This window comes from Phragmites australis, chromosome 5 (assembly GCF_958298935.1).
Source record: "Phragmites australis chromosome 5, lpPhrAust1.1, whole genome shotgun sequence".
Lineage (NCBI taxonomy): Eukaryota > Viridiplantae > Streptophyta > Magnoliopsida > Poales > Poaceae > Phragmites > Phragmites australis.
The window spans coordinates 41,339,403-41,406,155 of record NC_084925.1 but is presented as its reverse complement, the minus strand read 5'-3'; the positions used below and the strand labels follow the sequence as shown (position 1 = coordinate 41,406,155).

General features: G+C 46.1%; 7 protein-coding genes, 1 long non-coding RNA gene and 1 pseudogene across 10 annotated transcripts; 6 read left to right on the top strand and 3 right to left on the bottom strand.

The window, feature by feature from the left end:
- Positions 1-4,177: 4,177 nt before the first annotated feature.
- LOC133917695 (probable calcium-binding protein CML20) lies at positions 4,178-5,047 on the top strand. Its single transcript, XM_062361565.1, has one exon. It carries the CDS (start codon positions 4,238-4,240, stop codon positions 4,754-4,756), a length of 519 nt encoding a protein of 172 aa, XP_062217549.1. The 5' UTR covers positions 4,178-4,237; the 3' UTR covers positions 4,757-5,047.
- A 1,963-nt stretch (positions 5,048-7,010) lies between these two features.
- Positions 7,011-8,670, top strand: LOC133917694 (uncharacterized protein At3g17950-like). The gene is made up of 2 exons (XM_062361564.1): positions 7,011-7,287; positions 7,390-8,670. The coding sequence occupies exons 1-2, from the start codon at positions 7,210-7,212 to the stop codon at positions 7,900-7,902; spliced, it is 591 nt and encodes a 196-aa protein (XP_062217548.1). The 5' UTR covers positions 7,011-7,209; the 3' UTR covers positions 7,903-8,670.
- Positions 8,671-8,903: 233 nt separating this feature from the next.
- On the bottom strand, positions 8,904-12,352 carry LOC133919735 (endoglucanase 6). The gene is made up of 5 exons (XM_062364226.1): positions 11,920-12,352; positions 11,397-11,804; positions 11,047-11,301; positions 9,788-9,902; positions 8,904-9,676 (listed from the first exon to the last, which is right to left on the bottom strand). Exons 1-5 carry the CDS (start codon positions 12,109-12,111, stop codon positions 9,162-9,164), a joined length of 1,485 nt encoding a protein of 494 aa, XP_062220210.1. The 5' UTR covers positions 12,112-12,352; the 3' UTR covers positions 8,904-9,161.
- A 12,100-nt stretch (positions 12,353-24,452) lies between these two features.
- LOC133919734 (APO protein 2, chloroplastic) lies at positions 24,453-28,625 on the bottom strand. Its single transcript, XM_062364224.1, has 4 exons — positions 28,383-28,625; positions 28,133-28,200; positions 27,176-27,496; positions 24,453-25,465 (listed from the first exon to the last, which is right to left on the bottom strand). Exons 1-4 carry the CDS (start codon positions 28,509-28,511, stop codon positions 24,637-24,639), a joined length of 1,347 nt encoding a protein of 448 aa, XP_062220208.1. The 5' UTR covers positions 28,512-28,625; the 3' UTR covers positions 24,453-24,636.
- Positions 28,626-29,765: 1,140 nt separating this feature from the next.
- LOC133917693 (GDSL esterase/lipase At5g37690-like) lies at positions 29,766-31,834 on the top strand. The gene is made up of 6 exons (XM_062361563.1): positions 29,766-30,146; positions 30,245-30,372; positions 30,457-30,583; positions 30,688-30,800; positions 30,884-31,133; positions 31,247-31,834. Exons 1-6 carry the CDS (start codon positions 29,846-29,848, stop codon positions 31,522-31,524), a joined length of 1,197 nt encoding a protein of 398 aa, XP_062217547.1. The 5' UTR covers positions 29,766-29,845; the 3' UTR covers positions 31,525-31,834.
- Positions 31,835-39,026: 7,192 nt separating this feature from the next.
- LOC133918078 (mediator of RNA polymerase II transcription subunit 23-like) lies at positions 39,027-45,719 on the top strand (annotated as a pseudogene).
- A 698-nt stretch (positions 45,720-46,417) lies between these two features.
- LOC133919733 (transcription factor MYB20-like) lies at positions 46,418-47,911 on the top strand. Of its 2 annotated transcripts, none has more exons than XM_062364222.1 (3): positions 46,418-46,657; positions 46,811-46,940; positions 47,042-47,909. In XM_062364222.1, the coding sequence occupies exons 1-3, from the start codon at positions 46,525-46,527 to the stop codon at positions 47,577-47,579; spliced, it is 801 nt and encodes a 266-aa protein (XP_062220206.1). In that variant the 5' UTR covers positions 46,418-46,524; the 3' UTR covers positions 47,580-47,909. The 2 variants fall into 2 exon arrangements, with proteins under 2 accessions (XP_062220206.1, XP_062220207.1); XM_062364223.1 differs by having other exon boundaries at positions 46,445-46,662; positions 47,042-47,911.
- An 11,564-nt stretch (positions 47,912-59,475) lies between these two features.
- Positions 59,476-62,447, top strand: LOC133919731 (ADP-ribosylation factor-like protein 8c). Of its 2 annotated transcripts, none has more exons than XM_062364220.1 (6): positions 59,476-59,684; positions 60,772-60,853; positions 60,940-60,972; positions 61,057-61,178; positions 61,836-61,997; positions 62,111-62,447. In XM_062364220.1, the coding sequence occupies exons 1-6, from the start codon at positions 59,647-59,649 to the stop codon at positions 62,226-62,228; spliced, it is 555 nt and encodes a 184-aa protein (XP_062220204.1). In that variant the 5' UTR covers positions 59,476-59,646; the 3' UTR covers positions 62,229-62,447. The 2 variants fall into 2 exon arrangements, with proteins under 2 accessions (XP_062220204.1, XP_062220205.1); XM_062364221.1 differs by having other exon boundaries at positions 59,481-59,684; positions 60,788-60,853.
- Positions 62,448-63,347: 900 nt separating this feature from the next.
- On the bottom strand, positions 63,348-64,470 carry LOC133919732 (uncharacterized). The gene is made up of 2 exons (XR_009909962.1): positions 64,244-64,470; positions 63,348-63,980 (listed from the first exon to the last, which is right to left on the bottom strand). It is a non-coding gene; the product is annotated as an uncharacterized LOC133919732 (long non-coding RNA).
- Positions 64,471-66,753: the final 2,283 nt, after the last annotated feature.

Below are 66,753 nucleotides of genomic sequence, written 5' to 3'. Positions count from 1 at the left end.
ACTGTTAGGGAAAATGCCCTAGCCCTCGGGTATTACTAGGGAGTCACTATCAGGCGCTCTTCTAAAGCCCTAGGGCTCCAGACTCTCTACCAAGATTCAAGCTTCTAAAGACCATGAGGCTCCTTAGGCCACTACCTCTCAGGACAGGGAAAGCAGCTAGCCTCCGCGGATAATCTCAACAAAAGGAGAACACTCACTGCAATTGGTCTAGCACGAAGTGGCCAGCAGTTGATTGCAGTACAAGTGATGGACACCCTGACATCTGTGATAGTACGGCGTTGTGCCACAATTGACAACTAGCTCGGTATTGTGCCCTTCGTTGGTGTTAGCTCGTGGGCCCCGGACCTGTGAGGCCTCCAGAGCTCTTAGGCTCTAGAGTTACCCCGGAGCATGCATGTCCTCGAAGAGTGGGAGGAAGGGGAGTCATCAAGTCCCCATGAATATCAGCCAAGGGGAGTCTGCCGATTGTTGTTCGCCTACTATGAAGTAACCTCATTAAATGCTGGTCACCTCGGCAGCTAGTCTGACACACAAGATAGGGTTGGCACCGCATTCGGCGACCGACCAAGTCTATCGCCACTTGATGTCCTTAACCTGTCGTAGTAGATAATATCTTCTGAGTAAGGTTAAAAGTATTTTACTAGGCTCGGGCCATGTAACTCGGTCAGTCCTAAGTCCTTGTTACATAGTAACAACTTGTATACCATACCTCAGATAGCACTATAAATACTTGGCCATAGCTATCAAGCCAAAAGGGGGGGACATGTTTTTACGATCAATATATTTGGTGTTATTTTGTCTCTCGATGTTTTCTCCAAGTTTGAGCCTCCTTTCTAGAGGATGCTCTCGCCGCACCTTGTTTGCGGAAGATGTTTCATCTTTCATCAACAGTGTGCCGTCCGTGGGGAGAGAACACAGAAGTACTGGAGAGGTAGGGCACCACCAAGGCACTAACCCAAGCACTCATTCCCATCTTCGCACCCATGCAAAAGCATGCATGGAAGCCGCAACCTAACACACTATGCACCCGGCAGCTCTGCAGCTATGTGGAAAGATGGCCCCCCAGCCACTGCTGACCCAACAACTTGGATCAGGACGGAGGTCCAAGCAGATGTGGAGGCCTTACAACAATGGCACAGCAAGGACCTAGCCACACCCAGAAACGTTACAACCGAGGCCACAACCAGACAAGCTACCCTCCAGTGGTTCTGGGCGCTTGAGCGCAGGGGCACACATGCCTGGGCCCAGCCCCTAGACGCCTCCTGTGACAACGTCCAAAGCACCTTCATCAAGCCAACATCCTCCAAAGGCCCGGTTGCTTGGTAGCTCCCTCGGCCTCCCCTGGCTGAGGGGGGTTCTAGGGAGACTACAGGCTCTGGTACGCGTAGACTTCATCGGCATCCTCGCCGCTGACCACCGGCTCCGACACCATTGGAAGGATACCAATGCATCCTGCACGGGGCCAGTCGTGGCCACAATACAGATGGCTGCTGAACCCTCATAATCTTCTGGGAGGATTACCTCGGAAAGCAGACAGGGCACCTAGCAAGGGAAAAGGCTGGCGACACGTGACTTAGGGGCTGTAAGCCTGCAGTAGGGCGCCAGGGCCTTGCCAAGCCCCTTTCAGACCGCTAGGCCACCTCTAACTCCGCCACCAACAGTGCAATACCCCAGCGATGATGACTGGGTCGTACAAACAATCCTGACCATCACGGAACCAGAAAGGCCTCTGACGTGACGGGCCCCGCCTGAGCCTTCAAAAAGGTTGGGGTCCTCAACTTGGCTTCGGATGCTTCGGATTCCCACGTAGCTCAGACCCTTCGATAGACAACCGGGACGGAGGAGCCGACCCTTCCACTGTCTTTAGGCCATGAAGTTTTTCTGGCCTTTGACCATATTGTGGAGACCCCATTTTGATAAGGTACATTAGTCTATGACCACCTAGCAATAGCTTGCCTAGCTGGTTGTTTTTTTCGGTAGGGTCAGTATACACTGAAAGTAGCTAGTCTAGCTGTTGGAAGTTCCAGTGACAGATGATGACTAGGTAGCAACAGTATACCATACAACTTAAGTTATATCCCTATTCAATAGTAGGCAGTAAATCCTAAATTATATCTGCAGTCAAAACTTAAATCATACCTTTACTCAAATAGTGCACGGATACCTTACAAAAACCTCCCCACCGATGGCACAAACCTCCCCACCGTGCCTGTCGTGCCCGCCGGGCCGACATGGCATGGTGGCCAACGGGTCGTGCCGTGGGCTGAGTAGGAGGCACATGGGCCGATATGGTATGGTCCATTATAGTAGCCGGGCCGTTCGGGCCGTGCCATAGCCAGGCCGGCCCGAGTGGACATTTGTCCATCTGTGGCTATTACTTCTCCAGAAGCTTGTTGTTAGTAGAAACCAGCAAAAGAATGCTTCTGATATCTGTGACTTTTGTATTAATCAAAATTATTTTTGCTTCATAGAAATCATAACTTGAAGTCAGCAGAAATACAAATAAACATGCACTTAGATTCCATGTAGCGTGGTCCATCGGACCAGAATACAACCCACTAACCAAAGTACAAGGTCCAAAAGCGCCAGGTATTTTCTTCTTTTTGTTTTTTTTCAAATCCAATTACTAATTTGTCGTTTTTCATGGATTTATGATGTTGTGTCTTTTACATAAATTCAAGATTTTGAAAAATATTATTTACATTTTGCAAATTTTAGTTTTGCAATTTGAAAAAACAAGTTCAACATTTTATGTAGAAATATTGAAATAATATATTCAAAATGTTAAAGTAATATATTAGAAATGTTAATTATTTAAAAATTAAATATTAGATAAATATATTCATGGTTGCATTAATTCTCAAACAATTATTAATATTTTTTCTTAATATTGAATATACTAATGCAACAAAATGGTTGCCAGATTTGGTGGAGAAAGGTGTCGACGGTGAGCTCTAAATAGTGGCGAGGTCGGTGCACATATGGACGACGATGGGATGCAGAGGTTCCTGCAACGGCACCTCAGGTCTAGCCATAGACGGGGACGGAGGAGAGGGCCCGAAGGTAGCAAGACTCTATCTAGCTAGCGGCGAAGACCGATATGCAGCCGCCTCCTAGGGTTTCTTCAAGAGGGAGGGAGGGAGAGAGAGAAGAAGGAGATCAAGTTGGGACTCGGGAGAGAGGGGGTTGAGCGATGGTGGGGGTATACCTAGTGGCAAAAGATGGTAATCTTCTCTAAACTCCGTAGGCTGGTTCATTTGCTGAGGGGCATATATCCACATGTGGAGCGTCATTTTGGCTATCCATCAATTTGTACTGGGATGGGAGGTGATCCATGTATTGGTCTCGAAGCTGCCCCGTTTTGCAGAGCTTTGTCAAGATCTAGTATGAGCGCGCTAGTCATAAGCTATGAATAGCGCGTGATACGTATAGGGATTCCGGTGTTATGCCCTAGTATTTTTCATGTGTCAAGGCCATCCTACCAAGGGCATGGTGACGATGAAGCCCGACCCGTAGCAGCTTATGGCCCGGTCCACGACATACTAGCAATCGTTGCATATGCACGATATTTTCTTTTTTTGAAAAACAACATGCCCAACAAAATATACCGACGCGTCATACATTCATGCAAGAAAACCATAGAAATTTACAGGCTCTCTATCAGAAACCATGGGACTACGTACATTTAGGATGCAACATTTTTTCCTGTACAAGAATAAATTGTTTTATCTATATCTATACTGCTGTATAATTCATCAGTTATAGCGGATCCGAAAATCTCCACCGTCTACTTGAGTTTATCAAACGATCATCGTGCATGGTTAGACCCGTTTCTCCTTCTAAATATAGATTTAATCTTTCATTATTTACCATTTACTTTTCATACATTTTAAAAATATATTAAATCTGCTATTATTTATCTTTCATGCCTTTTCAAATTATTATATACAGATTGATTTCATATGTATAAACACGTGTGCAATTAACAGTCCGATGTTGTATGCTCTGCATTCAGCACATCGCCTCAGTATAGATAGGAAGGAAAACAAAACGTACCATACGCAAGCAACTCACCCTATTTTTATCCAAGGAAACCGGCACTAAACAATGTTGAAGCTTTTCCTATATAGGAACCCTACATAGTAACGGGACCAAAACCCCGAACCCCCCAACAGCCCAAAAACCCCATAGCAAACAGCGCGACAATCGCACGGAACCATCTCACTCGGCAATCGGTATGGGTCTCGTCGCCTCCGCCACCGCCTCCTGCAGCGGCCTCCTCGGCCGACGCCGCTCGCCGCCTCCGCCTCCGCCGACCCCGACCCAGCCATCCAAGGACCCCGAGCCAGATCTCGTCCGCGTGTTCCGCCGCTTCGACGCGGACGGCGACGGCCGCATCTCGGCCTCAGAGATGCGCGAGTCCTGCGGCTGCACGGCCGCGGAGGCGGAGGAGATGATCGCCGCCGCGGACCGCGACGGGGACGGGTTCATCAGCCTCGATGAGCTCCGGGCGCTGCTGGAGGACCGGGACCAGTCCGACGCGCTGCTCGCCGCGTTCGCCGAGTACGACGAGGACGGGGACGGCGTGATCACGGCCGAGGAGCTGCGCCGCGCGCTACGGAGGCTGGGGCTCGGCGGGGAGGAGATGACGGTCGAGCGGTGCGCGGAGATCATCGCGGCGGTGGACGGCGACGGCGACGGGGTCATCTCCTTCGACGAGTTCAAGGCCATGATGGAGACCAACCTGCCGGCGTAAGCCATCCGCGTCCCCCACGTCTTCTTCTCGGAATCGGATCGCTCGTCGATGTGCGTATGCGCCTACTGCCGTAATTAGCAGTAAATGTGAAGGACTCAAGGGAGATTAAGTTTAGGGTTTCGCGTTCTAATGGCTGGTTTTAGTCTAGTTCGGAATTAGTTTCTGAGGTTTACGTAATTGGGCCTTTTGATGTGACAGCAGTTAGCTGAGAATTTGGAACGATGCATGACTCTGGTTTTAGGATAGAACTCTACGCAAAATTTCAATGTAATTCTTCTATGCAAAAACATCTAGAGGGATATTGATTGATCAATGTTTTGCTTGCCACAAGTTGACAACACCTTACGAGATCGCATTTCGAAGAGAAATTTGATTTTGTTTGTGCATAATTCATCTTTGGGTCTATACTACATTCTACCTTTTTTAGTGGAATCAGTCACTTTTTTTTTCTAAACACAGTCGGATACTTGGATCATCATTTAGGGGTTTTCGCACATCCTCTTGTCACTGCTATGTCCCGACCTTAGAATCTCGATCTGCAGTAGATGGATTTTGGTGAGAAGAAAAATTGCCTCTCTCTGCTACACTTGAACAGCCGAGAAGGCACGCAAACCGGAGTTCCACGGTTTGGTTTGCATGCAGCAATGGAAACGTAAGGGCGTGTTTGGATGGTCGGCTCCCCTCATGATTGCATCCGCTCGTGTGCAGTCGTTTGTACTCAGCGCGTGTTTGGTTGTTTGGATCAGCTCTCTCATCTGTATCCGCCCTTGTAAACGTATCAAGCGAGCCTAGCTCCGCGCGTACGTCGGAATCGGGTGCACGCGTCGGGGCTGGCTCGTCTGATGCGAAAATACTGTGCATAATAATTTTTTATTTAACTTTAGATTTTATTTAGTGGTACAAGAGTGATCTAAAAATTTTAAACATTTTCGTGAGCAAACTAGAACTCGCTAGCAACCCATTTTAATTAATTTGATCCAAAAAATCTAAGTCAGTATTTAATTAAAATTCTTCAAAAATCATAAAAAATTCACTAATATTCTTATCCTGTGATGTACTAATTTATAAAAATATTTCCAACCTAGGTTATTTTGTAAAAAAGTAAGTTTCTTTGTAATGCAACGTATACTCATGCGGGCAACTAAACATAATTTTTTCTCAGCCAGACTCAGCACATGTAGCCAACCAAACAGATCCTCATGCATCAACTCAGCCTGCATGACTCGTACGAACCAGACTGAGGACATTCGGGCAACTAAATAGACCCTAAATCTAGGAGAGATCCTAAGTAGTACTGTACCGTTATTGACATGTGAGATTATACTTATATATCAGTGATTATTATTATATCGTGTAGTACTATAAATGATCTATGTTCTAAGTCTGAACGTGTCGTTTATTTTATTTGTTCATTTACCTTATATAGGGATGACAATAGGTAGTAACGAGCAGCTGTGTCCCTGTCCCGACCTCCTAATATGGAGTTTCGTTCTGATCCTGATTAGACGTATCGGGCAAAAACTCTGTTTCTGCTCCCACCCGTACCTGGACTCAAGCCCCGCCCCGTGAGCCCAGCGGGGAAAACTAGTCCCATACCTGCCCCGTTTAGGACGGATCCTTGTGGATTCTTATCTCCATAGAAAAATCGACATCCCTAATCCTATATGATATTTATCTATATGTTATTTTTTTTCATCTATCTTGTGATTTTTTTCACCTACCTGATAAGCCATATATGCATAAGAGCTTATCAAATCACGGCTAACAAACACTAGTCAAAGCATGTCTTGAAAGTCACTTATTATATAGTCTTACATCTCACCTCCGTGATAAGTCATACTCTCTTCGGTCATACTTGTCGCTTCGATTAAAATCCAGTTAAACTTTAAAATTTTGGCTATCAATAACTTCTAAAATATTTAGTTTTAAAAAAATATAAAAATCACACATGTAGATTTATCTTAAAAATAATTTCATAATATTATATTTTTATTAAATATTATAATTATATTCTATAGAAAATAATGATCAAAAGTCATAACTCGAAAGCCGTGAAAAAAAAAATCAAAAGCTACGATAGGAGGGAGTATGTGCGTCAGAGTTTATGGAATCACTGCTAATGAACAAGATAGTCAAAGCACGTTTTGGAAGTCGTTTATTATACCGAGCCTTACGTCTTTGTACCCCACGTCCTGGTCAAAGGTTTCAGGGCTCAAACAGGAAGCATTCGTTCATTATTCAGCGGGCACACAGGCCTTGTTGACCGTTGTTGCCCTCTGGGTTTTGGTGGCTGCCTCTCGCACTAGGAAAAGAACACCATCCCAGTCTCCTCGCTTGTCCTGTCTGGACTGAGATTCTAGTTAGGATCGTTCAAAGGGGGGACATCTCTCGAGAACAACACAATCTCTCTCTCGCGGCTGCCTGCTTCACCGTGCCCGGAAGGGAAGGAAACGATGGACACCGACGCCGACATGATCCCCTCCTCGTCCTCCGCGGAGACATCGCCCTCCTCGTCCGATATCGCCACCGAGGTGCGGATGAAGCCATGAATATGACTTCGTTCTTTTCAGAATCATTGTATTCATGTGCATGAGGAGAATCTTTGGAATCCTGATACGGGTTTCTGTTGCCAGTCCACGGGGTCTTTCTTTCGGGACCGGAGCACGACGCTGGGGACGCTGATGGGCGTGTCCCTCGCCGACGAGGAGCAGGGGCAGGGGCGGGACCAGCCAGGGCGGGATGCAGGGGAGGGGACGGAGACGCCGCGCGCTCCGGCCCATGAGGGTTGGGGGTGGAGGTGGCGCCGGAGGTGGAGGGGGCGGCGCGCCGGCGGCAGCTGGTGGAGGCTGTGCAGGGATGACATCCGCGTGACGAAGTCGCTGGGTCACTTCCTGGACATGGAGAGGCAGCTCTCCGGCGCCGGGCTGCTGTGCGGCGACGGCGGCGGAGACAGGGACGAGTCCGCGGCTCCGACGCTGTTCGAGAGCGGGAGAGTGCGGCCGTCGGCGGCTGCCGCGGAGGCTGTGGGCGTGCCGGGGGAGGAAAGGGGCAAGTGGAAGTTGCGGGGACCGGCGCAGGGGTCCTCGTCGTCCCTGGCGAGGGTGCCGGTGTTGCTCACTGCCATCTGCAGCGGCGGAGCGGGATGATTTGCGCGGCTGAGTGGAGTGGTTTCCGCCCGTGGTGCTTCATTCTGTCATTTAATTTGTCATGTCTTGTGTTCTTCCTTTCTGTTATCCAAGTCATGTTGATGAGCAATGAAGCTTCGTCACTGCGAATGTAGTCACTGCGATGAGCGATGAAGCTTACACGATGCAAATTTGGAAGCCGCGCGAAGGAGTGGGTGCAATGACGCGATTGCTTCTGTGTTCTTCCTTTCTGTTATCCAAGTCATGTTGATGAGCAATGAAGCTTCGTCACTGCGAATGTAGTCACTGCGATGAGCGATGAAGCTTACACGATGCAAATTTGGAAGCCGCGCGAAGGAGTGGGTGCAATGACGCGATTGCTTCTGTGTTCTTCCTTTCTGTTATCCAAGTCATGTTGATGAGCAATGAAGCTTCGTCACTGCGAATGTAGTCACTGCGATGAGCGATGAAGCTTACACGATGCAAATTTGGAAGCCGCGCGAAGGAGTGGGTGCAATGACGCGATTGCTTCTGTCTTCTGCACTTGGACGATCGCAACAAGTTCTTTCTTTTACAGTAGCCAATGTAACATTTCAATGTAGTTGTCAAAGTGAGAGGAAAAGGGAGTAGAGGTGCTGGTGCTTGTTCCTGCCGCGACAGATAGAAGTGAGCCTAGCTCACGCGATTCCATTCGAGCGTGCGGCCGTGCGCCGCAGGAAAGATTCGCAAGTGAAACGGCGATAGCCACCCGTGAACAGAAAGCTTGCATGTGGTCTACGGCTACCGAGCTCTAGGTGAATTTTTTACATTTTAACCTTTTAAAAAAAAACATATTCTATCAATAGACCTTATGAAAACAATTCCTGAAAATATATTCTTTTACACGGCGCCATGACGTCAATTATCACAGCCCGTGTGCCAAATGTTATGACACTTTAAAAAGAGTATTTTTTGATATGGTTGCTTTATAGATCCTAAAAAAAACATAGATTTTTTTTTTAAACAGGGCCAGATTCTAAAAATTCCACGACGAAATGCATGCTCTTGTAATTACCACTTGCTGAAAGCCTGAAACATGGTACACAAAGTGGCAAGCATTAGCGCACTTAATCTTACTAGTATAACCTACCAATACAATCTTGCAGCCTACCCATTCCTGCCTCATCTTTTTCGCAGGAAAGCAAGTGGCTCTAGTTAACCTACTAATACAATCTTGCAGCCTACCCATCCCTCCTAAAATGTTCGTCGTCTCACTCTACCCTCAACATTTTTGTGAGGTTTTAGTCGCCGCCCGACTCGGCCGGGTTGGGGTGGGCCGAGAAGTAGGCGAGGAGGCCCATGAGCGGCGCGTTGATGTACGTGGTGGGTTCGGACTGCTGGAACGCGGCGCGCGCGTCGGGGAACGCGTCGCTGGCGTCGCTGGGCCCGCCCACCACGGCGCCCACCAGCAGGTTCGGGTTGGGCGCCGGGCTGGCGTAGTACGCCGCGCCGGCCTTGCACCCGATCCTCGCCGGGTGCGCGGCCACCGACGGGAGGGAGCTCGCGCGGTGGTGGATCCGGCGAGGGAACCGCGCGCCGTACCCGACCATGTACGACATCCGCAGCGGGTTGTCGCCCAGGATGTAGTCCACCTGCCGCTTGGCGACGCGGCGGAGCTGCGCGGGCGAAGCCGAGGCCGCGCCGCACGACACCCGCGCGCCGGCGTGGCCCAGGTAGTTGGAGTAGGCCAGCAGCAGGAACGACAGCGACGTCACGTGCTGCATGTTGCTGCCTCCGACCTTGAACAGCAGCCCTCCTGCGGTTTCAGTTTTGTTTTCCCACATGGCACAAGGTCACAAGGCTAATTCAGACGCAGGCATGCACTAGAGGATTCAGCTCCGAATCAGAGAAGGATTTGTGAGTGAACCTGGGGAGTACTGGATCTGGGGGTGATTGGAGATGCCGGGGAGGAGAGTGCACATGAAGTTGTTGGCGTTGACACGGAACGACTGGAAGTACTCGTCCTTCCCCATTAGAACCTCCTGAAGAACAAAAGAAGAACGATCGATTAACAAAAAGAACTCAGCTTAATTTACCGACTGTTATACAAACTCGAGAGCGTTTTGGGCATTCCCACTACAGTACACCCGTGAAGCCTCTGAAAAGACTTCTCTTCGCTGCAAACCTGCTACTCTACCAGTAGCTAGCCGCTCCGGCATCACGCGGAGCACACGGACCTAGGAGGAGACCAAGATTGTAGTAGCAGACAAGCATGCTCCTACAGTCCCAAAGTAATAGTCTATGATTTGAATGAATATTGATTCTAGTGGATTGCCGAATACTTTGCTTGCTGCTTGTTCAGGTAGTATTTTTTAAACCAATCTGCCCATAACACCATCCTAGATTCAGTTACCCGCCACTGCCGTCAGGGTCAGGGAAAAGTGAGTGTTTGATCGATTGGCAAGCTAATCATCACGCGGATCAGATTGAATCCAGAATCTGAAGCTTTCTAGCCACGATGCAGTACATATGATCAGTCAAGCAATCATTCGATCCAGCGGCTAAGCTAGCTTTTTACCCTTTTTCAGTAGTACAAAGATGCATGCTAATGGAGTATGGAGTATGGAATATGGAATAACTTGCGGTACGGTCAACACAGCCAACACTAGCATGGAATTGCCAATGCGTTTTCCTCTAGTGCTCCCATATCTCAGCTCAACGCATCTCCGGAGAAGAAAAAAACTAAGCTCAACGGCTGATGCGTATCGAAGGCCTCCATTAACCTACCAGACATTCTATTACGACTGTGGTTACTAAATAATCTCATCGTCGTCATCGAGATGTCGCCACGATTGCCAGATAAGTCAAGGACATGCAAAGGCTGACATGCCCCGAGCCCACCGAAAAGCTGATATCCTCGATGGGAGCACCATGTGCTCGCCTGCTGCCGGAAGCGCAACAGAGGTGTTGCATAGATATAGGAAAGGCCAAAATAAAGCACACACCACCACGCTAACCTGTGCTGATGACGGTCTAATAATAGCGAAATTTTGGGACGTCAGCAGCAAACAGCCCTTGGACCCAAATCTACAGCGCTTCTTGACACTAGAACAGCAGTGCTTCACTTGGGTGCTCACAGTGAACAAGCTGTCGCGCAGGGATGAGCAGGCGATGTGTGCTAGATACCTTCGAGATGAGGACGTTGATGCCGGCGTGCTTGTTGTCCCAGCCGAACTCGTTGATGGCGTCGCTGGCGCCGAGCACCACCTCGTTCCTCTTGATGTATTCGCGGTACTCCCGCCGCCGCGACGCCTTGTGCAGCCACGCCGCGCCCCACAGCAGCTCGTCCTGGTAGCCGGAGTAGTCGCAGTAGCAGGGGCACACCGCCGCGTGGAGGCTGCTGCTGTAGGGGCCCCTGTACTTGTCCGCGAACTCAAACACCTAAAACCACAACCAAAAACCGCAACTTTTTTCAGTGTGTGCGCACTAGCTAGCAAAGCTGAGCTGTCTGATGCCAGCGGACAAGAGAAGCTTACGGCGATGGCGCGGTTGAGGAGGCGTTTGGAGTAGGCGGGATCGGCGTCGCGGAAGACGATGGAGCCGGCGGCGAGCGCGGCGGCGGTCTCGGCGGCGACGTCGGAGCCCGGGTGTGAGGGGTCCACCTTGTAGACGGTGCGCGGGGTGTCCATGTCCTCGGGGCGCTCCCAGCACGCGTGGTCCCGGAAGGCGTCGCCGACCTGCACGTACACCGTGTTGGGCTTCGCCGTTGTCTTCATCAGGTAGTCCATCGCCCACCGCACCGCCTTTCGGGCCTCCTCCTTGTGCGGCCCGAAGCTCCGGCCGAAGTCGATCAACCCCCACGACATCAGCGTCGCCGTGAACGCCATCGGGAACCCGAACTTCACGTTGTCGCCCGCGTCGTAGTACCCTCCCGTCAGGTCCACCTGCTCGTTCGTACGCCGGCCGCCGCGCGCGAAAGGAAATCTTGTTAGTGTCACAATCAATGGTGCATTGCCAACATCTTTCTGAACTAAAGAAGTCAAAGACGAGTGCACGTACACCGGCGGCGGCGCCGTCGTGGAGCCCGGAGTCGCGACGCCAGCGGAGGCGCTGGTCCGGCGGTAGCCTCCCGGAGCGTTGTCCCTCGAAGAACAGTATGCACTTGTGCAGGGCGTCGCCGTAGTCGTGCTGCGAGGTCGACAGCGCCGCCGTCGAGAGCAGCATTGCCAGAACAACCGCGGCCACCGCCATTGCCTTGACAGTGCACGAGACCCACCGGCACTGCAACTGGAAGCTAGCTAACGAAATGGCAACGCACCGCCCTTGGCAGCCACAGTTCAACTCTTGGGCGAGCGACTGACTGAGGTGTGTGCGGTGGCGTACTGACCGGCTCGGCAGGGGGGTTAATAATGGGCGGGGAGGCGAGTGAGGTGGTGGCCGGCCGAACGGGAGGGAGAGGGGTCGCAGACTCGGGCCTATGGAATGATGGGAGGGGAAAGAGGCCTAGGATGTGGCGAACGTTGCGGCGCCGGAGGCTTGCTACTCGACCCGGCGCACTGTGCAGCGCAGACGACGCTGCCGTTGGTTGGGTTAGTTTTGGCTGTTGGTCGTGTACAAGACGGCCTGATGGGGCTTAGCAGAGCAACGGTTTTCGATTTTATATTATATCCATCAATCCGATCGAAAATAGTCATGGCCCCTGCTAATGGCCTCTGTACTTTAATATCCGTGGACCATATCCGACTATCAGTGAAATGGTATTGGTAAACTCCATCCATCACACGAAAATGTCTTCGTCAGGGTACCTTGCTCTTCTATCTCCCAGGACAAGATTACAAACGGGCATTGAATGTGCACGTATCTACCAAAACAGGGCCTACCGTGCACGTACATGCTTTACCACTTTAAACCAAACATCTAAGGCTCTTAACTGAACACGTTTAAATCCGATTTTCCTAGGTTTGGGGCTTACGAATGGTCAGTATAACTAAGTGGAGCGTAAAACAAGCCTATCAAACACGTAGTGGCAGTGCTGCGTTTCGTCCGTACGGTATTTGGATCCGTGTCTGCTGTTCTTCGTCTGGAGTTCCCGTGCGACGCGACACCGGCGAGCGCTGGACCAGTGGACGCTGCTGGCCCAGCGTAGCAGTAAAAACGGTACCGGTCCCATGCTCGGCTTGTCCTGCGCCGGTCACTGCTCATTTGCTTTCACTTTTTTTTCTTCTCTAACAGTGCTCGTTGCTGACTCGCTTCCCGTTGGTTTTGCAATCTTCTCTCGCGCGTGCCATCATTTTGCAGGCTCTACGGATCAGACGTCGTCTCGTGTACTCGTATCTGGGCTCTGGATAGCGTACTAACGACTAGCGTTCTCTTAGGCTTTGGCAACGTCCAAAATTCTCTCCAGATCGACCCGTGCATTGCAATCTACGATACCATCACATCACGGTGATACTGCTACATTCTTGACATCAGTGTCCGGAGATCCGCCGGTTTTTTTGTTAAATGCGACCGTTGGGGGCTGTAGGATGGGTAGGCCGAGACTTGGAGAGGAGATGGGACGGAGAGCCGTTAAAGCGTCCTGCCACGAGACGAGAACCAAGCGTCCGAAAGACAGCTGCAGCTGCTGTGCTTTGCGTGAGGAGAAATCAAGGGATCATAGAGCAGGTCGAGCGCCCATGCGAAGCCCTCATCAACGCCTTGGATTCTAGCAGGCGTGATTGATTGACTGTTGCAAATGGCGAGTACTGCCTTTGCGGCTGCGTCCACCTACGACTGTGCTCTAGACATGAAGCAAGTTTTTTAATCATATCCTTAAAAAAATATGATGACATGTATTTACTTTTTTCTTTTTTACTCAATTATTAGATTATTAGATAAATAATAAGAATGAAGTCTCATAAAAATCTAAATAGGGTAGTATAAAATTGCTTTCCTCTGTACGGCTGAAGGCTGCGACAGGCCGGCGTTGGCACCACTTTGCGGGCAAGCCCCACCAGACGGCGCCACTTGGCCGGCATGCACGACCAACGGCACGGCAGCCGTAGTTCTAGGTTTCTGCTAGCTCGGAAAGGATCGCCGCGTGCGTGCTTGGCCGCTTTTCAGGTGACCGTAGCTACAGTGAGGTCGCGAAAGGTCACGAGTGACTGACTGAGTAACTGCTGCTCTGTTCTGTTCGAGAAGGAGAAGGTACCAGCCGTTGCGAAGGACGAACGTTCGAGAGCTCTCGTGACTTGGTTTTATTGTCACGCCGGACTGCCGGAGACGGCCAACGGTCGGAACCAGGAGCAGGAGTAGGACACGTTGAAGTGCCACTGGCCCGTTCCTGGGAAATCAACACCAAAACGGTAAGTCTTCCAGGCCTACAGCCGGTTACATGAAAAGCACGCAGGTTGAACAGAATGATCAAGCAAGCAACCCGTGCAGGCCCTCAGTCAGAACGGTACTTGTAATGGATGTGGTGACGATAGATTAATGCAAACTAGCTGGTTGGCCTAGGCTAATAACATGGATTTTGTGATGAAAAGGTACCATTGATTCACATTTGGAAGTATTTCCTATTATTACAATTTTGTTTTTATGGATTATACACTATAAGAAAACTAACGGTCAAAACTTAGTTTTAAGATAGTACCAAGTTAAACCGCACAGCATCAAAATCTTCAAGGTTCAACGACGAGCACGGGCTTAAAGCTAGTTACTTGTCAATTTCATTAGCTTGCACTTTCATGCCTTAATAAAGAGTATCTCCAAGAGATTATTTAAAACTCATTTTTAATATCACCATATACAGAGTCTACCTAATAAAATTCACTCTCTAAATCTTTTTCCTCTCCAATAAACTCTCAATACTCATTCTCTATATTTCCTCTTATATATCATCGACTAGTGGATCTCATCCATCATCTCTCTCCCCTCTCTTTTCTCCGTCCGCACGCAAAAGCCACACGCCATGCGGCCAAGCTCGCTTGCGCTCGTTTTGACGCCATCCAACGCTGTGAATCCCCTCATCTCTGCCTCCTCCCGCTACCTGTTGATATCATCAATCTGCCATCAAGAAACCCGAGCGGCAGACCTTATCCTCATGTTGTGGCTCTCCCTATGCTTTTCTCTCTCATTTGCTCTCTCAGTTGAACCATGGCAAGTACCAGCTTCCCTCCTCCTCTACCTCTTCTCTGACTAGATCCACATCATATTACTGTTGCAGCTCCTACCTTCCTTGGCGTCCGTGTTTCCTTTGCCATCGAGTGAACCAAGCACGTGGTTGTCTGCTCCAACGCCGGTCATGGCAGGGCACTCGACTCCGCCATCGAGAAAGCCCAAGTCCATTAGGCCCTCTCCAACGACGTCCAAAGCAGTCGCTCCTCTGCTCAAGCTAGCGCACAGGCCGGGCTAGAGTCTTCCTTTCCCGAGCCTGACACTGCAGCAGGGCTTTGCTGCTGAGGAAGCTCGCCGTCGCGTGCGGACGAAGGGTTGGGCCTGGGGCTGGTCGGGTATTTTGGGAGCGAGGGGGCGCTCCCCACAAGTACAGAGCGAGATGAATTATTTTGAAGATTGATAAATATTGAAAGTGGTATTGGGGAGCTATTTGAGCTGTGTTTTAGGATGAAATTCCCTAAATTTGACTATAAAGGGTGAGATTGTGAGACTCTTGAAGATGCTCTAATAGCATCAATTTATCAATATGTGCTTACCATACTACCTTTCCTTCCCCTTTAAATGCAAGTCTTTCATCATCAACAACATTGCCCTATAAATTTGAATAGAAGTCAACAAATAAGCATGTGCTCATGTAATAGCATAATGTTTACCACACTACGATATGTGTTGCAGTCTCAAAATCAATAGCATGCAAAATAGCTCCAACAAGCTCGACAACCTTTGCTTCAAACTGCACAAAATCATAGCAACTCAGAGGAATATCTGCAATATTGTTCCACAGAGGCATTGCGCGAGGAAGGGACAATTTTTTTTCTAGCATAATAGAAGAGAAAAACAGACTCCCATGTCGCTGACTTTTTTTTATTTTAGCCTTTTTAAAATTAATATTTTAATAATAACCTGCCGAAACCTAAATTTTCAGGACTAGCCCCTTTTGTCACGCCAAAGTGTCTGGCGTGACTCCCAACTTAGTCACGCCATATTCATTAACGTGACCAAAGTGGCCATGCTGGCGAAAACTCCGACGCCTTTACACGTGGGTTCGATGTGGCAGTCTGAGTCACGCCAAAATGGTTGGCGTGACTCAGGTGAACAGTATTTTCGCGGATGAACAGCATTTTCAGCGGTTTTAATTGTTTTCTTTCCGCTTTCTCTATTTGAGTAGTGGGGTTGTCGTACTCTAAAATTCATAAAACCTTTTCTGTATATCCTGTAATTCATGATGAATCCAATTTAAAAGGATTCACCTCAATACCCCATCTAGGTTTTAAAATAAAAAACTCCAAAAATGGTTACTTTTAGAAATTCTAGTAATTTTTAAGGCCTCAAATAAATTCTCAAAAATCTGAGAAAATTCACTAATATTTCTCTCATGTGGCGTAATAATTTCTAAAATTATTTTCAATCCTAGGTTACTTGGTAAAAAAGTGAGTTCCTTTGTAATGCTCCATTTATATGCATTTTTTATCATTTCATACTATTTAGCCTTGTAAACGCCCTCTAAATAATTAGTAATTATGTTCGATTTTCCTCAAAATTTTGCCAGCGCTTAATGCAACATGTACATGTCCTATTTGCAAACATGCACATCCAATAGAGTCGTAGAATTTTAATTATTTAATTTTGAATGTTGATATATGTTACAATTTGTTCTATAACAATAATACTTAGGTGACTTGTGGAGCCAAAAAAAATTGCCATTTGCGGTCTAAACCATACCAAATTTATTGTATGGATAGTTCAGAATATGTTTTAGCCGAATCACACACATGATTTTTAGGAAGACTAATAAACTTTAAATAAGTAGACTAAAGAGAAAGAATAAATGAAAAAGAGTAAAGATTGGTATATAAATTTCAATAAGTTATTTTATGTAGTTATACCTGCCATCTGAAATGTAGAGGTGTCGTATTGTCTTCTTAATACCTTTGACATAAGTTGTTGTAGCAGGTTCAATAGAGACCCCTTGTCCTATTGTGTCTGTATAATGTTAGATTATATGTTATTTTATTAAAGTTATATGATGGTATTACAATAGATAAAATGTATATTAGGAATGGTAGATGTAATATATAAATGAATATATAGTTACCTGACATGTCTCTAGTGTAATTAATTCTGGTCCTTAATGTATCAAAGGATGCTAGAGTATATGCATACTTGGGGAACGTTGGAGAAGCACCAGGGAATTCAATTACCTCAGTGTGACCCGTGAATTTTATCATGTATATGTGGTCAACTGCTCGATAATTATTCTTAGCTGGGAACACTTGGAAAAACTTTATGAAATATACAACTCCTTCTCTAAGGTGTGGCTTGAATTGATCTACATGGCGTTGTGGCACTTGAGCTTCCATTGCATTTCCCTATACATTTGCATAGGAAATTATTGTAAATGATGTATACTCTTTTATTTTTTTCTAAAGTACCTAATGTTTGTGGATACCTCTTGATCCAATAGTACAAAATCAAGTCTATGGACCTTTTCTGTTTTGTCATTCAGAATATATTCGGATAATCTTGTCACGACAGATGTGTTGTCATTTCATGCTAAAAGCTCTGTCGTGTAATCACCATCAGATGCCTTATTCTAATCCACAGTTAAACTACTCATGGATAATGGTTACCACTGTTTCATTTAATGTAACCTAAATTGTGTATAGATTCTTGATGAACATATTTCATGGCTTAAACCTAAGAACATTAATGTTATCAATTGCCTACTTTCAACAAAATTGGAAATTATTTCCTAATTTAAATGTATGTTTCAAAATGCTTAATTCACCCTGTAGTCTCGAAGGCTGTGGGTAGCCATAGCACTTAGCCATGTTTGAACATACGCAATTTAAAGTTTATTAATCTTCCTAAAAATCATGTGTGTGGTTCAGCTAAAACATATTCTGAACTATCCATACAATAAATTTGGTATGGTTTAGACCGTAAATGGGAATTCTTTTTGGCTCCACAAGTCACCTAAGTATTATTGTTATAGAACAAATTGTAACATATACCAACATTCGAAATTGAATAATTCAAATTCTACAACTCTATTGGATGTGCATGTTTGCAAATAGGACATGTACATGTTGCGTTAAGCGCTGGCAAAATTTTGAGGAAAATCGAACATAATTACTAATTATTTAGAGGGCGTTTACAAGGCTAAATAGTATGAAATGATAAAAAATGCATATAAATGGAGCATTACAAAGGAACTCACTTTTTTACCAAGTAACCTAGGATTGAAAATAATTTTAGAAATTATTACGCCGCATGAGAGAAATATTAGTGAATTTTCTCCGATTTTTTAGAATTTATTTGAGGCCTTAAAAATTACTAGAATTTCTAAAAGTAACCATTTTTGGAGTTTTTTATTTTAAAACCTAGATGGGGTATTGAGGTGAATCCTTTTAAATTGGATTCATCATGAATTACAGGATATACAGAAAAAGTTTAATGAATTTTAGAGTACGACAACCCCACTACTCAAATAGAGAAAGCGGAAAGGAAACAATTGAAACCGCTGAAACCGCTGTTCATCCGCGAAAATACTATTCACCTGAGTCACGCCAACTATTTTGGCGTGACTCAGGCTGCCACATCGAATCCACGTGTAAAGGTGTCGGGGTTTCCACCAGCGTGGCCACTTTGGTCACGTCAATGAATATGTCGTGACTAAGTTGGGGAGTCACGCCAGACACTTTGGCGTGACAAAAAGGGCTAGTTCCTGAAAATTTAGGTTTCGGCAGACTATTATTAAAATATTAATTTTAAAAAGACTAAAAAAAAGTCGTCGCTCTACCCGGGAAGCGACATTCTCGCCCCCACCAAAAAACACCACCTCGCTCCCTCCCTCGCCACCGCCGCTCCACCGATGATGGCAGCGAGGACTCCAATAGCAGCCCCTCCTTCCCACTCTGAGAGACGGCCATAGGAGGTGGTGGCCACGGTTCTGCGAGGGAGGCGGCCGAAGGAGGAGGTCATCGCAGATCTACGCGAGAGGTGGTTGAAAGTGGAGGTGGCTGTGGATCCGTGCGAAGAGGTGGATTAGGGAGGAGGTGGTGCGGATCACCTTCGGGGATGGCTGAGGTGGTGGCGACTGGATGTGGTTGGCGATAATTGGATCCCCATGGTGGCGGCCGAATTTGGTCAGCGGTGGCCAAATCTGCAAGGTGGGGTTATTTTTGGTTGGCGGTGGCTAGAGCTATTACTACTCGTGGGAGATGGCGATGGCGATGGCGATGTGGAGGATGGTGTGATGGTGGCTGGATCTACGCGGTGATGGTTGGATCAGTGGGGTGGCGAGTGGTTTCTTCATGGCGGTAGCCCAAGGAGCGCGTCTGTCGTGCGTTGTGGTGTGGTGGTGTGGAGGCCGATAGGGGTATGGTTGGTGTGTAGACCGGCGATTGTGCGAATGTGCGGAGGTCAGCAATGGTACGATTGTGTGAAGGCGGGCGGCAACGGTGAGGTGGTGTGTAAGCTGACGATGGTGTGAAGTCCAAAGGCCGATGGTGGTGCAGTTGGTGTGGAGGCTGGCAAGGTCGATGGTGTGGTCCCGTATGGCAGCGGGCGATTTAGCGTGGGGATGAATTGGGAGTTGTCCTGTATGGTGGCAGGGTGGTGTGGAGCAACAACGATAAGCAGCTCCAAGGGCAAGGTGGTGCGGTGTGGAATGCTTGGGTAGTCTAGCGGCAGATGCGGTGGTTTGGCAATGTGGAGGTTGGGTTGTTGCAGTGGTGTAGAACTTGGCAATGGTGTGGGGGACATCGGTGGTGCATTGGTGGCTGGCGGTGGTGCTCGTGGTCAGCGTAGTTAGTGTGGCGTGAGTTGTTGTTCTTGTCCAACCAACCATGGTAAATATCAGTGTTTTTTTCATCCTGATTATAGCCTTTTAGGGTTATTTTCTTGTATTTTTCTGCTATATCAATAAAAAGAGACACTATCTTGTGCGGTTTTGTTTTAAAAAAAGTGCTAGGAAGAAAAAAGGAACAAAATGGTGCCGGTGCCATGGTGGAGGTGTTTAAAAGATCACAACAGTGCTTGCACAGGGTCCCTCAAAGAAAGAAGGCCCCTAAGATCCTTGTATTAGCATTTAAGCATTGTGTACTTGTGGAGAAAAACGTCATGTTTAAAGTACTGCGTCATCTTCCTTCAGTAGAGTGGGAAACAAAATCTCAGCCTAACTAACAAGCTTTAGGGTCATAGCTTAATGTACAATTAAAATGTGCCAGATAGTGCCACACAAGTTCCTCTAACTAATTGCATGAGACCAAATCACAAACAGAATTGACAGTCCCATTTTTCTTCCACAAAATCTTCATGCCTTTTTGTTCGTGGATCAATTCCAAGCCAGTCATTCTTCAAAAAAATGCAGATAGAGATCATGGGCAACGTAGTTGTTGCTGATCCAGACACCATGTTTGATAATGGATCATGGGCAATAGAAACTTGCTCCAATGTTGCTTTCCCAGAGTTATTATTACATAGCCTACTTGCTTGCCCCTCTCCAAATAAAATCAAATCAAATTTAAACCGTTATTCTGTCAAATACAAAATCAAGTGATATATTTCTTGTGGTGTTCTTCATGCAAATTACCTTACAATCGTTCATCGAAGCATATGGATTCTGCCCAGTATGGCTGGAAGAGCCAAAGACTCCTTCAACTAATCAACTACCTGATGATATTCTCAAGAAAAAGGCAAGGAAAAAATAGTACTCACCTCCTTTCACTTCAGATAATCAGATGTGTTCGTTGCCCTAGAGATTTCAGTCCGCTTTTCCCGCTTTTCCCGCACCTACGAGCTTATGCGCTGCCTTAGTCTGGGCCGCTCCATCGTTCGTGGCCCGCTTCAGCGCCGTTTCTCCCCTTAGCCGCCTGCTAAGAAAAGGGTGCGGTCAAGATGGGCTGCGGTGGAGTTGGCGTCGTGCCGTCGACTCCGGTTCAGTATTGCTTTGGCCCATGTGCTATCTTCTCTAAAACTTTTTTATTTTTTAAATAAAAAATTTAAATATATATATCAGTTTTGAAATTTTGCAAATAAAAAAATATGTTCCAATGCTCTCAAAATTAAAAACATTATCAAAATATTCATGAATATTTTGTGTGTAAAGGATGATATCATCTAGGCATCTGGCTCTACAAAAATTGTCAGCTCAAATAATTATTTGTGCAATGAGAAAAAACAAATTTTTGAATTTTTGAAGAGTTAGATGATATTGTATTCTACAGTACAGATTTTTTTCAAAATTTTCATAATAATTTTAATAATGTTTTGAATTTTGAGAGTGTTGGAAGGAGTCTTTTTAAAGCGGATGTATATATATTTGCAATTTTTATTTAGAATATATAAAAATAAAAAATCATCTCTCTGTGCGATCTTGATCGGGCGGCTGGCCCTCGCGTTGGTTTGGATCGTCGGGTGGCTGCAAAAATGGTCGGCTTGTTTCCCTGTGGGCTCTCTCTCCTCTTTCGTTTCTTTCAGGAGCCATTTTGTCTGCAACTACATCTGGATCATCCCCAGTCCATCCAGGCAGTCACCACCTCACCAGTTTGTCAATTTGTTTTGCAAGTATACGGACTAGTTGTTTCACAAGTCAGAACACATTAGCGTATCATCGTCACAATACCTATACAGTGCGTCTATGGGATCCATATCTAACCTCGCTGTTGAAGCACTGAATTGGTCACGTTGCTGACCTAGTTAGCTTCTGTTAGGATTGAGCTATTCTCACGGCACTCCGGTTAGCTTCCTGGTCTCACGCCACTCCTGCTTACATGCAGGTTTTCTGTTGGAGACGAGTGGTTCTCCATGAGCTTGTACTTTGTATATATGTTGTATTGAGAACATCAATACATCAATACACAATCTTACATGATATCAGTTTCCTGCCGATCCATTCTACTCTTTCCGCTGCCTCCCACCCATGGCTCACAGCCCTTCCTCCTCCTCGACTGCTTCTATGAATCCCTTTATTCCTCCACCAGCAGCTCTTGTCCCTATCGCCAGTTCCTCCATTCAACTCATCTCCATTCATTCTCATGTCCGAATCACCTTAGATCTGGCTGACTCCAACTTTTCTTCCTGGCGCACCTTCTTCCTGGCGTGTAAAAGAAGGCGTACTTGCCGGCGTATTCGCGTCGTCTACCTTGTGATAATATGGTACAGCCGTACAAGTCACAACTTCACCGTCTACCATTCCCAACGGTACTGAGCTCATTATGATAATTTTTTTAATTAGAGGAGGATGAATAGGCACTTTAATAATTTTCTTACGAAATCGATTGTCTTCTCTTATTTGGATCATCTAATGCACCTCAAAATTTAAACAGAAGCAAAAAAATAGAGAAGTTTTAATAAGAGAAAATCGAGACAACACGACTCCACAGATGATATATTAACCATAGGTTCCATTTAAGATCAATTCATGTGTCTTAACACTTGAAATATCACAACTTGTAAAGAAACAAGAGAAGATAAACACTGAGCAACGAAACTCTTCAAGTTGATTGTCTAGAAGCAAAAAAATTCAAGATTTTATCATACAAGCGTGTGTATATGAATTTTATGCCTAGCAATAAGAAAAATGACCTTATAAAGTGCTGAAATTTCGGCCCAAAAACCAAAACAAAAATCAAAACCGAGAACCGAAAAACTTACAAACTTACAAGGAAATCAATAGAGGGAAACTAGAAGGATGGGAATTTAAGCATATGCAAAAACATAAACTTCATTATAAAAAAGATCAACCTTATTTTAAACGGATAACAAAGATTTATCTCTCAAAACTCTCACCTATTACATAGAGTAAGCACTCATCCTTCTCTTTTTTAAAACCCTAACTCTAAGCTCTCAAATAGGTGGCGCAAGAGGGGCTCAAGTGGTTGGTTCAAACTCTCTCACAGCTCTACCCCTCTATTTATAGTTCTAGGAAACTTGACCTCTAAGTTTCATAGTTTTTTCCAAAATACCACTCTCTTGCAGTACACTCCTACCTACCACCAAGGGTATTTTGGTCTATTTTTTATTAATTGGATGGTCATGACGCCTTCACGACTTAGCTTCACTTTGACTCAAGCTTCGCGATGGTGCCACGTACTCCTCCAATCCTCCTACGGTTTTGAGACCAAACCGTGAAACCGGCTGCACACTTTTCAAAGCGTGATTTACTGCCTTGCTTACACCTTAAGCAAACGCTTCGATGTCGACGTGTGTACTCCGTCATGCGATCCTGACCGCTGGCAAGTCTCTCCCGCTCCCGATCCCTTGAGCCGTCTTGTCACTTGCATCAGCATCCCATTCGCTTAACTTTATCAACACGCCGTCTTCATTCGCTTTCCATACTTTGCTTGACTTCCACGTGTTCAACTAGGATCACCCTGACTCTGCCTGGCCTCCTTGATTATCTGGCGTCAAGCGCTCCGCTTGGCCCCGATCATCCAGCCATCGACGGCTAAATTGCATCCATCACCTGCACATCATAAGACAAGCAAATATATATCCTAACTCTAATTCCAGTTAGTTTATAATCAATATGCTCAAATAAAATATCAAATCACATCAAAACTCATGCAAAATCAAAGATCATCAAACCAAATAAATAACAATATCAATCACTCACCATAAGTAAATCAAAATACATTTTAACTTGTTTATCGTATTCCCATTATTTGTCGACATTTTGCTCATTTTGTCCGTGTTCTTCTGTTTTCGAGTGCAAGTCTGTACATACTGATAAGATATCATCCTTTGCTGCATTGCTGACAGGAGTTTGATACTGCTTACGGGCCAGCTTGGCACTCCATCGTGGGGACGAGTTTCTGTTCATATGTCACGCACGCCCGGGGTGGGTTCTTGTACTTTTCCGTTGATAAGGTCTTCTTCCTGCTGTTCAGGACAGCCGTGGAGCCCTCACCCAGTTACCCCATTGACGACGACCGGACAAATGGTTCATGAATATATTCATTCATTCTTGGGGCAGCCCGGATGCAGCTTGTTCAGGAAGCTAGGCCTCGCCTTTGTAACTTGTAAATTGCACTGTTTCTTCCATGGCAATGGAAACTCCTTCTCTCCTCGATGCTAATGGTTCTGATAGAATTTCGTGTGGTTGGTGCCTTCTGTTTCAGCTGGATGCTGTGCTAATGCCTGTGCGTGATAGTGTACAAGATATTCCTGGCGCATCTATAGAGAGATGGCCAGATACGACCAGCCTTTGCACAGCGAACAAATTGGTGTACATTGAATTGGATGCTATCTTTCAGAATGTATTAAATCAGCTGCAACTCACTTCTGTAGTTTTGCAAGGCAGGAACTGCTGTCTCTGTGCATCATGGGATCTTTCCTATTGGTTGACTACCTAACAAAACAAAAAGTAGATACAGCACAGCATAAAGCATTTGTACCTAAAGAATGGCCTGGAAAATAATGATGCACGTCTCTAACAAAGGAAACCTGATGAATTCTCTCATCTAATTATCAAAGTTCCCGAGATAATATATACATCAAGCAATACAATGAACCTATGGTATGCCAGAAAGGAGCTTGGGATGATACTACGTTTTCGATGCAACTAACAGCTCATAGATAATTTAAGTTAAAACAGCCTTAATTTCATTTGGAGAATCAGACGACCATTTCGGCCTCCCTCAAACTAGCAGGAATTCCTACGTCTAGTCTCATTGTGGCTTTGTACTTTTCCGGCACTTTCGCACCACCCTGAATGCATATCTCAACAACAGCTGGTGCCTGACCATAGAAGTTCTTCAGTTCCCTCTGCAGTTCCTCCCCAGATTCTGGCATGTGCCACACATACCTTGGAGGTATTAGGTCATCAAGCACTGCCGCCTGCCATCCATGTTGTCCATTCCTCTGCTGGTGCTTAAAGGCTCCACAGTTCCGTGCTTTGTGGCCAGTTGGGCCGATATGCACCTCAGGGCAGTATCCACAAACCCTCACCGCATAGCTCTTCAGAAGCTTCAAGGCGCCATCCCTGACAGTCTCCCATGCTTCCAGTGTTTCCTCAGCAAGAACCGCTGTCTCTTCTGGGCTAGATGGAGCAATAATCTCATCGTAAGGTAGTTCTTGAAGAAGTGGCTGCTTAAATCTGTCAGGCTCCGGTTCTGGTAGGTCATCTTCATCTGCATCAACAAACTCTTTCCTTCCAATTTTAATAATTGGTTTTCTCCGACGCTTTGTGGGATACTCAGGGAGGTCAACTCCAGCTTGGATGCAAAGCTCCACAAGAGCAGGAATGCGGGGTACAGCAAACCTCTGATCATGAGGGATACGATTGCCTAGGCGATCCTCTAGATGGTAGGCTTCAACTGGTAAGAAAACAGCTTCCACTGAAGTACTTCCCCAGTCATGTTCTCCTCGACGTTGATCTGACAACATTCCTCGGCACGTTCGGAAAGGGTGTCCAGCGGGTCCAACATGTATCTCACTGCAATATCTGCAACAGCAACGTACAACATACACATACGAAGGTACTAATTAGTGGTGTAATGAACTGAAGTATTGAAAAAGCATATATGACACATCATTTGACATGACAAAGCATTTAGAAAGTACATCCAATATAGTCATGAGATTTAATTTCTAAATGCATAAAGATTTCGTTGGGTAATGAACATAAATTCTAGTTCTCTGGCCTGACTTAATGCAGATGTTCCAAGACATACAACATGACTTTCATCAAACCAAATGGAGGCTTAATTGGAACCAATAACATCTGCACTGATAGAAACACATATCCTTAACAAGCACAAGAAATGCCTTTTGAATGGGTGTTCTAGAACAGAATCTCACCCAAATAAAAGCACAGTATGATTGCAAATAACAGAGGTGTCTTTCCTGATGCTGTGAAGTTCGTTTTGGCAGAATGTAACATAGGCTGGTGTTCGCGTAGACGGTCGTCTAGCGCGTCTAGACGACGACTAGACGCTAGTCGAGAGCTTGGTGTCTAGATTAGGGGGTAGTCACACCTCTAGATGGCTATACCATCTAGACGGTCAACATTGGTCAAAGACGGTCTAGTCGACGGCGCTAGACGATACCTGGACGTGACTAGGCGGCCAGACGAGCGACTAGTCAGCCATCTCGGCGATGGAGCTTCTTGGCGCGGATGCGCGGAAGGAAAGTTTTCAACTGCGTGGGAGGAAAAAAGAGATAACGAGCGCAGGTGAAAAGAAGAGAGAGCGAGGCAGAGCGCGGGACTAGACATGAAGCCAGAGCATTAGGGCGCGCCGCCATCGCTCTCACTCGACACAAGATCCGTCGTCACCACCTTCGCTGATCCAGTCCAGCACGCGTGCCGCCGTCGCCGCCTGCTCGCCTCTCCAATCCCCACCTCCACCGCTGCTCCACGCTTGCCTCCTACTGTCCGCCGGTCCGCCACCGCCTGACCTCCTCTGCAGCAGCGCCTCAGACCCGGCGGATCTATGCTCTGCTCCCCTGCAATGGCGTGTGGACTCCTTCACAGGCCACAGCGACGGATCTTTTCTTGTTGAGTGGTATGTTCAATGTTCTTGATGTGCTTGACTGCTAGTGCTCTGCTAGACTGCTAGTGCTAAACTGCTTGTGTGCTCTGCTAGTGCTACAGCTATGCTAGTCTTGTGTGCTCTGCTATTGATTGATCAACTAGAGAACGATGGTTGATTGAAGTTGGGCTTCTGTCTTTGAAGGTAGGCCTCAAATCTCACTTGAAAATATAGTATTGTAGTATGGAATATATAGTTATTTGTTTGCATTTTTGGTGCTATGGTACAAAAGCGTCTAGACCGTCCAGTCGTCGTCTAGACAGCCTAGACACTAGTCACGGGGTGACCGTTTGTCTACGTCTAGCTCTAGGTGAACATTTATGCATGTGTTCAAATGTGGTATGCATTATAGGAAACTTGAAATTTAGCACACTTAATCAAGTGAGCAACTATCAAATAACATGTAAGCAAAACTGCCAGATAAAAACTTAAGTTGCTTATATCCATTGCCAAGAAAAGAAACTTATGTGCGACATAGTTTGCTGTTTTATATGCATCATATTGTGTTATCTTAGTTTATTCAACATGAGATCCGTTCAATGTGGTAGAAAATATAATAAGGCTGGTACCATAAGCATGATTTGGTGAACAATCATCAATGAAGGATGGGGAAAAGGAATTACTTGCAGCCTTTTACTGGTACAGCTTTCATAAGCCTCCTCAAGTTGTTGATCAGCAAAATTCTTGCATTGTACACACTGTATGCAACTGGTATTAATCTATAGACAAGCATTCCATTTTTCGGAGGAGGCATTGGCCGTTTAGGTTTCCCTTCTGCAGCCTTCATCCTCATCCTTGCTCGGCGCCTTAACTCCAGTACTGGTATAGGAAATGGTTTCTTCTCCCTTTTTGAGTATTTTCGTGGAAAGTCAGCATTCTGAGCATGGTCATTTCTAATCACAGTGGCCCTTTGACGAGGTTGACTGACATCTGAAGCAAGTACTCTGCAAATTATTGGTAGAAATGACAACAAAGGTAAAATCATCAGTATATAAGATCTGGAACAGTTATTGGTGCCTTATACCTGACTGATATTCAGCCTACTCTATTAAAATGCAGAACCCAAGGTGACCAAGTACCCGACCTTATTCTAATAATTATTGATATTCTCACAAAAGATAGCGTCTTAACAAGTTTCACCAGAAAAAATCCACTGGTGTCTCCAGTAAAATTGCTTGGTGAATACAGCAAAAGGATCATGTTTGCTGTAAATCTGTAATTATCCAATGGGATGCAAAGGTGTTGTGGAAAGTGATGAATTTACAAGATAGAATAGCTCAGTCCTCAATCCACCGATGAGAAAAAAATGGTCCTAGCCGTGAATTCCTGCAGATTTTACATATTTACATAGCACAAACAGCTCGCTGCCTCGCTCCCCACTTGCTAGCAATCCTGACAGTAGCAAAAGCCTTTACAGAGCAATGGGAACCAATGCGCATTGATCAGCTGTCTTTCTGAGCCTAATGCCGCAGCACTCTTGCCTATCTTATGGCAGCTTCAGGGAGTAGCTTAATTATCCACCCAGCAATCCAATACAACTACTATTGACAACGCCACCACGAAGCAAGAAGAGTACTGACCCGAATCTCAAATTGCATCCAGACGTGCCCTTGGCGATCCCTACGACCGCATCCGCTCGCTCCCTGACCTGTGCCAAACATACCCTATAATCAAACCACAAAGCCCCAAGAGAATACCAACGTCCATCTAAACCCGCAATTATCTGACCCTGCTTGCTACAGCTGAGCAACTAGCACGAAATCACACGAGTTGGAGATGTAGTTCCTCTGGAAACACGGGACTCGGGGAACCGGGGGGGGGGGGGGGTACCTGTATGCGGGGGGCGGACCACCGGAGGCCGACGAAGCTGCGGAGCTGGGGAAGGCGGGAGGAGGATGTCGGGGGAGGGAGGAGGGCGGAGGGAGACGTGGAGGGCCCCATGGCCAGAGCTTCTCGCATGGCCGCGACCAGGGGAGGGAGGGAGGGATCGAGCTAGAGTGAGACACCTCACGGTCCGTCTCTGTCCCCTATCCTCCAATTCGTGTGAGATGATGAGATCTTCCTCGTCGTCCTGCTTCCTGCAATCCTGCCTCCCTCCCTGATTTTTTATATATTTCGAAAATAAAAAATTAGAAAAATAAACGTCCGTTTGAAAATATTGTAAAAATAGTCGTTGTTGGAAAATATTGCAAAAACAGGCACATATCTCTCATTCAACGGCGATAGGTTAAAGGATTAAAAAAATGTTAAATTCTATTGCTCTTAAAATTCAAAACAATATCAAAATTTTCATAATTTTTTTTAAAAAAATTGTTGGTGCAGAGGAGTAACATGAAACCATTTCCTATACCAGTTTGATCTATACAATAAGAAAAAAAGATAAATTTCGTTATGTACATAATGAAATTATCTTTTTTCTTATTATAAAATTAATTATTTGAGTTGAATTTTTTAAAATAGATTATAGTATTATTTATAACATACTTTTTAAAAAATATATGATTATTTCGATAACATTTTGAATTTTAAGAGTATTAAAATGTTGTGTAGTTTTTTACATGTCACCCGAATATTGTCCGCGATCCAACTTCCGGTGCATGGGCTGGGCTGCGTGGGCGGGTAGCCGGATATTATCCACGATCCGGTTTTCAGCGTGCTGGGCTGTGATTGTGGACCTTATCCTGGAGATACTTTTCGGAGTCCCGGCCGTTCGTTCGGTGATGGACAGCTCAGGACGCATCTGTTGCGACCTGCACGCAACGCATGTACAAAAGCAACAAAACGCCCAGGACACACATGCTAATTTTCTCTTCCAGGGTAGACGTATGCTAGTAACGTTAGTGTTCACTCCTTGAAAACGAGATTGGTTTCTTCAGATTTTGGTTCTCCAATTGCAGATTCCCAAACCCCAACCACTGATGCACCGATTCATATCCATTATCAAGTTAAACCATCAAAGCTGTTCAAGCAAGAAGGCCATAAGTTCTTCAACCACCTCAGCTACCACGCATGTTCACATGCCAATTGCTGATTCCTCCCCTTTGTTTCGTACACCGCACCTCACACGACACGAATAGACGAACTACACTCAAGACGGAAACTTGAACCGTTATGCTGGAATAACCAAAACTTGCAGAAAATGGCACGACTCGATGCAACCACGCCGCATTATAAATCAACGCCTCGCCACCCCTCATCATACAGCACAAAGCCATCAGCAGCAGCAGCAGCCCACGGCGCAACGCGAACATACAAAAAAAAAAAGTTTACATTCTTCAGAGACCAAAGCAACAATGGCAGCTCTTGCCGTTGTCTTCGCCATTGCCGTTCTCGCGCATTCAGTTAGCAGCGGCACCGTGGTGGCGGCGGCCGACGCGACTACGGCCAAGAGAATTTTTACGATACCTTCGGCTCCCTCGACGACCAATGGTCCAGTGACGTACGTGTTCGGCGACTCGATGTCGGACGTAGGAAACAACAACTACTTCCCCATGTCCCTCGCCAAGTCCAACTACCCCTGGTACGGCATCGACTACCCCAATGGCGAGGCCACCGGGAGGTTCACCAATGGAAAAACCATCGGAGACTACATGGGTAAGTTTCAGTGAGCTCTGAACTCTATGCACTCTACCAGCGGAATCAACGTGGCACGATCCATCAAGTGGCATGACCTGATGTTTCTGTCGACGCAGCTGACAAGTTTGGCGTGCCATCCCCACCGCCGTTCCTCTCCCTGTCGATGACGAGCAAAGACGTCCTCGGCGGCGTCAACTTCGCATCGGGCGGCGCCGGCATCCTGAACGAGACGGGAGTCTACTTCGTAGGACACGCTGTTGCTTTTCTGATTCTCCAGCCAGAATGCTCGTAATTTGTCTCTGTAACGCGACGAACTGTGGCGCTGCAGGTTCAGTACCTCTCGTTCGACGAGCAGATATCTTGCTTCGAGATCGTCAAGAAGTCAATGGTCGCCAGGATCGGCAAGGAAGCCGCGGAAGCTGCGGTCAATGCAGCATTGTTCCAAATTGGACTTGGTGAGTAGGACAATTTGTTCATCGTCCTCCTTCTCGAGTTGCACCGCATGTGAGCTGGGCAGGCATTGACTGACGTAAGTATGAAATGTTTTGGTGTTCTGAAGGGAGCAACGATTACATCAACAACTTCCTGCAGCCGTTCATGGCGGACGGCACCACGTACACGCACGACCAGTTCATCCACCTCCTCATCACCACTCTGGACCGGCAACTCAAGGCAAGAATCAACACTCTTCCCCTACCCCTGCCCCTGCAGAACTCAAGATTAGCACGCTCATCTAATATGTTTTGCTTCTGCAGCGGCTGTACGGGCTGGGCGCACGGAAGGTCGTCTTCAACGGGCTGGCCCCGCTGGGTTGCATCCCGTCGCAGCGCGTCCGCTCGGCGAACGGCAAGTGCCTGCGCCAGGTGAACGACTACGTCATGCAGTTCAACGGGGCCGCCAAGAAGCTGCTCGGCGGCTTGAGCGCCAGGCTGCCCGGCGCGCAGATGGCCCTCGCCGACACCTACCCCGTCGTCATGGAGCTCATCGACCACCCCGAGAAACACGGTAACATGTTAACAACGGCACGGCGAGCCCCGGTGCGCCGCGGCTTGCGTGCGTACGTACCTGACTATCTTTTCTTTTCTTTTTCTTACGACGAGCATACATTGTCGGCGCAGGGTTCACGACGGCGCACACGTCGTGTTGCAACGTGGACACGGAGGTGGGGGGGCTGTGCCTGCCCAACACGAGGCCCTGCCGCGACCGAAGCGCCTTCGTGTTCTGGGACGCGTACCACACCTCGGACGCCGCCAACAAGGTGATCGCCGACCGCCTCTGGTCCGACATGATGAGCGCCGGGCACGGAGGCGCTTCGGCTCCCCCTCGAGCCGGCGCGTCTAGCCCTGCCGCGGCGCCGTCTCTGTCTCCAGCTCCGTCTCAGTCTCAGGGCAAATGAGGACCGACCGTGCCGGTGCACGATGTGATTCCAGCGAAGTGTTTTGGCAATTTAGAGTGCATATGTTGAGTCCACCTGTTTCGTTCCGGTTCACATAGTGCATGAATGTTGAGTTAAACACAGAGATGTGGAGAGAGAGAATGTGTGTGTTTGTAGCTTTGTATACATGCTAGTACATCTTTTATAGTGAAAGAAAAATTACACGTACACTACACATGGTTCATCACATGTGAGTGTTTTGTTTAAGGATCATCGATTCATCATTCATCACTTGCGAGTTTGATGGGAGTTATATCAGCGTTCTGTACAAGGGTACAGTATGGGCCGTATGCCCCAATACTCTCTTATAGGGCTCATTTGGAACACATGATTCTCAAAATGTAGGACTATGAAAAACATAAGATTGAAGTGCCATGTCACTTACAATTTTACAATAATTCAAAACACAGGAATTATACAACAAATCTATTTGGATGTGTTATAGGAAAAACACAATGACTTTTTTGTGGGAAGAATTTATTGAAAGATGCGGACGTGCAAGGAGCACGGTGGTAAGGCTCTAAGGTGGGAGCTGAACCGACAGGGGTTCGATTCCCCAATCCCACACCCCTGGTCTCATGAAGACCGTGTTGGTAGGAGTAACGCTGTTAAAAAAAGTTTATTGAAAGGCATAATGGGAGAGAGATAGATATTGTAAACATGAGGTTGGAGCTCCTGTTTATAATCCTCTAAAAAGTGGAGGAAAGAAATGAATCCTATGAAAAATTCCCAGTGAAATCGTATGTTTCAAATGGCTCCATAGGAAAGAATTATACAGGGATCAAATCCTCCAAAGTTCCTCTACAATTCCTCTATTCCAAAGAGGCCAAGAGCCGAGCAAAAGTGTAGCCTATCAACTCTGCCCAAGAAATCCACACGAAAAAGAAAAAGTCCATTCAACCACCCTAAAATATTGTCCAAGTCTGGTTTTCTCCCCTAAACTGGAAAACCAATATCCCTCAACTTATAAAATCATACACTCTAGCCCTTGTACCATTCAAAAGTGTTTTCATGTGATATGGCACACATGTGGCAGGGGTTTTTGACATGTGACCATAACTTAAGTGACATGGCAAATGGTCAATGAATCAACAAATAAATAATTGTACCCTCCTCTTCTTCCTCCACTTCTTTCTTCACCTTTCTCTCTCCCTCCCTCCACGTCCCTACTTGACGGTGGTAGAGGTAATTGCGGCTATGTGTCATCGGAGCGACGGTGCTCTGACGGTCAGGTGTTAGCAGCAAGGTGGGGTGACACGGGGAAGGCTAGGCGACATTGCTCGATGTGGTTGCTGGCAACAGCGACGGTGTGAGATGGTCGTGCAGCACGTGTATAGCATCAGCGATGGTATTACGGGTCACGACCGGCGGTGATAAGCAGGGGAGGAGGGAGAGTGAGGAGTGGCTAACGCATGGGATGGCTTACCGTTGACGGAAACATCAATGGCGACTAGATTGGACCATCACATTGCACATATCCGTCCCCATCTTGCTATTGTCCTCAAATCCAACCATCGACAATTGGAAATCCAAGCTCGGTGGTAGCAGGGACAACCTCATCGAACTTTCTTTTGAAGCTTGGCGGTGGAAGGGAACACCTAGGGCAATAATCGATGCCCAATGTAGAAAATCAAATCAAGTATACGGAGATTTAGTCTAAGCGTTGTTGTGTGGATAGTCACAAGCAGAGGCCACTAACTCTATGTCGCTTTTTCGAATCAAATAAAGCCAATAATTAATCTGAAATGAAATAAGATAGCAGGCTACAAAACAATCCATTTCACATACGATAGTGTAGACCAATTCCGAAACCAAAATCCAGTATAGTACTATAGGACTACCCGCAACGGCTAAACAAAAATCTAATAGGGTACCCTTAAAATATAATAGAATATATGTTACATGAGAGTTATGGGTTATATATTATCAAAAGTTAATCAATTTTAGACATATAACCAATTTTGCCTTGTACAAGGGTAGCCGATCAAATCGGCCAAGAAATCCACATAATTTTTAATGACATCCATTTTTTGCTACTTATTATTTTTAACTTAAAAAAGAAAAATCTAGACCTATTTTCTGCTAATAAGTCTCTCCTGGAACCTATGAAAAATAGTGGCATTTGGATCAGCCTCCGTATTGGCAGGCTAGACGTGCCGTCGTCTAGTGGTGGCCACCAGTGTTGGCCCGAGCATTAAAAATTGTGTGGATTTTTTGGCCCGATTTGATCGGCTACCCTTTGCACAAGGTCAACACTGTTGGCACGACAGGATTTGAGGGTAGACGGGTCGGATCGATACGATACGACTAGCTGGGTCGTGTCTAAATTGACATCTCGGCATGATGTGTTGCCATGACACGGTCTGATCCAGCCATTGCTGTCCTCTCGCTCAGCTCTGGTTGCCCCCACCCCATCAGTCGCGTCTCCATCGTGTTGTCCAGCTGCCCAACGCCCTTGCCCCGCCGGCCAACCTGGACTCCCCGTCAACACTGTCCGGCCACTCAGTCATCTCACCGCCTTCACCTTCGTCTCTGTCTCCGTCTCTACCTCCGCCTCCGCTCGACCGATCGCCCCCGCCGTTCAATTGCCCCTCCCCACCCAACTATTCCGTCATGTCGCAACCATGCCTGAGCCAACCCGACATAATCCGATGCTATGAGCATGTGAGTCGACACGGCACAATTAGTTTGCTTAGCTTAAACAGACTATGCCTAGCTGGACTTCGAACCGGCCCGATAGGTGCATTTGGAAATGTCTGCCGCCGTCCGTCCGTCCCTCCAGGAGAACGAGAGCACAAGACTCCTCTGCTCTAGTCTAAACCCTTTCCCCTCTCTCTGGTCGGAGTCGGACAACCGCATCGCTCGCCGGCGACAAGCGCGACGCGGCGGCGGAGATGGACGTACGCATACTGTCAACGTGGAGGTTCTGAAGAACAAGGACGCGAAGGCGCTGAAGAACACGGAGCAGAGGAGGACGACTCGGCGGGAAGCTTGGGATGAAGCAGAGCTGGACCAAGGTGGCAAACCGGAAGACATGGGCCGCAACCAGCGCATGCGCAGGCCCAACTCGAGATATCAGAGTAGCGACTGGGTGGTGTGAGTGGCCCATACGGCACTGTCTGTGTATTGCGCGGTAACAAATAGCAGAGGGCACGGGAGATGATAGGCAACTTGGAGAGGACAACGGCTTGTAGGCGGCGGCGGCGTCCCGGCTGATGCCGGCGGCGAACTCCTGTATACTTTGTGCTTAAACACTACACGAATATCCAGACACTACATCCATATCGTTCCTAAGGGTCCTAACATCCTGGCATCAGAGCCAATTCGAGATCCGCCTCACGATCATCGGACTCGCTTTCAGTCGCGGGTTCAAGCCATGCCGGCGAAGGGAGATGATTCCAGCGGTGCCATGGTGGCGGCGTTGGACGAGAAGTGGAGCGCGAGGATGGATCAGATGAGTCGACTGGTGAGTGATATGCAAGGCGTGATGCAGCAAGTCACTACTTCTCAAGCGGCGACAGATGCGTGGAGGCCAGGCGTGGAGACGAAGGTGACTGATCTCCAGCACTCAGTGGCAGAGTTGAGGGTCAAGATCGACGAATTGTTGATCAAATCGGAGAAACGAGCCTTGGAGGCGTCAGGTCCTGCTCATCTGGGATCTTCATCCTCTGCGGAGGCGCCTGGGCCAGATGGCCACCGCCTACAACATGCTCACCGGAGGACCGGGGAAGGGGCGGTGTTCACCACCCCATTCCCGCCTCCGGTCACAGGTGCGTCACAAATCGAGCACAACACACTTGGCTCTGGCTTCTCTAGCTGTAATTTATCCAGTGTGGCTCAAGGTTTAGGAGCAGCCTTTCCCCATCTTAATTTCCCCAAATTTGATGGTAGCAACCCTAGAATGTGGAAGAAACGTTGTGAAACCTTCTTCGAAGTGTATGGGATTCCATTTGAAATGTGGGTAAAATTGGCCATTATGCATTTTGAGGGTTCAGCTACCTTTTGGCTGCAATCTGTTGAGCATCGTGTGCGGCATATGCAGTGGGAGGAGTTGTGTTCATCCCTGTGTGCACGCTTTGGGAGGGACCAATATCACCAACTTATCCGCCAATTTTTCCATATCCACCAAGTAGGCACAGTAGCAGAATACATTGAACAATTTGATAGCCTAGTTCATCAATTGATGGCTTATGATGCAACTCTAAATTCTACTGTTCTCACTACTCGATTTATGGATGGTCTTAAAGAAGATATTAGAGCTGTCATTGTTATTCAAAGACCTTTGGATTTGGATACTGCGAGTTCCTTGGCTTTGTTGCAGGAAGAGGTCCTTAATCACTCCTTGAGGCGGCCTGGAAGGAAGGGGGATACAATTGAACACTGGCCTAAACCTGCTCAAGGTTATGTGCCTTCTACTTCTTTTAAACCCTCCTTCCCATTACCACCACCACCACATGCAAACAATGGTCGATCTGGTACCAGCATCACTTCTGAAGAAAAGAAAAGTTCAGTGATGGACAGCGGTCGTAGCAAAAAATCTGAAGACCGCTTGACTGCTCTGAGAAATTATAGAAGATCAAAAGGGTTATGCTACACCTGTGGGGAGAAATGGAGTCATACCCACAAGTGTTCATCTGCTGTACCCTTGCATGTGGTAGAAGAGATGTGGGCTTTGTTGTCTGAACCTGAGGAGAAGGAATTGTCTGATGACTACCAAGCAGAAGAGCAAGGTTCAGAACCAGGGGAACAACTGCTATCTATTTCAAAACAAGCATTGACAGGTACTGATTCTTGTAACACAGTGAGATTACATGGTTATCTGGGCAATGTTCAAGTTTTAATGCTCGTTGATTCTGGTAGTTCATCTAGCTTCTTGAGTGTTCATCTGTTAGACAAGGTGTCAACTGTAAAAAAGTTAGCTCAACCTGTGAAAGTCAAGGTGGCAGATGGAGGTATATTGCTATGCACTCAAGAATTGCCTGCTTGCAGTTGGCTTTGCCAGGGACATACTTTTTGCTCCAATTTCAAAATATTACCACTGGCATGTTATGATGTGGTATTAGGTATGGATTGGCTAGAACAACATAGTCCCATGAAAGTAGATTGGATTCAAAAGACTATGTCCTTCTGTTACCAACAATCTATTATTACTCTTCAAGGCATTATTCCTGCTATTACCAGTTGTGCATTGATGTCTATGAAACAATTGGAGGCTTGTATCCAGCAGGATTCTCTTTTGCAGATATTTGATTTGTCTGCTGTTGAAGAAATTTCAGGGGGACAGTTAATACCCTCGGCAGTCCAAGGGTTGTTTCAGCAATTTGCTGAGTTGTTCAAAGAGCCTCAAGGTCTTCCACCTGAAAGAGGCTTAGACCATAGTATCCCTTTACTGCCAGGTGCTCAACCCTTCAGGCTGCGTCCCTATCGATATACTCCAGAACAGAAAAATGAAATTGAAGCCCAAGTGTCTGAAATGCTGAAAAATGGGGTCATTCAACACAGTTCAAGTCCTTTTGCCTCTCCAGTTCTTTTAGTGAGAAAAAAGGATGGTAGTTGGCGTTTATGTGTGGATTATCGCAGACTGAATGCTTACACAGTGAAAAACAAGTTTCCTCTCCCTGTGATTGATGAGCTCTTAGATGAATTAACAGGTGCTGCTATCTTCAGTAAACTGGATCACAGAGCAGGTTACCATCAAATAAGAATCAAGGAGGGGGATGAGTTTAAAACTGCATTTCAGACTCATCATGGACATTATGAGTATAAGGTCATGCCATATGGTCTAACAGGTGCCCCTGCCACTTTCCAAAGTATTATGAATTCAGTTTTAGCCCCTTTATTAAGAAAATGTGTAGTTGTGTTTATTGATGATATTTTAGTCTATAGTGCTACTATGGAAGAGCATATTATTCATTTGCAACAAGTGTTTACACTTCTCAAGCAAAACCAACTTCACTTGAAGCTATCTAAATGCTCTTTTGCTCAGCCTCAACTGGAATTCCTGGGTCATGTCATCAGCAAGACAGGGGTTTCTACTGATCCTAATAAGGTACTCATTATCAAGAACTGGCCTACACCCACTTGTCCTAAAGAAGTTAGGAGTTTCTTAGGCATGTCTGGCTACTATAGGAAGTTTGTCAAGCACTATGGCATCATTAGCAAACCATTGACCAATTTATTAACAAAGGGGACCATATTTACTTGGACATCACAGACAGAGGAAGCATTTCAAGCTTTGAAACATGCCTTAACCACTGCACCTGTCCTTGTTTTACCTGATTTTAAAAAGACCTTTGTTATAGAAACAGATGCTAGTGAGAGGGGTATTGGGGCTGTTTTACAACAGGAGGGCCACCCCATTGCTTTCATTAGTAAGGCTTTAGGACCCAGAAATAGAGGGCTATCCACTTATGAGAAAGAATGCTTGGCTATTTTGTTTGCCATAGATCATTGGAGACCCTATCTCACTCATGCTGAATTTGTCATTAAAACTGATCAAAGAAGCCTCATACATTTGGATGATCAGAGGCTCACCACACCTATGCAGCACAAAGCTTTCACTAAATTGTTGGGTTTACAATATAAACTTGTGTACAAAAAGGGGGTAGAAAATCAGGCAGCTGATACCCTGTCCAGGAGGCCCAATTTTTCTGCTGATCAGCAAGTTGTCCAGTCTTTTGCTATTTCTACCATTAAGCCAATGTGGTTAGAAGATGTGCTATTGGGATATCAGTCTGACCCTGCTGCTTTGAAAATGATCACTACACTTTCTTCGGGACATCCACTCAAACATTTCAGCTTGCATAATGGGTTGATCAGATACAAAAAGAGAGTGTGGCTGGGCAATAATTTAATACTGCAAAACAAGGTCTTGGAAGCCCTTCATGCCAGCAGTCTTGGGGGTCATTCTGGGTTCCCAGTTACCTATAGAAGAATCAAAGCAGTCTTTGCTTGGCCTGGTCTCAAAACAGCAGTAAAGACTTTTATGGCTCAATGTGCAACCTGCCAGCAAGCTAAGCCTGAGAGAAGCAAATATCTAGGTCTTTTGCAACCATTACCAATTCCAGCTCATTCTTGGCAAATGGTGTCCATGGATTTTATTGAGGGCCTCCCAAAATCGGGTCAGTTTAATTGTATCTTTGTGGTGGTAGATAAATTCTCAAAATATGCCCATTTTATTCCTCTTGCACACCCCCTCACCGCTCTTACAGTTGCATCAGCTTATGTGAATCACATTTTTAAGCTTCATGGAATGCCCCAGTCAATTATTTCTGACAGAGATCGATTGTTTACCAGTCTTTTTTGGCAAGAATTATTTAGACTGACATGAACTCAATTGCGTATGAGTAGTGCTTATCACCCTCAATCCGATGGACAAACAGAGCGTGTTAATCAGTGCTTAGAAACTTATCTACGCTGTTTTGTGCACGCTTGTCCTTCCAAATGGAGCAAATGGCTGTCACTAGCTGAGTTTTGGTATAACTCAAGCTATCATACTGCTCTTGGCCGAACCCCTTTTGAAGTCCTGTATGGCCATCCACCGAAACACTTTGGTTTTGATGTAACTGAGGCTTGTGCAATCCCAGATTTAAAGGACTGGCTTGCTGAAAGGCAACTGATGACACAGGTAGTCAGACAACATTTGCAAAGAGCTCAGCACAGGATGAAAATTCAAGCAGATCAGAAACGTGTTGAGCGTCAGTTTGCAGTGGGTGATTATGTTTACTTAAAGCTTCAACCATATGTTCAATCTTCAATAGCTCATCGTGCAAATTACAAACTGTCTTTTCGCTACTTTGGACCCTTTAAGATCATTCAACAAGTGAACAAAGTGGCTTACAAGTTAGCATTACCGGTTTCCAGTTCTGTTCATCCCATTTTTCATGTATCCCAATTGAAGAAAGCTATTGGTCCTACAACCCAGGTCAGTTCGTCTTTGCCAACTACTTCCTTTGACTCACAAGTCCCTGCTATGATTCTTGATCAGCGTCTGCGTTCGTTGGCGGGCCGAGTGGTTCCCCAAGTGCTGATTAAATGGTCTCATTGGCCATCTTCCATGGCTACCTGGGAGAACACGGAGGATCTGCGTCGCCGCTATCCCGATGCGCCGGCTTGGGGACAAGCCGGTTCACAAGGAGAGGAGGATGTCAACGTGGAGGTTCTGAAGAACAAGGACGCGAAGGCGCTGAAGAACACGGAGCAGAGGAGGACGACTCGGCGGGAAGCTTGGGATGAAGCAGAGCTGGACCAAGGTGGCAAACCGGAAGACATGGGCCGCAACCAGCGCATGCGCAGGCCCAACTCGAGATATCAGAGTAGCGCATCGCTCGCCGGCGACAAGCGCGACGCGGCGGCGGAGATGGACGTACGCATACGCGCGACGAGCGCGACGCGGCGGTGGGCCGAGGCAGCCGCTTTCTCCGGCAATCTCGGCCTCGGCGGTGCTGCCGCCGCAGCGGCAGATACAGCTCCACCACCACCCGGCGCAGCCTGCAATCGCCGATCTCTTCACCCTGTACCTCGGCTTGCGCGCCTCTCTCGGCCCCAATCTCCCACCGCGTGCGCGTATGGCTTCTAGTTCTGACTTTGGGTGCTCGTGGCTTGCAGATGAACTCGAAGCAGGGAGTGGAGGACCCATCGAGGGAGACCTCGTAAGTTGCTTCCCTCTTGTGGAGTTTCGAATTGGCTTTAGTTTTTGTGACGTTTGCCTTGTTATAGCTGGATTGCATGAGTATAATATACAGTATCATGTGTTTTAAGGTAATATGATAGGTTAGGCCGGATAATTTGTTGGTAGCTTCATTTGTTTTACTGTGCTTTCCGCTGAAATTCTGGAACTAGTTCATGATACTGTGGTGATTGCGTGTTTCGTTCCTTGCGATGTAGTGCATCTGCTGTAGGCCTGTAGTCTGCTCCCGCGAATTTAGTAAGTTTTTTTTTCAAAATTGTAATGCACTTTGTAAACTGAATTATTCAGGAACAAGCAGCAGAAGAGAGTAACTGCTCTGAACAGAGATCTGCCTCCCCGTGACGAGCAGTTCATTTCAGACTATGAGCAGTTGTGCATGCAGTTCCCAGTAAGCATAAGAATTACACATGTACTCTTGTTCGTCACTGGAGGAGTACAGAAGAAATTAACTATTTAATTTACATTTTGCTTTAGGACCAAGAGCAGTTGCAGGCAGTCACGGAATCAGTTCTCATCTCCTTTGTGCTCCAGTGCAGTAGCCACACCACAATCTGAGTTCTTACTCTTTGCTACACGGTGCCTCTGTGCTCGAGGCCACCTTAGATGGGACAGCCTCCTTCCATCTCTGGTTAATGCTGTTTCCTCCATGGAGGCGCCGATGGGGCAAGGAGGCTCTGTGACTAGTGGTGGCCCTGTAACACCTTCTTCATGAGCTATTGCGGTGCCAAATGCTCCAAACTTTCACCCTTCGAATCCGGCGTCACCTTCGTCAGTAATGAACACCATTGGATCTCCTTCTCGATCCGGTATTGACCAACCTGTAGGTGTAGGTTGTCAGCAAGTCGATCAAGCAAATGGTCGGCGACGATCCTCCGTAATGATAGCTTGGGCTAGATATTAGGATGAGTAGGGTCTTCTGTTTAGATCCACACGTAAGTTCTTCTCCCTACTATATAAAGGGGTGAGGACCTCATTTGTAAAAAAAGGAAGATCAAGTCTGACAGCTAGCTAAAACTACCTATGTAACCAATTGAGATTCTCCATAACACAACACACAGGACGTAGAGATATTATCCCTCGGGAGACCTGAACCTATATAACTCTCTGTGTCCTTGAGTCTATCGTACACGCACACATTAATTCTTAAAACACCGTTCACGCACCTGCTATCCAGTATACCCCAAAATCATTGTCAGAGACTAACCCTCGACAATGTTCTTCTACATCATATCCAACTTGAGGTGCAAAGAGGGTGTCTAGTACAGGTTTGCTTACTCAGAAAAAGAGTGGCTTTATTTGTCTTATTGGTGTATTAAAAGAACTTTCATTGGCTTTTGTCTATGTGGGCTCCATTATTCAGAAGCTACCATGTAAAATTTTCTGGTCATTTATTTTATGCAGGATTTGCTATCTAAAGCAATTACAAATCTCTGTTTCTTTATATGGACACATGAGCTTCTTCCACTGGACATTCTACTGCTAGCTCTTATTGACAGGGATGATGATCCTTATGCTTTGCACCTTGTGGTAAGGCCTCTTGAAAATTCTCAAGTTTCATTGCCATATTTCTAACTTCATTTTGCATCATAACCATTCTTTTAGTTTTCATTAGTATTTTCTCAATTGTAAAATAAGTTAGCTGTAAACATTCTACTAGCAACCAGTTTAACAGCTGTTCTTGGTCACACTTTAAAGGCTGCTAGTTAGATTCTATTTACAGCTTTGGAATCTGCATTGTGACCAACCAAGATTGTCAAGAGTGGTATTACTATGATTGCACCAGTATGCCTTGCATTTTGACTATTGACTAGTGCTTGAGCTGGTTGGTTTCCAGTTTTCTACTGTAACTGACTGCATTCCGTATTATTTTCTGTGACTAAAATGGATTTACTCTTTTAAATGTTATATATTACTAATTGCTTCAGCCTTGCAAGCACAGACTTAGAATTGCTTTGATTATCAATTTAACATCACAGATAAGTCTGCTTGAAAGGCCGGAACTTCAGCAAAGAGTCAAGGCGTTCTGCAATTCTCGTTCTCCAGAGCACTGGCACAAAAATCAACCTCCCAAAAGAGTTGAGCTCAAGAAAGCTCTTGGTAACCATCTCTCATGGAAGGACCGGTAACTGCAAGCTTTTAACCGATTTACTTGCTAAAACGTTTTTTCTACATTGATGAGTTCTATTTTATTCGATACTCATGCAATTATATATCTCATGTTTGATATCTATATAACATATTTGTTGTACAAATGTAATAAATAGGCGCCACTAAAAAAATGGCGTGTTCTGTTGAATAGCAACTTCAAGTAGCTATATTGCATAGCTATGTTTTTTAGATTAATTTGGTTGCCTGTTACACTCTGATATTCTCGGTGAACTGGTAATGTTTTTGGCTAGTACGCTGTGTATTCTTCTATGGCCAATTACTTTTTGTCCATTTATATCCCAGCCTTAAACTTAAAGATAATAATGATTGGTTAATTTTGTTATTTTGTGTTGTCCCTACCCCAAATTATAGGCCTGCTATTTGCTTTTGACTTACCAAACAGACATGAATGTGATGGTTTTCTTCTTAGATGCATACTGTCGCTAGATCAGATTCTGTCCTACTTTAGCATGGGACTATCTATCTACCTTTTTTATGCTTGTTCTTTTCTTTGAAATACTTGCTTCAAACCTTAGCCAATATATAGGTCTTCTGATAGTTTCTTACATTCTGTGCCTACTCAAGCTTTAAGGACAACATATCATGTTCTTTTTTCAAAAGGAACATATTTGGCTTTGGTTTTAACTGTAGTGTCACTTCACTATTTTGGTTTTGATGGTGGTTACAGAATCTTGATTACTCTGGTTGTGTTAATGCAGCTATCCCCCCTTCTTCGATGACATAGCTGCACGCTTGCTTCCTGTCATCCTGCTAATTATTTATAGACTTATTGAGAATGATGCTACAGATATTGTAGACAGAGTTCTTGCATTTTATTCTACCTTGCTTGCCTTCCACCCACTAAGATTTACATTGGTACGTGATATTCTTGCATATTTCTATGCTCTTCTTCCAAGCAAGCTAATTGTTAGGATCCTCAACGTGCTGGGTGTTAGCACTAAGGTACACCTATTTACTCTTTTAGTTGGAATTCTTTCTACCTAATTCCTGCTAACAGTGAGCTTTTTACAGACTCCCTTTTTGGAATCCTTTGTTAAAATATTAGGGTCCTCAAATTCTTCCATTTGTCCACCACCGGAATACTTTGCCAACCTTTTGCTAGGCCTGGTTGATAATGTTATACCTCCTTTGAGTAGCAAATCCAAATCAAACCCAGTGGATACAGCATGCACAACTTTGAACAAGCACCATGCGTCTTCACAAGCTGGTGGGATCAGTAACACAGATGGTCAGAGGGCATTTTATCAGAATCAAGATCCTGGATCGTATACACAGCTTGTTTTGGAAACAGCAGCTATTTAGATTCTCTCACATCCTGTGCCTGCTTCTCAAATAGTGTCCTCTCTGGTTCAAATAATAGCGCACGTACAAGCAATGCTTATACAATCAAATAGTGGCCAAGGAATGTCAGGTGGTTTGGGGCAAAATTCTGGGCTGCCAGCTTCTCCTTCAAGTGGGGGTATTGAATCCACAGGTCCCAACCAAGCAAACAATGCTGCAAGTGGAATCAATGCCACTAACTTTGTTTCTAAGAGTGGCTACTCTTGCTAACCAATTGTCTGTTTTGATGATTCAAGCATGTGGTCTGTTGCTGGCACAACTCCCACCAGAATTTCACATGCAACTATACTCAGAAGCAGCTCGCATCATAAAAGATTGCTGGTGGCTCGCTGATAGTTCGAGGTCTGTTAAGGAGCTTGACTCTGCTGTTGGCTATGCACTGCTGGATCCTACATGGGCTTCTCAAGATAATACATCAACAGCCATAGGTAGAACATTTTGCTTTAATATTTTGGGACGAATCAGCTTAGAGTTAACTTAATCTGGTAGTGCCGCACTTGTATGATCTGCCTTGGTTGCAGGTAACGTTGTCACCCTCCTTCACTTGTTCTTTAGCAATCTTCCACAAGAATGACTGGAATCTACCCATACTGTCATCAAACACCTTCGGCCAGTCAATTCAGTTGCCATGTTTAGAATCGCCTTCCGCATATTGGGTCCTTTATTGCCTCATCTGGCTTTTGCTCGACCTTTGTTCATGAAGGTATACTTGGTTTTCCCTTCATACTTCACAGTTACTCAAAAACTGTGCACTTTAGATGTAAGGTCTAAATTTCATATGACAGTGAGTGCCTCTTTGAATTGGATAAATATATGCTGTGCCTGCGATGCAATTTCAATAGCCACAACAATATTGTGTTATATCATTTAGCATCTTCAGTAGTTCCATTTTTCCTGTTAGAAACCACAAATATTTAAAAGCATATATGCTTTGTTTCGTGGTGTCTTTGGCATGATCAAGCTGTAATGAACTGCTTTCCAAATTTATTTAAATTCTATCTTACATTATGTGTCCCACTAACCTTGTTTGTTTTAACCCATTCTGTGATAAAATTTTACTTCCTAACACTAAACTAACATATTGTTGCATGGATAAACTACGATTTATTGCTTCTACAATTTTACTTATGTTGTTGGGATTTGCAGACCTTGGCTTTGCTGTTCAATGTGTTGGGGGATGTATTCGGTAAGAACTCCCAAACCTCAACTGTGAAGGCATCAGAAATCACAGACATAATTGACTTCTTGTAAGATATTTTTTCTTCCTCATTGAACTTTCCTGTCATACTTTGTTTGTGTTCTCATTCTGATGCATATGACTCTCTCTGTATGTCATCTCATATGTACTCTTTCCACTGTTTTTTTTTTCCTTGCTAAATAGGCATCATGCAGCTATGTGCGAAGGTCAAGGGGGTCCCGTTCAGAGCACTAGCAAGCCCAAGCTGGAGTTATTAATGCGTTGTGGGAAAGTTATAGAAATTTTGAGGCCAGATGTGCAACATCTTCTCTCCCATCTGAAATGATCCAAACTCCTCAATTTATGCAGCGACCCATCCAAAGCTAGCGCAGAACCCATCCTAATGTTACAACTTGCAAGTGCATAGATGATGCAAGATGCAACGGAATTGCACAGCCGTTGGTTTCACTTCAGAGTCCTGAACGTGTGATGCTATAGGATCAGAAATTTTGCAGGAGCTGTAACTTGTATCCCCACGGAATCAAGATTTTGTCCTAATGGTGAGACGGATTCTTCGTTGAATCGATGTTGTCAGTTGCCATCCTCTAGTTAGCATCTTTGTAAAAAAACAACTGATTACGTGCAAATTGGGACATTAGTTTACAGTATAAACGTGAAGATCACCTATCAGTGGCAGGCAGAGCATTTTGGTTGCGTTGAAACGATGCTACATTCTACCATTATTATTATTTTTCACTCCAGAGAGTGACCGGCAATCAATCCTCTGTCTCATTCATGTGTAGGACTTGCCGTTTGGTCGATGGTCACCATCCAAATACCATTCGGAACAGTCTGTATGGGAAGTTTGTCACAGAGCAGATGCGAAGGACCATCGTCATTAATGAGAGTCACCGGTTAATAACGTACCGTCGGACATGTGCACATCTTATCACAGTGGATCGACAACGCCTTCCGTACGGCGAGTCCTAAATTTCTTTTGTCAGATTGAGGGTTCACCAGTGTTAATGAACCCTATTATAGAATTGACAGCTAACTTGTATGTCAAGGTGGCACTCAAACTCTCTAAATTGGTCACGTTTTCAAATCCCGGTACCCACTGTGAGAATCGCCAGTCGTGGCTGCCAATTTTCAAGTGACTGGAATATATTTTCATTTCAGACCCTGTTTTAACTATTAGATCAACATTCGATAACACACTATTTTAATACAACTGAGCCGTTTTCTTTTCTTAATCCACGGCTGACGGTACATGCTCGAATTCAGCCAAAGTACTCACTCCGTTTAGCAGGTTCAGTGCACCGTGCACGCATCAGTGGCAAAACCAGTACCGCCCGTTGGGTTGAGGTCAGTCGGAGACGGGCTCGCACGTATGACTCGCCCCGCCCCCGCTTCCCGCCACGTGCGCGTGGCCCTGTCCACTTCGTGCCGCGCCTCCTCTCCAAATAAAGGCGGCTGCTGCTCTGTTCCTGAGGCCTGAGCTGAGACCTTCACTCGAGCTGAGAGCACACAAGTCAACTAGGATCCTCGTTTCTTTGGTTCTCTATCCACGGGAAGGGAGCGAGAGATGGGCAGGCAACCGTGCTGCGAGAAGGTCGGTCTCAAGAAGGGGCCATGGACCGCGGAGGAGGACCAGAAGCTGGTCACCTTCCTCCTCACCCACGGCCATTGCTGCTGGAGGCTCGTCCCCAAGCTTGCAGGTACGGTGCGTGCATGACCGCTAGCAATTCATCTCCTTGATTTCCTTGCCAGAGCAACCCCCGATGTGCGAGAAGCGAACGATACATATGCAAAATGCAGATGGCAATCTATCATGCATCCTGACACGAATTAGACATGTTTTGCTCTCGCAGGGCTACTGAGGTGCGGGAAGAGTTGCCGGCTGAGGTGGACGAACTACCTGAGGCCGGACCTCAAGAGGGGCCTCCTTTCGGAGCAGGAGGAGGAGCTAGTCATCGATCTCCACGCGCAGCTCGGCAACAGGTACGTGATGCACGTGTGTCTCGGTCTCCTCCAAAACTGTTGCTGTTCAGCGCGTGCTCACATCGTGAGCTCGCCGTACGTTTCTGCTGCGCGGCGCACAGGTGGTCCAAGATCGCGGCGCGGCTCCCCGGGAGGACGGACAACGAGATCAAGAACCACTGGAACACCCACATCAAGAAGAAGCTCAAGAAGATGGGCATTGACCCCGTCACTCACAGGCCACTCCACGCAGCTCAATCCGACGAACCCCTGATACATCAGCAGCAGCAAGATCCTCCGCAAGTGCGACAAGGACGCTGTGACGAGCCCAAGGCGTCGTCGCAAGGGCCCGCCGGCGCCAACGACGACGAGGATGAGGAGGCTCCGGTGAGCGCCCAGCCGCAGGGCGCGGCCTCCCATGCGTCCACAGCTGCTGCCGTGTCTCCATCCGGCTCCTCGCCCGCATCGGCCTCCGTCGCGACCCCTGGCGCGGACGTGGCTGCCTGCCCTGATACCATCGACCTCTTCGAAGTGGATGTCATCATGGACATGGACTGGGCAGGCATCTTGTCCAGTTCCGGCGACGACGGCGCCGGCATAAACGTCGATCTGTTCGACCATTACCCTGGCGATGGCTTCGATCAACAAGTCTGGATGTGATGCTGATAACAGCTTGCTGGTAGGAATAGAACGGTCGTGATCATCTCTGTTCCTGCATGCCCTGTTTTCTCTCTCTTTTCTTTGATTTCTTGCGTCGATTCAAGTTCGTCCATGTCCATGCATGCATGGTTGCTGACGAGGAGAGAAGCCGGGTGTGTGGTTCGTGAAAATTTGAGAAAAAAAGTGTATTTGCGTCAAGCTGTTGATCTCATGGCGTGGGATCAATCCCTGTTCAAGAGCAAAGGTCAGGTCCTTCACTCATGTACAGTTCAAGAATGTGAAGTTTCTGATGTGGCGTGCTAGCTTTCACGGTATCTTCGAGTACAGTTTAAACATGGGCAAGGACAAAAAATAATGCACTAAGCCCTACAAACATGTTCGGACAAAACAAATCGAAATGACGCTATATTTTTTTTCCTTTTTGCGCGCATGGTTGAATACTAGGAAGTGGATTTTTATTTTGTTTTTTTTATTTTTTAAAAAAGTGGATTTTTATTTCAATCTCTTCAGTGGTGAACTGCAGCAGAGGCTCACTGATACAAAAGCTCAGTAACTCTGAATGTCAATGAAACTATCTGGGCAAAAAGGAAGCCAACAGAAAGCATCCTTGTAACCATTTTAAACAAACCTTTTTCTGTTGACCAGAGTCACCAGACATTCTACGGTACTGGGTTGACCTTCAAAGCAAACAAAAAAATCGACGCTTCAAGGTACACAAGACAGCTGTGAATTGTGAGCCAATATTTTAAGTAAGAAAAAACACAAGATGACCATGAGCTTACCTCACTACGTTTCTATCCTAAACCAGCAACCCAATGATCAATAGACCGGGTCACATAAAATTCAGCACACGGTAAAACTAGTACTCCCTATGTTTCAAAATAAAGCTTGTATTATGATTCGAGAAAGTTAAATTTAGTAAGTTTTAACTAATAATTAATCAAATTATGCACATAGTTAGTGTACAAAAGATATAAAAATAAATTCGTCTTTAACATACATTTTAATAAGAAAATAGTTTCGTAGCAATTGATAATATATTGTAAGAAAAGTTAATGTTAAAATATATTTTGAAAGACTTTCTTAAATCTTAATACACCATATAAAAAGAAATTGATGGAGAAGTAGATAAAATGACAATAGCCTCGCCAATAAAATATGACAAAACCAGTATAGCGCTTTATGAACATAATTTGTATATAGCTCTTCAAAATCATATAATTATCAGTAATCAACAACTACATACAAAACCCTGTCACGTCAGTACTAGTAACAACGCATTCAAGTACCCACATATGCATCACAGTCATTAGCTCATCGTGTGCACTGTTAGAATTATTAAGGTGGTTTGTGTAATAATTTTTAATAAATTTTAAAGATTTATATTATAGAGATATGGCTCATGTTGGGATCTACCTTTTATTAGTATCATATTATTAATAGAAATAGAAGTAAAGATTTTCTCTCTATATATGTAAGGGTCCCAACTTATTAGGTACACATATAACATAGACTACTAATGAGAGTATCTCTAAAATTAGGGACGTTCTTGTTACGTAAGTCTATATAAGAGCTAAAGTTTTGCCTCTTTCTCTCTCAATAGTATTGTCGCTGTAGTCTATTCCATCCTAGTGTCGGCGTGCACCGACGAATGGGAGAACAGGTCTCCGAAATCCCGCTCTTGAGATCTTGCATTTGGAGATGACGAATAAAGTTTTTAAAAAACGTTACAACGATTGTTTAAATTCTTCACCACGGCTCGTCTCACTAGTCGTTTGGGTGCTACCCACTGTCATCGTCAATAAATTCGGCGCGTCATCAACAGGATCAATCGTACCGTTAACACAGTACAACCAGCATCTTCAGCAACTGTAAGACCCCAGTTACCGGGATCTCCTGTGCCGCTAATATCAGTCCCTGGATCAAGTAGCTGATACGCACAGCATAACAGTCGTAGTATCACAGTCAAATTTCGTACATAGATATAATGGATACAGAGTACAAAAGATTACAAACCACTATAATTTTACAAAACTGGCCCAGCGGCCAGCAAAAGTACACAGCAGAAGCAAAAGCCCAAGCCACAAGCAGCAAGGGTGCGGACGCGACTTGCGAAACTACTCTTCATCTCCGGCTTCACCTCCAGCGAAGTCAGGATCAGTTTCTTCATCTGAATGATAGCAAGAATGAGTACTCAAGGTACTCAGCAAGCCCTACACTACTTTCAAGATGTTGATAGATGCATATGGGGTAATTCAAGGATAAGGCTTCACGGCTTTAGTTTTAGCGTAAAGCAGTTTTATGCAGGTATACATTTTGCCTCATCTACCATTAATATTAAAACGGTTGAAATAGTTCAAAACAGTAGAGAGCTGTATCTGGGGCTTTTGGTCCTGGGAGGGGCTACACCTCACTCCGCAGTCCCTTTTCACACTTGGTACACTTCTAGCATCACGCAACTTCTGGCGGGTTAAGCCATGAGCTTCATCATACGGACATCTAGTCCACATACTCACTCATCAAAACACACGCACCCTGAGTCTAGTCAAGCGTGACCATGCCTTCGCATGTCCATAACCGCGGACACGGCTATTCGAATAGGTTTACACTCTACAGAGGTTGTACAGCTTTACCCATGCGATATGCTCAGCCTCCATCCGTTGCAAGCGGAGGAGCGAATCATACCGAGACCTTCCCAACACCTTCCCTGCCGGGCTTTTCCACGACGCACGTCAAGGACCAGAGCTGTATGTTCCGAAGGCCAGCATCCCTTTTTAAGCCCAAGCCGGTACCTGAAACCTCCAAACAGCCGACAGGATAGTCACTTGACTGCTCGTTGCTCTCAGCCTCCTGGTATTATGCCCAACCCAGTCTGGTGAAGGGAGAAGTCCAGTCCTGCCCATACAGGACGCATGGTTGCACGGGGTGGCTAAGCATGACGGCGCAAGACTCGGTCCTTAAGCGGCCGGGCTAGGCATCTTCCTGGGCAATGAATACCACCATGTAACTCAAGCCCCCAAGAGCATCCTTCACGGAGGACCACTCTACCTGCCCGCGCCAAGACAGTTTTCACCCATTTTTACACATCACCTTCCATGTTCCACCCGACATCAAGGATTTCACCACAGTCACGGAATTCACAACCATCAAGGAATCATGGTATATGAGTTATTGTTGATAACAGTAATCTTGTCTCCGAAGAGAAGTGTTTTAAAAGCGACATCTCCGAGGAGATGTATTCAATCCTAAGCATGCTAGATATCAAGACATCGTCCATCGTTAATATAATTAACAACAGGTATTCCTAGGGTGATATGTATTCTGGATGATGACATGTATGGCATGGCAGTGTTGATAGGGTTAACTACTACAAGTAGTTTGAAAGAAAATGCAATATATAGCACATGCGATAATAAGTCCGATTTTAGTTGATCATGTATATTATTCGAAAACATAGGTTCAATATGATCAAGGAAATAGGACTTGCCTTCTTCGGAGTTTTCCTCGAAGTCTTGGTTAAAATCCGGATCTCCTTCGCTCTTGACACTTCCTGCGCAGAATTCGCAGAATTCTGGGTGTTCTGCAATTACGACTACGATCAGTAACGTGCTAGATTAGCGATGAATCAAACAACACCAACGAAAAACCAAATAGTCTCTAATAGGCATTAAAACATGATAGACGTGTGGAGCTCGATTTTAGATGAATTTCGGCGAAAGAATCGCCGAAATCGGAGTTGAAATGGATGAGCTATGGCGTTCGGAATATTTGTTGGAAGGGAAATCCTAAAAATCAGATAATGCTACTATTCCGTGGACTTGGTTCGCAATTCTGTGGACCGAAGAAGCTGTGAAGGGAGGGTTCACCGTGGACCCTAGGCCATAGACTTGGTCTATGGACCGGTGGTGAGCCGCCCGGCCGGTCCACCGTGGACCAGGGGCTGTGGACCGGCCACCTACCCGGGGGAAAAGGGCCCACTGCCCAGGGGCAATCCGGCCAGGGGATAAGGATAAGGGGCCGGTTCCCCCCCCTTTTCCGTGCGTTGGTTCCCAGAGAGAGAGAGAGAGAGAGCCGGGGAGAACGAGGGAGAGGGAGAGCCGGCGAGGGGGAGAAGAAGACCGGCGCCGGAGGGGAGAGAGACAGCCGACCGCGGGGATCCACCGGTGGAGCTCGCCGGCGATGAGGCCCCGGTCTAGCGAGCTCGGCGAGACGGCGTGGAGCGGCGGTTGGCCGGCGGAAGAGAGAGAGTCAGCCGGCGGCGACCCTCGGTGGCGGCGGCCAGGGCAGCCACGGCGTCGGGCCAGCGCAAGGAGGAAGGGCGCCCGGGGTTCTCGGCGACGGCGGCAACAGCGGCACGCCACTGGGCGGCGGGCCTGCGGCTGGGCGGCACGTCCCGAGGCGCGGCAGCGGGGCGGCGCCCGGAAGCTCCGCGACGGGGCGGCGGTCGGGAGCCCGGCGACGGGCAGCACGCCGAGAGCTCGGCGACGGACATCACGCCGGGAGGCAAAGGGTGATGGAAGAGGGGCTCACCGGTGAAGGACGGCGACGGCGGGTCGGTGGTTCCGGCTGTTGTTTGGTTGGTGTGGGTTCTGCGTGGCGTGGGGAGGGCTGTGATGCTGGTGTGTGTGGTGTTTGTGCTGGGGTCGTGCAGGGGGGAAATGGAGAGCAGAGAGGGCACCGGCGAGTGTGCTGGGCCATTTGTAGGCGGAGGGACCCCGGCAGGCCGGCGTGGCGGAACAGGGAGGGGCATGGGTGGCTGGGTTGGACGGTGCCGGCCATGAGAGAACGGGGAGAGAGGGAGTAGGTGGTGGCCGGTGAGTTGATTGAGGTGATCGGGCACGGATGACTGATGCTCGGGGTGGGTTGGTCGGTGACCATAGGGGAGAGAGAGGGATGAGATTTGATGAGAGAGAGATCGGTGTGATCTGTGGAACTGATGTATTTTGAATTGTGAACTTTGATATGTATTAATGCAATTGTATTTGAATTGAGAATTGGAATTGTATGATTCAAGCGAATTGGGTTGGATTGAATTGGAATAACTTCAATTGGAGAACTTGAATTTGCAATATGGCTTTGGATTAAGATCAACTTCAATTTAATTGAGGTTGACTTAATTTGGTCCTCTAGCTTTTGGTAATAGTTGGAATCCCTGAACTTGGATTTGAATTGGAGCTGATCAGAATCTAAGAGTGAGTTTGGATTGAGAGGCATTCAATTCAAACCCTCACCCAAAGAACCGTAAAACCATTGATGCATGCTAAGCAACCTAATGCAGTGCTCATGTTTTAACTAGCCTTGATAAATCTTGGAACATCTACTAAACTTAGCACGTTCAACATGTATGAGTGTGTATGTACGGGTATATATACACATCCCTGCACCTGTTCCCACATATTTAGTTGTCCTTAAAAATATTTAATTTGGAGCTAATTCTGCAATTATACCTTAAGCTAAACACAGGGTGTTACAGCAACCTCTATAACGCAGGATCAATACATAAAAACTATGTAATTCTACTTTATTTCTTACGATTCCTAATTTTGAGTACAGTAGATCTAATCATATATTATACTTTCGTACATATGTCTAGATTATGCTTTAATGATATAATCATATCAGTTTATCGATTTATACTTATAAATTATTTATAGATTAAATTAAACCTAAATATGTGTTATTTTTCAACCTGCGCTGCATTTGTATCAGCTGTCGGTGCCAGTAGTTGCCCGGTAAGTCACCGGCGTCGCGCGGCCCAGGATGCTTGGCTCGCCGGCTTCCAATGGGCACGCTACAACCTGATGTGCCTCGACCCGATCGGCCGGAGGACGGCGAGACAGGGAGCTTTGGCGAAAGCTACGCGCCCGTCCCATCGGCCTCTGTAAAAGCTAGGTACCTGCCCCGCCATTTGTTGGTGGCCACTGGCCACAACACTTTTACTCGCGCGAGTGTTTCGCCCCGTCCCTTCCGATCCCATGGCGTGATCTCAGCGCTGCGTAATGGCTGCGTGCCACCGATTCGTCCGTAGGAGACTCGTGTCAGTGACCGATTTGTTCTTCGAATTGATCTGCAAACGCTCGAATATATAGCGTACACGAGAGCTCGACAGCTCAATCGAACGTTTCTGAACAGACGCTGATTACACGTAGGTACGTACGTAGCGTATGTACATGCATCATACCTCATCATACCTCTCGAGCATGCATGCATATCTCGTATCTGTAAAGAACAGGGCACATAATTCATATCCCAAGCAACAGATCCCAAACACTGCAAAATGGAAATAACAACTCAATGTAACCTACAAGTATCAAATACCAATGCACAGCGCAGGCTACCATGATGCGTACGAATTGTTACGCTGAAAAGTCCACTCACGACACAACACATGCTGACATGCATGATGCAGCAGGGCAGCGGCCACGGAGCCGGTGGCCCGGCCGGCGAGCGACGAGCGGCGGGCAGAGCCCCAGGCGTGGCCCTCCACGGCGCGCTTTCGACGGGCCCTTTTTCTCTGGGCGCTCACGGGAGAAAGACTCCAGCCGATCGAGCCGGATATGGCCCAAAATGGCGGTAGCTTTTCCGGGGCAAAGAGAGGGGATGCGTCAGGCGCTGCAATGATGGGGCAACGAACTTGGATCTCGCCGTGCCCGGATGCTCTAATGGAGGATGAGGGCAGTAATATACTGCCACAAAACATGCACAAGCTAGAAAGATTGTTGAGTGGAAGCGTGCACCGTTGCATGCGTCCCCTGCGCCCAAAGCTGCCGCCATCTTTCGTGGGGCGGCCGAGACATGCTAATAGGCAAGTCTGTTCTACATACGAACTTTTTTTACTAAAAAGATGCAGGACCGGGAACAGCCATTGGAACAGGATAAATAGATCTCTTAATAATTTCTTTTAAAATAAATGGTATTATTCTATTTTATCAGTCAATGTACTTTAAAAGTGGATCATAATAAAATGCAACTCAAGACAAAAAAAAAAACAGCGGAAATAGAAGAACTCGAAAGATGCAAATTGAATAGAACAACGCTTTGAAAAATTAAAATCCAAAATTAAAAAATCTAATTGATGGTGGGTCTCACGATTATAATCGAACACTAGATTTCACAGTATAACAATTCATGACTCATCCCTATACAAAACTTAGATCTTGAGAAGAAACACCCAAAGATCAAAACGATAAACACCGGGTGAAGAAATTCTCCAAGATGATAAATAAGAGGCAAGATAATTTAATACCTAATTGTGAACATTTCTACATGAATTTTATGTCTCTAGCAATGAGAAGAACCACTCAAAGAAGGTGGTAAAAATTCAGCTTAAGCATGAAAACGAAAATTGCAATCAAATGATGAAAAACTTGCAAACTTGCAAGAAAATCAATAGATGAAAACAAGAAGGAGGTGAATCCAAGCATGAGAAGGAAAATAAACTTCATTACTTTCTAAGATCAACTCTATTTTCAGCAGATTACAAAGATTTTCATCTCAAAAGCTCTCACCTAGTACATCAACTAAGCACTCATATTCCTCTTCTCTAAAACACTAGCACAAGAATATTGTATAAATAGCTCAAGAGGCTTAAGTGGCTGGTTCCACTCTGCAAAATAGCCCTACCCTCATATTTATAATTCTTGAGAGATTTCTTGGATGCCAAATTTCTCTGTTACCAAAATACCATTCGCTTATAATAGCCTCATACCTAGCACCGAAGTATTTTGGTCTATTTTTCGCTCCGTTTAATAAACTACCGTAACGCCTTCACGACTTAGCTTCGCCTTAACGCAAATTTCACAATGATGTCAAATGGACCCCGTCTTGCGATCTTAATAACCGGCAAGTCTCTCCCGCTCCTAATCTCTCGGGCTACCTTGTCACTTGCACCAGTATCCCTTTCATTTGACTTTGTCAACAAGTCGACTTCACTCATCTCTCATATTTTGCTTGACCTTCACGTGTACTACTAGGATCACATTTGACTTCGTTCGGTCTCCTTGATTATCCGACACTAAGCATGCCGCTAAGCCCCGATCTCACCATCGACCGTCAAGTTGCATCAATCACATGTATATCATAAGATAAGCAAATATATATCTCCAAACCATCTCAATTAATCCAACTCAAGAATCTTTAGTTGTCAACACAACCCGCAGAAATCGTGAATACCGGATGTTCCCGTCATCGGAACTTTTAGTATGTACAATTTTTCTGAAATCAGAGATAAAACTTCTAACATAATTTTCTCTCCAACTTTGATTAGACATTATCATAATTTCAATACATAGTCACTCTTATGCAAACCTAGAAATCATCGAACCAAAACAACAATTTTATCGATCGCTCATCATAAATAAACCAAAACATATTTCAACTTAATTTTTTAAAAATAAATTTTTTAGTATAAAAAGTGAGTACGTAGGTCCCAACCGATGGCCTATTCATGTCATATACTGGCAAGTCGAGCCAACGGGTGACGGGATGGGATTTTCTTCCCACAATTCATAATGATTAGGCGCTAGAGCGATGACCTAGGTGATGAAAAACGGTGGGTGTTGGTGGGGGTAGGGGAGGGGGTTTCCTTCGTCGCCAAGCTTAGAAGAACTCATGAGGAAGGGAGGTCAGCCTGATGAAGTAGACGGATGCAGGTGGTAAGATATTATCGACTACGAGCGATGCTAGGATGGAAGAGCTCTGAGACAAAGAGGTTAACTTGTCTGGGTGGCTATCAAGGATCAGTCGTAGGCAGGCAAGAGGCGAGGGAGCGAGCCTAAGGCAGGAGAGGATGGAGTGCGCACGGTTTAAAAGGCGTCGAATAATGGTCGGCTAAAAAACATTACATTTTCAGACATATGAAATATAGCATCCCCTCTTCTTTCGCCTGAGCCGTCCGTTCACCAGCTTGGCGCTCGGTCACAGGCGCACAGGTGCAGTTTGTTCCCGTAGCGTTTCTGAGCGACCCGCGGCACTGTGGTCGACGGATGTGATCATGTGACGTCCGGCACGGAGCCGAGAGCAGCAGGGCCGGCGCGAGGAATCTCGGAAAGAGCGAGACGTGACACGAGATCTCCATCCGCAAAAGCATCGTCCGTGGTCATCACAGACACAGAGCGAGCGATGCCTAGCTCTGCAAAGCAAGGGAAAGCCTATCATTCGCAGCCAAGTGGCAGCATCATCACGGCGCCATTCGTACACCCGCTACCGCTAGTGGAGTAGTGGGTTTAGGTGGATCCGCCCGGCCCCGTGCTCCATTTCTCATTAAGTACCTTATCCTCCTGTGCCCCAGCATTCCATGCACGATCCATCGATCTCGTCCCCTTTCCTTTTCTCCTCCACTATCATTTCGTTTCATCAAACTACTCCATCCAGCCAGCCGGCCAGGCTAACTTCTGCAGGCTTCGATGCCCTGCCGCTGGGGCCTGTGCCCTGGCCTAGCTACCTGCAGCCTAATGCGGCTAGCTGCAGGTGCCAACGCGCGGCGACCGTGATGCGCACGACGATGACACGTTCCGTTTCTGTGCGTCTCAAGCAAAGCTGCTAACGGGACGCATCAGTAGTACGTCAGTGTAGACGTAGGACGCGCACGCCGCGATCGAGCACTTCTTTTCATGGCAGGATATATGAGAACCAGGGATACGTGCGAGCGGGAAGCGAAAGCGCACGAGAGAACAGCGCAAGGCACGATCGAGCGGCGAACAGGTGTGTTACCGGAGGAGGACGGTCGAAGAAGAGAATGCTCGCACGTTGACGACTCGACGAGCGAGAGAGAAGGGAAGGGCCTTCGCGACGGCGTGAGTCGTTCAGACCGGCGAGTGCTGGATTTCGATCAGCGTCCTTGTGGTGTCCAAATTTGGTACTGCCTTCCAAAAAAAGTTGCATACCAGGGTCAGGGTAGCACGAACGAACCCACCCGGGAAGGAAGGCCCAGTAGAGGTGGGCTAAATTTAGCCCAAAAAGTACCAGTGGGTGGCTCGAATTCGCATCACGCAGGCCTCATTATGGCCCATTGGAATCCCATGGTGTCTTTGAATGCTCGGCCACGATCACACGGGCACCCGTTGTCCTTCTAACCGTCCATAAAATGCAAACTTATCCTCCTAAAGAAACTATTGGCCATGAGATTTCACTTGTAGCGGCAACTAAATCATCTCCGACCACACGCGGATTCACCTTATGCTTATGTCTATGCGCATGACACAAGTTAACTTTTTATTTTTCAGTAATTTATATATTAGTAGCTTATGTGACATTCTCTAACTCATTAAGTATAACACTTAAATCTCTAACATACCAACATGAGATATCCAATTATTTTTGTTATGGGTCTGTCACCGTCTCCAACGTGCTATGCTTGTCCTATTAGCGTTAAGAATAAGGGTGACCGTGGATTGAGTCGGATCGGGATCCCGTGGGTTTTAGACCTGATAGGGGCACGTTCTGATGTAAAGATCGCCCTGTAGGGAGTCAAGTTCAGATTCAGGTTTATTTTTACACCTGTGGGTGCCCATGGATCCCAAAATCCCATGAGTACATGCGTTCTATCCTCCACCTGCTTTCAATCGACTGACACGTACACATGGCATGGCAGGTGTGTGATGTGCCCAGTCCCCTCTTTTGCCTGCCCACGCAGGGCTCGAGGCAAGCATCCGCCACTCCGCTCAACTGTTGTTCCTCATAAACCGTGACACCAAATACGAGACACCCTATCCTGCACAACCCACGTGCACTTCCCTCTCTCTCTCTCTCCCTCCCTCCCATGCACTTGCGTGAAGATGTCCTCCACCCTTGGGAACGAGATCCTTTGACTTTACGGCGAAGTGAAGTCAGATGACTTCACTCCACTGTGAGCTATTGGATTTGAGCTGGACGGTAAGATTTTGATGCTACAGTAATCTGTGAACAATGATTTTACCTGCAATATCTGGTGCGGCAATAAATGAAGACAGGGGCTTACCATTTTACTGTAGTGCCTCTCACGAATTATTGTTACTCTTTGACATTGTGAAGTCAGAGGATTTAGTTTCCCACCCTTGTACCAGCTTGCACTACATGTCTCTTCTCCCGTCCTCTACCCTTATCCAATAGCCATCTGTCGTCGTCACGCCTCGGCCACTTGACGCCATCATCGCGCTATCTCCCCTAGTGGCTCACCGTCACAGTGCCTGGGAAGCCCGACGCCGTTGCCGCCCAGCTGCTTGCCATCACACCGCCTGGGTCACCCCAACGCCGTCGCCGCCCAAAACGGCTCGCTATCATAGTGCTTAGGAAGCCCGACGTTGTTGCCGCCCAGCTACTTGCCATCACACCGCCTGGTCGCCCCGACGCCGTCGCAGTGCCTGGGAAGCTCAACGTTGTCGCGGTGCTTGGGTCGCTTAGCTGCTTGTTGTCGTAGCCCATGGGTCGTCCGACGTTATCACCGTGTTGTCGCCGTGACTGATCTAGATCTAGCATCGGCCGACCGCTCCTCCTAGCGGATCTCGAATTTGACATCTGATAAGTATTTCGAAGCTAGATCAGATTTACTATCTCAAATTTCAGAGATACGTTTTCACTCCATTCATTCTCTATCTGACCCGTTACCACCCTTGTCCGGAACAGCGATGCCACCAGTAAACGGCAAGGGGTGCCTTTCACACAGTGTCGACGGAGCCGCAGAAGGACGCGATGCCACGACGGACTGTTCTGTTCCTCGCCTCGTGATGCGAGCGGTACAAGGTTTCAGGCCGGCAGACGACAAACTTCGTGGGACGGGCCACGTCGCCACCGCGGGATCGATACATCCATCGCAACTGATCGCAAGAATCCACGGCCGATGCCGTCCGAAACGGATCGCATCGGGTTGCTCCGTCCACGGCCCCGCTCGCTGGGCCAGCCTGAGCCAGCCCGCCCAGCCGCGCAGATCGGGACACGTCGGCCTTCCTGCACCGCACCGCACCGCATCGACCTCGGTCTCTCGTCCCCGTCTCGTCTCCTCCCCCTCGCCTTCCTTCCGTCCTCCGCTCCAACCGCGGCTTCCCTCGAGAGATCCGGCGGGCGCCCAGGGTGCGGCTACCCTTCGCGCGGCATGGGGCTCTGGGACTCGCTCCTCAACTGGCTCCGAAGGTTGGTGCCGGGCTTTCACTTGTTCTTTTCCTCGTCCTTTTCGCTCCAAAGACGCCTCTTTTACGTGGAAATCCCGGCCTTGCTACTGGTCCCAGAATTTCGATGTGTTTCGATTTGGGCAGGAGTAGGAGTTTTCTCGGGATTGGATTGGATCGGGATTCCCTGTGCGGCGAGGTGATGCGGCGAGTTTGTGAATTGGACTGTGTGCTCTGAGCAGTTAGATCCACGCTAGATCAAGCTAATGTTTTGCACACGCGTTTAAGGTGGCTCTGGCAATGGCATGCTAACCCTGGTACATCTTGATGCGGTCAGGATAGCTGAAGGCTAAAGAGCATCCAATTTGGAGCATGGGATGAAAATAGTGAACTGTATGGTTTGATGAGGAGTGTTTTTGAGAACATTACCTATCTCTTTGTAAATTCAGGCCATTTAGTGCCTATGATGGCAATATAGTTCAATTTTACTCTGACCCCGTCTAGATTGAAGATGAATAGATGATAAAGCTTCCTAAGTTTAAACAATATGTCTGAAAGAAGTTTAAATTCCATTTTTGAAAGACTGCATACAGTCCGCAGTGCGAATGGAGGCTTTCATGGTTAGGTTCTGTTCTAAACAATCTTTCCTGCTCTTTGGAAAGTGCTTAATTGCGAATTTTGGTTTGTCCAACTCATATTTGGTGAATTAGTTTTCAACTTGCCTCTGAGGCCGCTAGTCTGCTTGAGATCATTTTTTGTTACCCTGTTTAATCTGAGCGGTTTGCTTATGCTATATGGGATTCTTTCTTGTCAGTGATTGGCTTTTGTTTTAACTGTCAGTAACAACGTTTTTAGAAGGTGTCAGCCTTACTCTGCTAGTGTAAAATTAGGAGACGTGCCAAGCTTAGCTTTTTTTTCCGAAGCGGAACAAAGTCCCTTGCTCACACCGGGGATCGAACCCGGGTCGCGAGCGTGGCGCCCTTGCACCTTGACTGTCGGGATCTCGCATCAGGTCGCCAACCTTAACTATTATGTACCATTATGTTGGCTTTGAAGCATTACGTATCAAATCATCAGAATTCTACTCAGGGCAGTAATGTTTCCTATTACAGCTTGTTTTTTAAGCAGGAGATGGAACTCTCCCTAGTTGGGCTGCAGAATGCTGGGAAGACATCTCTAGTCAATGCCGTTGCTGTATGCATCAACTCTCACAATTTAAGATATATTATCATGTTTGCTGTGATGTTTTGATTTTAATTCATGGCTGCTGTGCTTCTCAGACAGGTGGCTACAGCGAGGACATGATTCCAACTGTATGTACATACACCACTTCTTGTGATATCCTGAATACTATTTTGGTTATCTAAGTGATCTGAAATACTCATCTGCTAAAATAGGTAGGCTTTAATATGCGGAAAGTCACCAAGGGAAACGTCACAATTAAACTTTGGGATCTTGGTGGGCAACGGAGATTCCGGACTATGTGGGAGCGCTACTGCCGTGGAGTTTCTGCTATTCTGTAATTCCTGCTTTTCTCAAATATTTTATATTGTGTATATTTGATATTCAATTTTGTGATAATAAGGTAGGGCGAAGTCATAAACCAAATAACTCCCAATTGGAGCACCTTTTGCTGTTATTCATTTCGTAAAGATAATCCTCTGACAGCAGCACAACACTAGACATGTTTATGCATGTAGAGAGGAGATAGTGAAGTATAGATAACCGTATAAGTATGTACTGTACTAGATATGTTTGCTTCCCTTACCAGCAGTCTAGATACATTTTCTCTGCATTCTTTTGCCCATGTAGGATCATTATATTGAGTTGGAAACTGACACATACTGGAACATTGGTAGTTATGCTAAACTCCCAATGCGGTGTTGGTGCAATTAGTGCATTGACTGTTAAGTGACGCTATATCCAAGGAATTCAGTTACATTTACAGGGCGTATTCTCTAATGCATGTATTCATTTTCTTTATTCGCTTGAAATAGTAGATCTACATCTTTGGAAAACAGAAACCATGTTGTTTGTTGCTGTATTTATCATGTTCTCTTCTGAGCGTATGACTGCTGGATGCATGATGCTTGTTACCCAGATATTTTTCGGTTCTCTAGCTTAACTGTTTAACATGGATGCATTATGATCTGTTATTTTTGTCATTTAATTGCAGATATGTGGTGGATGCTGCTGATCGAGATAGTGTTCCAATAGCTAAAAGTGAATTGCATGACCTGTTGACGAAACAGTCTTTAACTGGGATTCCCTTGCTTGTCCTTGGCAACAAAATTGACAAGTCAGAAGCGCTTTCAAAACAGGCATTGGTTGACCAACTGTGAGTTTATTCTTCTTCGATATGGGATTAGCTATTACTGAAAAAACTTACCGGATCATTCTTCCTCCTTTCTGCATGATATTTCAACTGAAGTGCTCTTTCTTTGTTTTTAGGGGATTGGAATTTATAAAAGACCGTGAAGTTTGTTGCTACATGATCTCCTGTAAGGACTCTGTGAACATAGATGTCGTCATCGACTGGCTTATCAAGCACTCTAGAACAGCAAAGTAGGGTTTTTTTGTGTGTTTGTATCACTTGATGCACGGTGATTTGAATTTACCTCTGAGTCCCCACTCCCCAGTGTCCTGGTCCACAAGTTAAAAGTGACCACCTTGTAATCTATTAGCTCTTTGGCGTCGCCGACAAACAGTATGGTGTCTAGCACTTGAGCATCAGAACCTTGTATTCCTTTGTAAATTCCTTGAATCTTTGATTATTCTTTATTGTGGATGTCGAATGTTTTTTTCTTTCTCTGCGCATGTCAAACTGGCCCTATGTCGAGGCAAAAAATGTATTTATCAATTCAGGAAGAGTAAAAGTTCATATCCTAATATCCCAATACAAATTGTTAGTAAAGTCGGTCCAGTTCTTTTTAGTAAATTATCCTGAGTTCCTGCACTCCTTATGAGTTTTTCTTTGTTTTGTTTTTGAAAAGAACCTCCCGAGTTTTACTATATGCATCTAAGGCAGCTGTAAGGGATTCTCTATTTCTCTCCATCCAAATATACTGTCTCTATTTCTCTCCATCCAAATATACTGACCACATTGATGAAAATGGGCTCATAAGAACCTTGACACAGTGAATCATTTGAAGTCAGTCCAAGCATCAGCTTTACAGCCACATTTCTACAACGCAAGTCATATTCCAATTGCTATAGGAGTTTTGTAGAGTCTGACAGGAATTTCCCACCCTCTATTTTGTAGATTATTCAGCAATGGAAACGTGTACAAATGCAAGACAACAGGCCGGACATTCCGGCTTGCGAGGCCCTTAGTTTAGGTAACATCGAAGCCTGAAGCGAAAAGCGACCGGTTCACCGTGCTGCATCCGGTCCAATTCTTGGTTTCGTACCTCTGAAACCGTCAGAACTCAGAAGCAATATCCGTCTCCACTACCTTGGCTTCGAACCAGCTCCTCAGCTCTCGCGGCAACACGGCAGGCCATCTCGGTGTCAGTAACATTCTCAAGGAAACCTGACAAGTTTTGCAGCACCACATTCACGACTGGTCCCGGAGGCTAATTGCTGCGACTCATTTGAATTGGTCTGCGGCCGGTTACTTCAGAGGAGGTCTGCACTTTTTACAGGCATTAAGAGGCACACAGAAATTACTAGCAAACACATGCAAAGCTAATAAATCATATGTATTCCAGCACGAACAAATGAACCAAAAATTGTACAGATGACAGTGAAGAAGTGCAATTAGCAGTTACAATGATCAGATACGACAGATTAATTAGCTGATCGTATTTAAGGGGTTTCTAACCAGACTGAGCAACGATCTGAATGAACCCGAATAATTTTATCGTGAAGAAGACGAAGTGGAAATGGGTTATGATGTCTCAGTTTCAAGAGAAACTGCTGGCAAACATCACACATGAACCCAAAAATGTGGTCAGCAATCAGAATCAAAAGAAGAAACTCTATGACAAGCTCTTGCCATCCAATGCATGCGCCATAAGATTTCTAGTCAGACGGCTCAACAATTAATGCGGCAGACTGAATCCAAGATTTGGCCTGGATTGGCAAGAAGATTAGTGTAAACTGAATCCAGAATTCGAGCCGACGATTTTACAGCAGCTAGATCCTTAGCTCAGTATTCAGTGCCTTATCATCGTGACTTTCGTTCATGTTCTTTGGATTTCCGGAGTTCCATGGCTGTTCCATGTTGCCGAACGGTTTTTTGCTTCGCGCGGAACTGCTGGGAACGCGTCCATTTTAGCAGGAGATTTCTCTCTGTGAGGGTAAGGCATGCTGCATTCTCCTCCCTGCAAGAAGCAAATGAAAGTACAAACAATTGCCAAGTCAGATTCAGCATAAATACAATCTGATTGTTTCATTCATCGGGATACTGCCCATACCGCCCTATCTCCAAACCGAGATTACTTGCATTTGCTGGAGACCTCAAGCCGTATATCTTGTGAAGATATGCTTGCATAAGGAATGCTTTTTTTTTTAAACCAAACGCATCAGGAGTGTTATGTGATTGAAAAGAATAGTGACATGAATTAGCAGAGCTCAGTGCACCTGCCTTAGCTTGCGACGTCTCTCCAAGAAGCGGGCTAGGGATGTGGTCCTTTCCGGTATAACTTCTGCGGCAAGAGAACAGCACGCAGTAAGATAACATCTCAGCAAGTGCGATACTATAGAAATGTGGAATGACATATGAGAGCTTGCTTAATTCGCTTGGTTAAGTCGGTCAGAATCTTCAATGAGTAGAACTGTAGACCTAAATTACAGTAATCTCTAGGAGCGCGCGCCGTCGACGAGGGCTTCAGCTGTTTAGCCGCAGGTGCAGGGATGACGTCTGGGTCCGCGTGGCGCGGGCGCACCGGTGAAGGGGTATTGGGTGCAGCGGCGAAACCCGGGGAGGGCTCGTGCTCGCGCCGCGCCGCGGGCGCGTGGGCCGGCATCTTCTCGTAAGGCCGCGGCGTCGCTGAACCTAGAGGAACACGCGTAGCGAACAACAGATGTACTCATGTCCCGGCTCTACAATGCGCAACGCCCATGCACGGTCGAGACGAGCCGGGGTGCCGTCTTTTCCTCTGAAAACCTCACGGTCCAGACGCGAAATCAACAAGGGTGAACGGACGGGACGGCCGAGCGCGCGCGCGTGCATGGTACGTACCTCCGTGGCCACCCGCGGTCGCTGCGGCCGTCATCGGCGAGCCGACTCAGCCGAGTCCCAGAAAGTCCAGCTCCATCGATCTCCGACCTCCGAGAGTACGTGCTCGCTTTCGCTGGTTTCGTGCTGGCTGCGCAGCGAATCGAACGGTACCTTGTGCTGCTGGTGCTTTGTGGCCTAAATACGCACGCCTCATCAACGTCGTCGTCCCACTCGCAGCGTTAGCGCCGGGGGATATATATAAATTCTCAAAAATAATATCCGTTTGGAAAAATTGTATGCGTAGATTATCATCTCCTATTGAACAGATATAAATTTATAGGTCTAGATGCTCAGTGCATTAAATAACTAAAAGAGAAATATCTTGCCTGTTCGGTGGGCGAGAACTTGGTCTCGCTCGCTGAACATGCGAGATTTCTGCGGCTGCAACACTGAGTGGACCCACCAAAAGATCTCGCTCGTTGAATAAGCGATATCTTTTAGGTATTTAATCTATCCGTGCCAATCCTACCGATGTTAGCCGCTCTTTTCATACCAACACAGCCGAGAGAAGAGGAGATGAGAGGAGGGGAGGGGAACAGAGAGGGGAGAATTGTATGACGAAGCCCTATCGGAGGAAAGATGTATGTTTTTTCTTTGATTTTTTTTTTACAAACCCGGTAGGATAGCCGCTAATGCTAGATTTTGATATAGGTTAGATGCTAGATCTAGAATTTCTTTTTTTTACAAATCTGTTAGAATAGTCACTAGATGTATGTTAGAATGTAGATCTAGTTTTGGAATTAGGGTTAGATATAGTTTAGCGATTAGATGATTTTTATACATTTTTTAGCAATTAGATGTAGTATTTAAACATATGTTAGGTAATATATGTATGATTTGGATATAGTGTAGTTATAACTGGTTTGATAGATGTATGATTTAGAGGTGTTTGGTGTAGTGATTCAGAAATATTTTGTTGCAGTATACATTATATGTTGGGTTATGTTTGTAATCAATTTTTTATTGTAGATGTAGTTTTGCATAATTATGTTCTATCGCAATAATGTTATTGTTTTTGTCGATGGTTGCCAGGTATGTTGGATATGTGTCAGTTTAGAATTTTTTTTATATAGATAGTGAAATATTATATGGTCCGAAAGGGGTAGTACTATCCGAATTTCACTTAATGAATAAGGGTATCTCGAGACCTATGCATAAAAGTGTTGGGCACTTCTGAGGTTCAAGAGATGAATATTAGTATTATGTCTCTCTCTTGGTGCAATTGTTTATGTAGTTCCTCGATGACAACGTGAAGGTGACGGATGTATTCTTAAATATGTGGTTCTATCTGCGGGTCAATCCAGTATTGAAACACACAATCATTCGTCTGGAAAAAAGTGATAGATGAGATAAGTAACCGGTGTTGAGATGATAGGAAAGAAAACGAGTGTTATTTGTTCGTACTTTGAAATGTGGACAATAAAATAATCGACGGTCTACGCCATCAAAATTCTCATAAACTTGAACTACAACGTCATCTCCATGCTGACATGATAGCCAAAATGAGCAAGAAAGAGCATTGTGATTTTCGTAATAATCTCTACCATAAACGTCTAAATGAGGTTGTGGAGGCGATGGATCGATGAGGCCATCGGGAAGATGAAGATACACCATTGTCTCGATTCAATTCAATGTTAGAAGATATGTGAGTAGAGAATTAATTGGATTTTGTTTATATACAAGGAGTCCCGACGGTAGTTGATAGATGTGGTAGCAAAAAAAGTCTATTCGTTAGACTGCAGCAGCCTATTAGGGGTAACACTGACAACTGTATAGCTTCTGAAACCTACTCTATATTAAGGTGAAAATCAACATCAGCACGTAGGTGAAAGCATGCCAGAGGCAGGGACCAGAGTAGGGATCAGAAACC

What these genes read in the sequence shown, in the direction of transcription:
- LOC133917695 (XM_062361565.1), top strand. Translation starts at nt 4,238, where the DNA reads ATGGGTCTCGTCGCCTCCGCCACCGCCTCCTGCAGCGGCCTCCTCGGC.
- LOC133917694 (XM_062361564.1), top strand. Translation starts at nt 7,210, where the DNA reads ATGGACACCGACGCCGACATGATCCCCTCCTCGTCCTCCGCGGAGACA. An exon ending in CGTCCGATATCGCCACCGAG is followed by an intron (nt 7,288 to 7,389) that starts GTGCGGATGAAG and finishes TTCTGTTGCCAG; the next exon opens with TCCACGGGGTCTTTCTTTCG.
- LOC133919735 (XM_062364226.1), bottom strand. Translation starts at nt 12,111, where the DNA reads ATGGCGGTGGCCGCGGTTGTTCTGGCAATGCTGCTCTCGACGGCGGCG. An exon ending in ACGACGGCGCCGCCGCCGGT is followed by an intron (nt 11,805 to 11,919) that starts GTACGTGCACTC and finishes ACGAACGAGCAG; the next exon opens with GTGGACCTGACGGGAGGGTA. An exon ending in TCCTCAACCGCGCCATCGCC is followed by an intron (nt 11,302 to 11,396) that starts GTAAGCTTCTCT and finishes TTGTGGTTTTAG; the next exon opens with GTGTTTGAGTTCGCGGACAA.
- LOC133919734 (XM_062364224.1), bottom strand. Translation starts at nt 28,511, where the DNA reads ATGCGAGAAGCTCTGGCCATGGGGCCCTCCACGTCTCCCTCCGCCCTC. An exon ending in GGTCCGCCCCCCGCATACAG is followed by an intron (nt 28,201 to 28,382) that starts GTACCCCCCCCC and finishes TGTTTGGCACAG; the next exon opens with GTCAGGGAGCGAGCGGATGC. An exon ending in GGATGCAATTTGAGATTCGG is followed by an intron (nt 27,497 to 28,132) that starts GTCAGTACTCTT and finishes AATAATTTGCAG; the next exon opens with AGTACTTGCTTCAGATGTCA.
- LOC133917693 (XM_062361563.1), top strand. Translation starts at nt 29,846, where the DNA reads ATGGCAGCTCTTGCCGTTGTCTTCGCCATTGCCGTTCTCGCGCATTCA. An exon ending in AACCATCGGAGACTACATGG is followed by an intron (nt 30,147 to 30,244) that starts GTAAGTTTCAGT and finishes CTGTCGACGCAG; the next exon opens with CTGACAAGTTTGGCGTGCCA. An exon ending in CGACCACCCCGAGAAACACG is followed by an intron (nt 31,134 to 31,246) that starts GTAACATGTTAA and finishes TTGTCGGCGCAG; the next exon opens with GGTTCACGACGGCGCACACG.
- LOC133919733 (XM_062364222.1), top strand. Translation starts at nt 46,525, where the DNA reads ATGGGCAGGCAACCGTGCTGCGAGAAGGTCGGTCTCAAGAAGGGGCCA. An exon ending in GCTCGTCCCCAAGCTTGCAG is followed by an intron (nt 46,658 to 46,810) that starts GTACGGTGCGTG and finishes TTGCTCTCGCAG; the next exon opens with GGCTACTGAGGTGCGGGAAG. An exon ending in CACGCGCAGCTCGGCAACAG is followed by an intron (nt 46,941 to 47,041) that starts GTACGTGATGCA and finishes CGCGGCGCACAG; the next exon opens with GTGGTCCAAGATCGCGGCGC.
- LOC133919731 (XM_062364220.1), top strand. Translation starts at nt 59,647, where the DNA reads ATGGGGCTCTGGGACTCGCTCCTCAACTGGCTCCGAAG. An exon ending in CTCCTCAACTGGCTCCGAAG is followed by an intron (nt 59,685 to 60,771) that starts GTTGGTGCCGGG and finishes TTCCTATTACAG; the next exon opens with CTTGTTTTTTAAGCAGGAGA. An exon ending in CGTGGAGTTTCTGCTATTCT is followed by an intron (nt 61,179 to 61,835) that starts GTAATTCCTGCT and finishes ATTTAATTGCAG; the next exon opens with ATATGTGGTGGATGCTGCTG.